The sequence below is a fragment of the Aedes albopictus genome, chromosome 2, assembly GCF_035046485.1.
Source record: "Aedes albopictus strain Foshan chromosome 2, AalbF5, whole genome shotgun sequence".
Classification (NCBI taxonomy): domain Eukaryota; kingdom Metazoa; phylum Arthropoda; class Insecta; order Diptera; family Culicidae; genus Aedes; species Aedes albopictus.
In genome coordinates this window covers 299,148,078-299,209,025 of record NC_085137.1, presented here as the reverse complement: position 1 = coordinate 299,209,025, position 60,948 = coordinate 299,148,078, and the positions used below count along the sequence as shown (strand labels likewise).

At 39.1% G+C, this 60,948-nt stretch overlaps 1 non-coding gene across 1 annotated transcript; it reads right to left on the bottom strand.

Annotated features, from left to right (window-relative positions):
- Positions 1 to 335: 335 nt before the first annotated feature.
- LOC109423809 (uncharacterized) lies at positions 336 to 38,081 on the bottom strand. Its single transcript, XR_009997797.1, has 5 exons — positions 37,843 to 38,081; positions 2,573 to 2,640; positions 2,304 to 2,504; positions 2,112 to 2,240; positions 336 to 1,686 (listed from the first exon to the last, which is right to left on the bottom strand). It is a non-coding gene; the product is annotated as an uncharacterized LOC109423809 (transcript).
- Positions 38,082 to 60,948: the final 22,867 nt, after the last annotated feature.

The following is a 60,948-nucleotide window of genomic DNA, read 5'->3' as shown; positions in this document are numbered from 1 at the left end:
ATCTTGTATCATTTGGGCAGGTGTACCTATTTTGGGCACTTGCCGTTATAACTAAGTCAATTTCAAACCGATTGATTTAAATTGTTGTATAGAGTTAGCCACGTACAGTATCTAACTCTGTACAAAACTTCAAATCAATCAGATTGAAATTGACTTAGTTATATCGGCAAGTGCCCAAAATAGGTACACCTGCCCAAATGGCACAACCCTATGGTATGAAATCGAACACACAAACACATTTTGCAATCCATAGGGTACGGTGGAGAGAATTGCGAGCACAAATGCTAAAAAAGACGAAATGTACTTCTCAATAAATAAAACGATAAAAGGATATATTTATTTTTAAAATATTTATATTTACAACCTATTCCTCTATCATTGCTTCTGTTGATCCAGACTCTAGTAGACGAGAAGAGCACTTTTAAAAGATACCTATTGTAGCTTACCCTAAAGTTCCTTATGAAGAGCGTTTAATGTATAGTACTGTTTTGCAGATCAGTGTTGTCAGTCATACTTCTAGATCACTTTAGAACTAAAAATAAATCCGACTCAATGGATGCCATCGATGGCGCATTGCAGCGATTATTGTCCCAGAACACCATAACCAGCGGAAAGTTGAGAGTAGAAGAGAGAATTCTTCTGCGTAAGAGATAGAGAGATATAACACGTCCCGGATCACGCCAGAAAGCGTTCACAGAACCGCCTTCAAATGTTTTACCCGAATAAGCTCCAACTTGAATTTCCATTTTACGCTCTAGCATTTACATAAGCTAAGATAAAATAAATAAATAAATAAAGTTGCAGTCCATTCAACATTCGTACGCGATTTCTTTTCTTTTATGAGCGCAGCTATCATCGAGTTTACAGCTCAGGAGTCGGTCGCTTCCGAACGTACTTGGCGAAGTAATCTGGTCTCCAGCATTTGCACGAACCAGGTATCAGGAACCAATCGTAGTACAAGCGAACCTGGAAGCACCCGATTTCATCGTGTCCATCACAATGCTGGTCGCTCTTACGAGTTGCGTGATTGCTGGTGTTTTCATAGGAACCGCTGTCGGCGCCAGTGGGAAGTCCCGCTCGTTTCTGCAGATACTGCTGGTAAGCCTGGAAGTCCTGAACCGATGGTGCCGTGGTCGTCGATGTCGAAGTGGTGAATTCTTCAGCATTTGGGTAGAAAATTTCAGCAACAAGCAAGCTAACCCATCGAGGAGAGGACAAGCAACCACCGTCCAGATAATGGCAACGGGCCTGAAGGCAGCGGGTCACCTCCACGGTTTGAGTGAAGTATCCCTCGTACGGGATTTGGACGACGTACCTCCACGAACCCTGGTAGTTCTTAGCGAACACCGGTGTAGCATATTCAACCTTGGCTGGACAAGGCGTAGGGGGTCCGTCATATCGCGGTGGTGGCGGCGCGTAAGCACTTGGGATTTCTTCACGTCGTTCGGCGACCAATTTGCTGCTGATTGGTTCTCCCTGTATAGCGCGGTAAAGAGCGCAGAATACTCCACCACCGTCGCAGAACTTTCTTGGCGTTCGGGGTTCTTCCTCATCTCTGCGATCTTCGGTCATCCGCATAACTTTCCCCATTCGACGACCAATGCTGGAATGTAATATGCACGTGAAAGGTATTCCGATTGAATTACTAAGGACTTTTTAATATATAAATTAAACAAGTTTGCAATGCTATGAAAAGAAGGCGCGTAATTCAATTATAACAAACCTTGTTCCGTCATTCAGTATTTTAATTTAATTTAAGGACAAACGTCTTGAAATCCCGCTTCAACAGTGCATCAGAGCTTCAAACGCACAAATCTCAAGAAGCAAGCTTCAAACAACAGTGCATTAGATTATTCTCTTCTTGCTCACTTGTAATAAGCTCAAAATAAAAAGATCAGGTGCGCTGGTTTTGTTTACGAAGAGATTTGTGCGCTCGAAATCGTGAGTAGGTGCCAAAGTCGGCCATTGAGGCGACCATTTTGGGATTCTTACAAGTCTGTCCTTAAATAGTGGACTTCACAGAAATGAGGCTTAACAAACAAAATAAAAAAGATAATGCGCAAAAAGTTGTCCGTTTTATGATATGATTAGTCCTTATATGCAAATATTACCCATTGTCGTCAAATTGATCCACAGTCTCGTCCGGCATGATCTGGGTAACCTTGGGAAGCGTATCATCAGCTTTCAACACAGGTAAAGTTTTTGACAAAAACTTCAATGTTTGATTTCTGATCAACTCACTACAAGAAAAAAAATATAAGCATTTCCTTACAACTTGCCCATGAATCACTGCCACAACTTACAAAGGATAAGGCTCACCCATCACGCTCTGCCGCATTGGGTTGCGCGGAATTTTGCCCTTGTTCAGATCTCCGCAGAGGTTGTTCGCGGACACGTATGGCTTGGGATTGGTGGCATCCTTGCAGTCGATGTTGATGTGAGTATAGGGCGGAGACCGAACCTTCGGCGGAACGGCCGATGGTGACTCTATGAAGGCATAGTAACTGGAATGAAACGGTTTGTCATTAATCTGCAAAACGTGATGAAACCAAACGGTTGTGCGAAGCATTACCCCTCAGGAGGCTCCTCGGAATCGAGTAAATCATCAGCTCTGGCAAGCAGCTGGCATCCAAATAATAACTGTAAGTAGAAAAAATAGGTATCTTCAGTTAACACTTTTCTCTAGATTATAAAAAAAAAATCTGCATCGTATCAAATGGAATACAAGTTCTTAAGCTTTAGCCCGTAGTTGCTTCATACTCCCGTTTCTCAAGATAAGCTACCTTTACACAATAATATAATGAGAAGACTGCTTGGGACTAACAGGCATTTTCAGTGAGTGAGTGTTGGCAATCTTTTATTTTCAAGGCGAGAACTGTCCCTGCTACGTAAGATTACAGGTCAATGATGAGCAAAGGAAGGAAGTGATGATGCAAATTATTTGTCCACGGAAGACCGTCCATAATATTACATATGTAGATACAAAATAAGGAGAAACGGGACGGACCAGGGATTGAACAAGGATTTTCTGCATACGGATCAAAAGCGGTGTATGGCTACCAAAAAAAAAAAATTTTTTTGCTATCATGTCACAATGGAGCCGCATGGTTGTAGAGGAAGTGATATTGTTTGAAGTTTCTATTTAATCTTAACACAATTCAAATTGATTTCGGAAGACTTACAATTTAGTGTGATCCTCATTCTAGTAAAAGATCTTCACTAAGTAACGTTGTCATTAGGGAAGGGGGATGAGGGTGGGTTTGATGACTAGATGGCCACAGCTCTAACATTTTTTTTTTAATTTAGTTCATTTATTTTTTTAAATTACATTTTTTTTAACAGAAAAAAGACAATAACGTGGGCACTCCAGTTAAACAGAGTAAGTTGGAGAGAAGAGGAGTGATGACTAAAAATGATTAAGCCTTTATTTACTTAGACGCTACCTAAATCCCGCATTATTAAAGACCACCAAATACAACTAACTCTTTGATCCTTAAAAATAAAATAAAGGCGAAGAAAATGTAACAATAACCACAAACCATTGCTCATTGGTTTTCTTAAACTAACCGTTTTTTCGATTCATCCTAATCGTTAGAATTGCTCAAAAAGCTTGGAAGCAATCTCTTCACGAACTTCTATCGTAGTTTCAATATATAGTGACACAAATTCGTCGACACCTATGCGCTTCTTTTCTACATGCACATCGCTACAGTTTAAAGCATTAGGTAGTCATCTATACAATATAACAGAAATTCACTAAAGGGTGCAATCACCAAGGCAATCTTTGATTATTTTTCTCGATTTTTGTTCTTGTTTTTTTTCAAACTTGAAGTTTTATTGTATTTTATTCATGCGTCCTCATAGAACACATTTCTATTAAACGACACATAGTGATATAGATTTTGAAAATATTTGCTGGAGCTTTACTTTTCATCAATATGACTACCAATCTCTAATGATCGTTTATCAACAACTTTTTTCAATATTGCGAATATATATTACCAATTCTTTATATATCCCTTTCGTGACGAACCAGCACAATTGTGCTGTTGAGCAATAACAGTTTTGTGTAATTTTTTCAACTTTATTTCTTTGGTTTACCTGATGTTAATTGTTTTGATAATTGAGCCATTACTTATACTTGCATGTGTGCAAACAAACTTTTGTTTATGTTGTGTGTGAAATTGCCTACAACAAGTTAAACAAAAAGTGAGCAAAAATTGAAAAACATGAAAAAGTTTTATCTGTCGCAAATTTTTAATTTACGATTTATCTAGGTGGACAAAGCTAGAAATCGAAAGACAAGGAGTAGTTCTAGTGAATGCCAAAGAAAAAATGTGGGTATGTTAAAAAGCCAGAGAGTTCTAGAGAGCCAAATTTGAGCAATTTGTATGGAAATTTCCCTTTTTTGAGCTCCGTCACGAAAGGGATATAGGGTTATTTTGATCGCTTCGACAAGTGATAACAAAGATCAATGTACATTACAACATGTACAACCTTAACTAGGACGAGCATTTAAGAAGTCGTTGAAACAAAATTTTCAAAGGCGGTTCAAATTTACGCAGTTCACTATCTGAACCCATTTTAAAATCGTTAATTCACCTCCGTGTATCCACCGTAAATCGTCACATGGTCTATAGAGAATAGATCACGTCTTGTCAGTCAACATTGTGTGTATCTGAATTGATCCATTGAAAGAAAATATAGGTAATCGAACTTTTCTAATGATTTATGTAGTTTTAAAAATTTTGGACCACCCTAGCATCAAAAATACACAATTACAGGTGAATTTAATGCCAATACATGATATAAGAACCCTCAAATCAAAAGGTTGATCAATAGATACGTTCAAAAACGCATCGTGTTAGCTTATTATCGATAATATTTGACATGCCTGCCATAATCAGCAGATTTCAAAATTTTGAACTACCCTAATATAGTAAAATCAAAATATATGAAAAGTTCCATGTCAGAAATAGGTTTAGGGCACTAAAATCATCATAACCTGTGAATTTTAGCCATTTCGGTTAACATTTGAGGTTTTGTCCGACCTTTGTATGGAGGCCCGCCACTGTGTAGCGCAACGGACAGTGCAAAGAATGAGATCTGACAGCCTTGATAAGGCCTATGGATGAACATGCATTGGCTATTCAACGGATATGCAAATGCGCAGAAAAGGAGAGATAATTTCTATTGAACTGTTATGGTACGGAAAGGCTACAATCCATTACCAACGACGATGGGCTGCGGCTTTTGACATTCGCTACTACTACTGGAAATGAAAACCTTCTTCGCGCAACAACACCGAGCGAGAGCCGAGAGGTGACACTTATTCCCAAATACACACGAAGTGACGCCAACAAGGCTGCTAAACTGGCACTTGTATTACCCCAGAGGCGATGCCAACAGGATAGTTAAGTGCCAAGACTAAAAGGTTCGTCGACTTCCTCGAAGCGCTCCATCAAGATGCTGCAGAGAGGATCGTGTAAACACTATTCCTCCGCCACGAAACGCGGCCATGGGTTCTCGTACTCTACGGCCAAACCGGCCTAAGCCAAGTTGTTCCAGTGATAAACGAGGAACGCTCAAGGTGAACAAGGCACCGAGTTCAAACGGTAATCCGACCGTGGCAATGAAGGCGGTCATCGAGGCTCGCCCTGACATGTTCAGAATGGCTAGACAAATGTACTAGGACAAAGCCGAATTTCCAAAGAAGTGGAAAAAATAAAGATTGGTTCTACAGCCTAAACACTTATCTAATCTGTCTGCTGGACACCGCCTAGTAGCAGTTAAAGCGGATTGTTCTTTCGAGTCTGACACCACCAAGGTGCGACGACGTCAGGTTCTTGATTCCCGCATCTTGTACCAATGTTTAGGGAACCCATATGCATTGTTAAGGCCGGACGGGACGGTGGTTGAATCGTCCGCCATTGCTCTGTTGTTAGTAAGATGCAAATCTCAACTTCTACATCATATTATTGGCTAAAAATTTGATCGTTCGTTTGCTCACTTGCGGTGCACAATCGACTAAAGTTTCAGCTACGTCAGTGCAGTGGAATTTGATATTTGCATCTTCAAAATCATGAGGCAAATTGTTAGAAAGAGAGGGAAGATAGGAAAAATTACACGTCGTCCCGTGCGGCCGTAATGTGGTAAAACGATTGTTTTAAACTATCCCATTAGGAGAACTTAGGGGTGCCATCTAGGTAGTCTAAACCGAGAGGTCAGATAAGTTTTGTAGCCAGAAAGAACGATCGACGGTGGAGGCTTTCAGGCCCGTGACCAAAATGTCCAAAAGAGGGAATTCGCTACAGGGTGGCTAGAAAGCTACTACTGGAACAGTATGCTCCTTTACGATACCCAGGAAGCAGTTACAATACCACCCCGAAGTACCTCTGGGGTCAATCCTGGGCCCGGTACTATGACTATTACGACGTACCTATTGAAGCTCATACTACCACCGGCCATAAAGCTGGTTGGCTTTGCCGACGACATTATACTTGTGGTATACGGTGAGTCGATAGAGGAAGTCAACCTGATCGCGACCCATTCTATCGGTATAGTGGAAGATTGTATGGGATCGAAACAGCCCTTTACAAACGACAACTGAAGCAGCTGAGTGTCTTGATTGATGACAAGCTGAACTCCGGTAACCACGTGGAATACCTACGCCTGTAAAAGTGAAGCTGTCGGAAATAATGTCGGCAATAGGCTAGAGCAAGAGTAGCCTGAGCATGCTAGCGGTCAACCGAAACGTGGCGAAACTTGATAGCATCCACAGGCTTCTAAGAGTACCTAAACACCAGGCGAACCTCGTGTCTACGACCAACTCACTCCTAATGACGCTATGTTTGTGACAAGTGATAAAAACAGAGCAAAACAAAAGAATATATGTTCCCGCCCAACATGAGTGTGCTTGTCAAACCCCATATAATGGAATAATAGTAATTCAGCATCCATCAAAGCATACAGCATTTTGAGCATAAATCCCACAAAGCATACAGTATCTCAAACTTGGCCATTTTGTATGAAACTCGGCGTTTGTCCGATCAATTGTGCATCACAGTGTTACAGTGTACAAAAACGTTGTAGCCTTTAAAGTATCAAGAAATGTACTGAAAGTTTATAAAACCACCTGAATAAATCGACAATGATTTTTCATAAGGGCCTAACTGACTTCATCGATTTCTCTTCGTCGACTCTCTCTTTCGCTTATAACTTGAGCAAAACAAACAAAACCATTATTTTTTTTTGTTTCTATAGCAACATGTAGTTGTCTTCTTCGCATTTCAACCAAAAAATCTTTGGAAAACTCAATACACATTCTGTGATAACACAAAGAGAGGATCGATGAAGACAACTCGAAAATATCAGTTAGGCCCAAATGAAAAATCAGTGTCGGAATCACAGAAACGTTTGAAAATGAGATAGATTAAAGTGCCTTTAACTTAGAGTGGCGTCAATGTCAAAATTGGAATAAAGATCATGTGTCAAATTGCTGTCATATCCATACAAACGCGCGTTCCAAACGAGCAGGAGACCTGTCAAAATCGGAACATGACGCCACTCTCCCTTCCAGTCACTCTAAGATAGATAGGGTCTGGGACCATTTGGGCAGGAGCACCTATTTTGGGCACTTGATGCTCTAACTCAGTCAATTTCAAACCGATTGACTTGAATTTTTGTACATGGCTAGATACTGCGCGTTTCTGATTGCTTTTCAAAAATCAAGTCAATCGGTTTAAAATTGACTGAGTTATAGCAGCAAGTGCCCAAAATAGGTGCTCCTGCCCAAATGGTCCCAGACCCTATGTGTTCGCGATTTTCTTTTATCAACAGAATTCGATATTGAAAAGTGATCAAATATCTTTTATGTTGAGGATTTTTCGAGGCTTTCATATGTACATATAAGAAACTATCGCCGCCTACAACAAATTGTTCAACGCACCGAATCTATTTTCTCAGGTCATCGACATGGACATAACATCCACCACCCCATCCAGCGACAAGCTGGCGAACCCAAACAATGCGCTACGCTCGCGGTTGATTTGCGTGCAATGAAAGTGAGGTTCGTCTGGGTCTTTTGTGTGAAGCCTCCGCGTGTGAGACTTGATTGATCTCCAAGTACACGCATCATTCGATAGAGCATTGCTGCAACAGGTCGCACTCACTTCCAGCTCTCTTCAATATACATCCGGATCGCCTCTTTTTTTTGGCGCTGGACGAACGTGTATTCATGAAAGAAACACGAATTAAATGAAAATGAGAGTGAGCTTTTCGCTGAGCCGGCACCATTTGTAGCACGCATAGTAATTAAGCCCCGAAAATCCGGACGAGGTCTGCAATGGATTATCGTGCGATCAGGTTCACTATCAGGTTCAACATCGTGTTTTTTTATTCAATCGGAACCATGGAGAGATTGATTGTTAATGAGATTATTTTCTTATCTTGTTCCGAGCTGTATTGGGTCGTACACAAGATCGGGTGATTTTTGTTGAGAAAAATTTGGTTTTTGGTTTAACTCGAATATGATAGTGAAATGAGTGTGCATAGGTGCAGATGTTTGGTGGAAAGTTTATATTTTTCACACACCACCTCTCTCCTCTCACTCGGTACAGTTAAAGCGAAAATTCGCATGATTTTAAGGCCCCTGCAGCTACAAGCTAGCCTACAGCCTAGCCCTACAGCTGCAAAGGCGAGGGTATTCAGCATGACCGTGCTGAGGGTGACGCATTCGATTCCCGATCGGTCCAGGAACTTTTCGTAATGGAAATTTCCTTGGCTACCTTGGGCATAGAGAATCTGCGTACCTCTGCCACACGATATACACATGCAAAATGGTCGTTGGCAGAGGAAGCTCTCAGTTAATAACTATGGAGATTGGAAGTGCTCATAGAACACTAAGCTGAGGAGCTGGCCTAGTGCAGTGAGGAAGTCACGCCAAGATGAAGAAATAAAAGCTTCTCATGACATCTTTTTTTGAAAAAAAAAATCACAATTGGATCTCGTTAAGTCATTTCTGGTCTATTCTGGACGTAATAAGGCATTAAATTTGTCATAGCAAGGCTGCCAAATGGTGTCTATTCAAAAATTATTGTTTTTTTTTTTATTCCGTGTCGGGTATTTCCATCACTGCGACCAGTTTTTTGATCTATTGTGACATATGCCCCTGATAAGTTTTATTATAGCTATGTATATCAAGATGACGTACCACTATTGTGAGTGATCGCCATCGTTTGATTAATAGCATTAACCCAGCACGGTTCGACATTTCGAATGAACTGCACTACCGTACTGGGTGTTGTTCTTCAAATGTCAGAGGGTTCTAACAGCCCTTTGACGAAGAACTTACGTCTTGTTGTAAAGAGTGCCGAACAGTGACACAGTAGATGTTGCGAGTCTTCTTTATCTGTACCGCAAAAGCGACACATATCATCTTGAAGTTTTCCCATAAGCTTCAAGTGATATCGGCTCGGACAATGACCTGTTATAAGCCCAGTATATACGCTTAGATCTTTTTTGGAAAGATCCAGTATTTTACAAGTCTTAGAAACATTTGGAATAATAAATCGCCTTGCTTGTCTTGCTATACAAGTGTTTTTCCAATTGTTCGTCACTTTCGAATGTTCTCTTATTTTGAACTCCATTCGCAAAGCACAGGCAGATAGCCCACAAAAAGGTTCGGGCCCTATGAACTGAAGAGATGATCCAAGCCTTGCTAATTCATCGGCTCTTTCATTTCCATCAATTCCACAATGGCCAGGAACCCAATATAAGTTGACCTGATTACGACAGGACAGATCTTGAAGTGATTTAATGCACTCCCAAACATGTTTTGATGTACATACCGCTGACTTCGAAGCATTTAGTGCTGCTTGACTGTCAGACAATATGCATATATTTGAATGCCTATAGTTTCTTTGCAAACATATATTAGAGCATTCTAAAATTGCTTGAATTTCTGCCTGGAATACAGTTGGATACTTTCCCATGGGTATCGACAGGTTTATCCCTGGGCCAGTTACTCCTGCTCCCACTTTCTGTTCAATTTTGAACCGTCTGTATAAAAAATAATCGATCCTGGTCGAAATTCTGGACCACCGACTCGCCACGAACTTCGATCAGGGTCATGAAAATTATTGGTTTACTGTTGCAGTATTCAATTTTACAGAGTTGATGTTTTTATCAAAATACTGTGTTTCAGAAATACCAATAAACTTGTAGAACATATCAGGTTAAAATTTGACGATGTAATCATGGAAATGTTCAAAAAAAACTGATATCAGGGTTATTCTATAAACTTAAGACAGTTTGCATTTTCAAACCACTGAAAAATAAACAGGTCGCTAAATTTCATATCTGATAACTGAATCAGATCAAATTGAAATATTTGATGATGATGAACCTGGGCTTGTTAGGGGAATATCCTGTAAGTAAAAAGAAAATCGTGTTAAGTACTGTTCCTTTGAATTCCACTAAGAATTGGCATCCTTTGACAGATACGTATTTCGGCTTCAAGTGCAAGGTTGTCTTCAGTGTCTTGTATTTGACTCAAGTTGAGGTTGAAATACGTATCTGTCAAAGGATGCAAATTCTTAGTGGAATTCAAAGGAACAGTACTTAACACGATTTTCTTTTTACTTTTTGAAATATTTAATTTTCTGTATATGTATATTGAGTGTGTGTAGTGACGGCTCGGCAGCTGTAGGCCGATTTTGCGCGCGCGTTGCCTTGGGTGCCTCAATTTAGTTTTTTTTTTTTCATTTCGCATTTTTAGTTCGATTGATGGCAGGCGATTATCCGGTGAGTTTGTTCCTTGTTATTTTTTTTTATGGATTCTATATCAATTATTATAATAATTCAATTTTATACCATAGGTGATAGTTTGTATTCATATATTTACAATGTCCTCTTTTCAAATAATGTTTCATTGATTTTGTATAGTTCGTCACCATGAGTGTCGACTTGGATTTTTGTTCCATTTTGTCACTGTTCGGGATGGCATCTTACAAATTACCTCTTCTTTTTATTGAATTTCATTTTTTGTGCGATCTCCTAACGATATATTGTTTTTCTATGTATCTGTCCATGTATATTTGTTGTATGTATTTTTATGAATAAATATTGAGCGATCACCTGTCGTGGGTGATCGATTGCTTGCTTTCCGCGTGAAGCGAGCAATAGCGCATCAGATTGCATGTTTGGTCACGTCTTTTGTTGTAAATCTTGAGTGTCCACCTGACGCGTGTGGCTGATTGTTTGCTTTCCGCGCGGAGTGAGCAATAGCGCTTAAGTTTTTATATGTTGTCGCGTCTTTAATAGTAAATATTAAACGATCACCTGACGTGGGTGGCCGATTGTTTGTTTTCCGCGTAATGCGAACAATAGCACTTCCGTCTGCATATTTTGTTGCTTCATTTGTAGTAAATATTGGTTGTTTGCTTTCCGTGTGAAGCGAACAACATCACTGCAGTCTGCACGGCATGCGTCAACATCAAAAGGTCATATTACTTATCAAAGTGAATCCTGACCCAACGATACCTTCCTTACTAACAATCACTCCTTCCTGCAGCCTGGTGGAGACGTGCGGTAAACGCTAACTTTCACATAACAAAGGTTGCTATTAACATTCCTTCACTCTTCCAACCTGACTGCAAGGACGTGGCCAGCGCCGTTATTGAACTGTTAAAGAGAGCCTCTGAAGCGTGCACAGTGAGAATGTTGACCACTCGGAGTCAATTATTCAGTTGATTCATTGTGCAACTGTCATTGGTTCGAGTCAATCACGGAGTAGCAACCATAGATATGTGCAGTCAGTCTAAGCTAAGCTAAGCTATTTAATTTTCTGTAAATATCATCACAAATGTGTTCTGACTTTATCTAGTATATGATACTAAATGGCTCTGGATTAGTATGGCTTGGTTTTTCATAACATTGAAGTTAAAATATTTACTATATTAGCCATTTTGTCTTATGACCATTGGACGCGCAGTTTTTTGATACTCACTTTTCAGGCTTACATGATCGCAAGTTAAAAATTAAATATAATCATTTTTATTTTGTAGTGCTAGAATATAGACATTGACTGATCGACTTTCTTCGCTCTGATAGTATAAGAGTTAAATTTTCTTGTGTTTTCTTCTCCAGTTTTTTTTTCTCTGTTTTGTCCTCTTTGTGTTACCAAGCTGCTCCTGGCCATCCGGAAGCCCAAGCCCAAAAAGATCCTCGGCTGCGTAAAGCGTTATACACGATTGAGCCACAAATAAATGAACTAGATAAAAAAGACACTATCATTTGCATTTTTTCCTGCCGCATCCTGTTTTCGGTTCAGCAAAATTACTTGAAATTATAAGTTCTACAACATAGTTTAACTTAGCCAGTTTAACTGTGATATTCACCCACGAACGTAAACAAGAAAAATCTTACATTTTCCACAGAGTTGCCCTAGAAACAAGGCTATAGAATTCCTATAGGATGTTTCGATCACCTGGCGATCATTTTACTCATTTGTCTATAACTCAGTTCGGAAGCCCAATATAAAAATGTGATGTTCGACGAACTTGTAGATTAATGTTTTTCCTACAATTATCATCAAGGACGCCATATTTCAACTCTTACATTTATGGCGTAAAAGTGTTAGTACCAGTACCACCTACTCATACTAAGCGATCGGATTTTTCGATCGTTTATTTTGAGTAGGTGGTACTAGCGCTCTCACGCCGTATATATGAATTGAGTTATAGATAAATGAGTTAAACAATTGTCAGGTGATCGAAAACATCCTTAATTATCCGTATTAACGAGATTTTTAGCCCTAGGTTAGCTCATCTCCTATGAGCACGTCATGGGACGCAATGGTCTCGGAGAAATGAGCGATAACGGAGAGCTGTTTACAGAGTTTTGTGGCAACAATGACATGGTGATTGGGGGATCGCTCTTCTCACATCAACCAGTGCACAAAGTGACACAGGATTTCCGTGATGGCGTCACGGAAAATCAAATCGACCACATCTGCTTCATCCAAAAATGGAGACGGAGCCTTCTTAATGTGCGGAACAAACTTAGCTCCGACACTGCGTCCGACTATCATCTCCTAATCGACGACATCCGGCTGCGCATTGCCAAGATCCATCGACAATAGGAGAAAATCGAGCGTCGCGTCGGTTTAACACACGCTGACTGGAAGACGCTGCGGTGAAAAGGTCCTTCGTCGAGGACCTAGAGAACCGTGCTGCGGATATTCCAGAAGGTGGACGCGTAGAAGATCAATTATTGAGTGTCATCAAGAACGCCTTCATCGCCACCGGCGAGAATAATTTGGCTGAGCTACGCATCCGGGGAAAGCAGCATCGAAGGAACGCCAAAGCCACGATAGAGCGAGCAAAAATACAAGGAGCCAAAGCCGTAGCCCGTCAACGCTATTCGACTCCCGAGAAGGAAGTGAAACGCTCATGTAGACTGGACAAAAGAGCGTGAGCGGGCCCCTAGGCGACGAAGGCGAGAAAGCCACAAACACTGGCGACATCCGTCTTCTCTACGATGTCTCACGTCGCCTTAGTAGGACGAAGATGAATGCTACGATGCCCGGGAATGACACGTCTGGACAGTTTGACTGACCCGTTGAAACGCTGCTTCGAGCACTTTGGAAACCTTTTTCAAGTATCGGCTACGCATGATCCGCTAAGGGTTCGACGCATTACCCGAGGCAACACTGAAGCTTCATCAGTGCAGGAGATATAAACAGCCATCCGTAGCATGAAATCGAACAGAGCCCCAAGGGGTCGATCGCATATCAGCTGTGATGCTCAAAGCTCACCACGTAGTATCCGCACAATTGCTAGGGTAAGTGTACCACTTGTACCAGTTATCGCCATAGTGGTTCCCTATTTGGCCATAGTGAAAATTTAGGAAGTTGTCAAGCTTTGACCTATTATGAACGTTTTAGTAGCAAGAATTTAAATGTATTTTGTCATTAAAATTCTGGAAATGATGTTAACTTTTAAATTATTACAAATAACCACTATGGCAAAATAAGGCGATAACTGGTACACTCTGCCTACATCAATTATTTGCAACATATGGAAAACCGTGACATTTCCGGCTGACTGGATGCAAGGCGTCTTAGTAAAAGTACCCAATAAGGGTGACCTGACTGTATGCGATAATTGGCGGAGCATTATGTTACTGTGTATTGTTTTCAAAGTCCTCTGCAAAGTGATCCTTAACCGGATACAGGAGAGGATTGACGCAACTCTTCGACGGCAGCAAGCAGGAATCTGTGCCGGACGATCCAGTGTGGACCATATGGACCATATTGTCACGCTCCGTATCATCCTGGAGCAAATCAGTGAATTCCAAGAGATTCTCTACCTGATGTTCATTGATTACGAAAAAGCTTTCGACTTTCTCAATCACGAAAACATGTGGGTACCTAGCCCTCAGGCGCAAGGGTGTCCCTGAGAAAATCATCGGCCTCATTGAAGCACAGTGCAGAGCATTTTCGTGCAGAGTACTGCACAACGGAAATAGGCTAAGATGTATCCTTAAGTTTGATATGTCAGAATAAAGAAAGTCCAAGCGTAAAGTACACTTTAACCAATAATTTACCCATCTGTACATATGTACGTTGAGTTATTTGGAATATCATAATTGATCACACGGATTGGTATTACCGAAAATTTGCACTTTGAGTGAGTCGTTTTCGAGCATCTACCTCTACGTAGTTACCCGTCGTATCAAACAGAATGCGAACGACGCGTTTGATCGCCTTCCAGGTAGCATTGTTCTTCCTCTACAAGTGGTTGAGGAAGCGTTGCCTGTACGATAGGCAAACAGTTTCAAACAATAAACAAATCGCTTTCACTCTTCGTACATATGTACAACAGAGATGGTTATATTTGCGGTTTAGGGGAAGATGATATAGATCGATGAGATTAGAATTGAACCTTATGACAACTACAACTAGGTTGCCGGGTCATTAATTGGCTCGGTAGCTTAGTTGGTAAAGCACTTGTCTAGCGAATAAGGGTCGTGAGTTCAAATCTCACCTGAGCTGTGGATTTTTTCCCAATTTAACCAATAATTTACCCATCTGTACATATGTACGTTGAGTTATTTGAAATTTCATAATTGATCACACGGATTGGTATTACCGAAAATTTGCACTTTGAGTGAGTACACTTATGTATTTCTTTGTAGCTGCCTACACAACCAGATTAGTCGACGCACCGAAATCCGAATTTTGATGTGTATCTGTTGAGAACACTCAACTTCTGCAGGTCTTTGTCAATAGATGTCTGCAGTATATAATTCGTACAAGATGGCCTGACTATTTGATCTCCAACGTGGAGATCCATCGTCAATGTCATCAAAAGCCGATAGTGACAGAAATTCAGGAGCGATAGTGGAGGTGGGTCGGCCACACTCTATGTAGGGGCGGAAACGAAATCTGCAAGCAATCGTTAGATTGGAACCCAGCAGAACATCGCAGCAGAGGCATATCCAGAGGCTCATGACGGCGCAGCCTCAACAACGAAATCAAGCAAGTCGACAGAAACTTGACCTGGCCACCTGAGCCGTAGCGTGGACTCATGACACCCTTAGCAAACATCCAGATTGGCGCCCCCTGGCAATTGGACATTGTTGTTAAATTTTTATTTTTTTATAGTGTTTTTCTTTTGGAATTTTAATGGGAGTCGCCCAAAAATTTTCCAAAATTTATTTGTTTTATACGAGCCCAAGTACGATCACATATAGTAAGGTACCCCGGGGCAAGTGAGAATCCGGGGCAAGTGAGACCTACGGCTATAATTTTATCTATTTTTTATTTTTAAGGCAAACATTCTTCATGGAAAACATAGGTATCACACCAACGGATACTTTGAATTCAAAAATTGTTATTGTTCCCACCATAAAGAGACCATATATGTTATTGTTGTTCATATGTAATTTTTAATTCACTAAGTGAGATTAACGTACTCTACTATATTCGTCGTTTAAAAATAGGATAACAAATGAAGTAAAACTTTTTCGATTGCAGGATAATATTTGGAGTGCTTCCAAGTTATTTTAATCGAAAAAGCTGTAATTTATTATCATCTATTACCTTTAGTTAACTGCTCTCACTTGCCCCAGTGCATTTCAGCATCTGGGGCAAGTGAGACCTATGAGAGTAAACAAACACAATTTCATAGTTTGATCTCACTTTCTTCAGCCTAAGTCGAAATTCGCACAAAAGTGATGTAAACATCGGTGCCTTAAGTAATCAATCGTTGAATTATACTTAATTACTTCTGTTCTGATGATGAGACTATTGTTTAAAATGGTTAAGTCTTGGGAACAACATATTTTTTTTCGAAACCATCTATTTTTCATATTTTCGTCGAAGCAAATTCCATTATCTTATCGTTTTTCGTTGCATTTTTGTGAATGTTAAGGAATTTGCCATATGTACAGTACAAAAAAATTGGAAAACGACTTATTCTAAGTTCACGATTAAAAAAGTCTTTATTTAATGATCGTATAATTATGTAAGCGAAAACGTAACATCTGTAAATCTTGAAAAATCTTTTGGCGAGTTTCATCAACTACGTTATATGAAAAACAAGTTTGAAAATCTTTCGGCATTTAACTTTATGGTGCTTTTTGTATAAATGAAATCAATTTGTTTTGCGCGAGCTGCTAGAGTTCAATCATTTTTTTCTCAGTGATTCGTTATTATATGTGTTACGTAATTTATGCACGATACCACAAAACACTTCCCACATAAATCGCTAAACGTAGTTATTCGCATAAGATATTTATAATTTATGCTACCTTACATATATGCAACAACTATACTAAGCCATTTGTACAAAAATTTCGAATAGGTCCCACTTGCCCCGTGATACGGAGTAAATGAGGATCTGCTCCACTTTTCATTATATGCATAATAAACAGAATGTAAAAAAATGAAACAGTTTTAATGCCCGTTAATAAGAAGAAATATACCAACAATGGTTTTTAGAATCTTTGGAATTATACAATTATTTATGTTTAGAATTTTTTGGCTTGACAAAACCAAACTAGCATTTTTAAGGTCCCACTTGCCCCGGGGTACCTTATTTCAAGAAGCTCACTAAGACCAGCACAACCATTAGAAATGGAATTTCAAAATCCTTGCATAAATGATGCATAAATTTCTCCAAAACAACTTTCTTACAGTATTTTTTTATTTTTATTTTCTGCATGTTTTGTTCAATAGAATTTTGTTTTAAAAATACTTAATTGAGTTTCAGAGGTCTTCATAATACCTCATTCGATCTATTTTACCAATTTTCGTCGATTAGTTTAATTGGCTTTACCAGAATTTTTCAATAACTTTACCAAAGGATTGCTCTGAAGTTTAAGAAAAATATTACCCAGAAGATCGGTAAGAAATTTTGCAGTTATCAAAAACCATGGACATGGATAATAGGAGAAATTTCTGAAGAAATTTCTATATGAGTTTTTGTTAAAATCTCTAGAATTCTCTTCCTGCTTGAATTAATAAAAAAAATATGTTGGAATTTCTAAAGGAATTCTTCTGGAATATTTGGTCCATGTGAAAATCCAGGAGACATTTCAACAAGAATTTGCAGGTATTTCTTGAGTAGCTCGTAAAGAAATTCCTAAATAGATGACTGTAAGAATTTGTGGAGAACTACTGGAACTATTTTCGAAAGAATACTCGGACGAATTTTCAGAAAATTGCTTTATGAATCTCTTGGAGATGGAGATATTCCTAAAAAAATCTCTAGAGGGGTTTATAAAGAAATCCTTGAGAAATTTCTAGAGGGGTCAATGGAAGGGTTTCAAATGAATTTTTTGGAGAAGTTTTGTATGGTAGATTTTCCAACGGAATACCACACGCTATGTCCAAGGGGAATTATTATGAAAAGTGAATGTACCTCAAAGTTTATTCGCTAGAACCGTATTTTTGGACCTCTAGATTCAGAATATGTGCGATTTAAAATATTCCATCTTGGATTTTTTCCCATACATTTCAATATGGGAAAAAAATAACCTTAAAATGATTTTTTTCGCGATTTTTATGGGAAAATAGGTAAAAATTCAAAAAACATCGAATTGCCCAAGATGAAATATTTAAAACCGCACAGATTCTGAAACTAGAGGTCCAAACCTACGATCCTTTGGAATAACGATTTTCATAATACTTCCCTTTGGACATAGCGTGTACCGAGAGAAATTTCTGAAGGAATTCCAAATTTATGGTTTTATGAAAGAATTTATGAGAAAATTTATGGAAGATTTCCTAGGGGAATTCTAGCAGAAATGCATGGAACAATCTCTAGTGAACATGAAACAATTTCGGAAGGTAGGTTTTCTAAACGATTTTAGAACCTTCTTTAATCAAATTACTAAACAAGTATAAAGACGATATTCTAAACAAAAATCTAGTGAATTGCTGAAGGAATCCCTGGAAGAATTTTCTCAAAGAATCTCTGCAAAATTTTCTATAGGAATCCATAGAGGAATTACTGAAGTTATCTACTGAAGGGCTTCAAAAAATGTGATATAGTAAAAGAAGCATGAAGATTTTTGAAGGAATTTGCACAAGAATTTCCGAAGGTATCCTTGAAGACAATTTACAAATTTATCACTGAAAGATTTTTAGAAATAATTCCTGCCGAAATTCCTCGACAAAACTATGGAAGGCCATCTAGGGAATCGCGCCACTTGGGCGGTGGCTTCTATATTCGTCTGTTTTCCACTATAACTCAGTCAAATTTGAACCAATTGACACAACTTTTGGAATGTGGTGAGATAGGTATAGTATCTACCCGTGTACAACATTTCAAGTTAATTGGTTCAAAATTGACTGAGTTATAGTGGAAAACAGACGAATATAGAAGACGCCGCCCAAGTGGCGCGATACCCTAATAAAATTCATAGAGAAACATCTGGACAATCATTTGACTAACTTCTGGATAAATTCCTAGACATTCCCCAGTGAGAAACTTTCACTAGAATTTTGAAAGCATATTTCTCATGGCAGCACTTTTCTCATGAAAAAACTAAAATAGAAACTAGAATAGTTTCTTTAAAAAAAATAGAAAAGAAATTCTCGGGTTACCATGATGTTACCTGCTCAAAATAAACTAGTAAAACCTATTTTTTTTTGAGAATATTAAATATTAAATATTAGAAAACATATCATCAGTTGGCTTCTTTAGTGGTGTTGAAATAATTCCATATTCTGAATCTGCATGCCAAACTGAGCCGAAATCCAAATTTTCGTCAACTTTGGTGCCCGGGAACCTATTTAAAAATCAATTTTAAATTTGTATGGGAGCGATTTGTCAAACGCCCAGGATGTAAATCTTTCAATTCGGCCCTCTGCTCACCACCGTGGGTGGAAAGAACTCGCATTTTTTGAGTTTTTTTTTGGAGTGAGATTCATTGTAAGCTTTGATACATTTGTATATCAACACAACAGTATATTTGAACTATGTAAACAGTATATACCATTGTATGAATTTCTTGTAAACTATCTAAAGATAATTAAATGAACTACTACTACTACATACTACTTTTAAAGGTTTTAGAAGAGGAATGTTATGGCTTCTTGAAACGTTGGAACAATATTTGTTGGCTAACCACAATCATTGGCGTAGCTAGGGGGGGTTCCAGGGGTGCCTGGCACCCCCTAGAACAAATTTGGCACCCCCTAGATTTTTTTCTTGACAGACACCTAAAATTTTAAACTTCACACAATAATTCTAATATTTATCAAAGGCATATTTAAACAAAACTTAAGCACACCCAGAATTACTTGTATACTTGTTGTACGTTTTGACGTTTTGGATACTGGTAAGAACAATCAACAGACTTCTCTATGGATAAGTGTAGAATTAGCATAAGTTAAAATACACATAAATAAAAATTAAAAAAAAAAATTCTCTATGGATTTCTCCAGAAATACCTCTATCTATTCATACAGTGATTTCTCTAGGCTTCCGTATGGATTAAAACCGATTTTTCTTTCAATAAACTTCCCTTAGGATTCTCCAGGCAGTCCTGATGGGGTTGTACATACTAGAAATTTCTGGAGATTGGTCCAGCAGGTTCTCCTTGGATTTCTTTGGAAATTCTTATTTTGAAACTTCTCGGAATTCTTCTAGAGATTCCTCTAAAAATTTCTATTGGGGTTCCTTCAGGTATTCCTGGCGTGATTATTCAAGACAATCTTCCCCGGGTACTTTCAGAAGTTTCTCCGGTGATTCTTTCAGGAATTTCTTCAGAGGTTTTATTCAGAGATTCTTCCTGAAATTTCTCATGGAATTCCTCCAGGAGCTTATATTGGCCTTCCTCCAGGAATTGTGGCTAGGATTCCTCAAGCAACTCCTGCTGCTATTCTTGCTGCAATTTCTCTTAGAACTCCTCCAAAACTTCTCACTGCGGTACCTTCAGTTTTTCTACTAGGGAAGTTTCCGAAATTCTTCCGGAAAATCTCCCTAGGATTATTCTAAAAAAAACCATCGGTGATTCTTCCAGAGACTTCTTCAAGGATTTATCGAAGATTTCCTCCGGAGTTTCATCCAGAGATTTCAGCCGATTTCTCCAAGAACTTCTCTTGACCTTCCTCCATGAATTCCGGCTGAAATTCTTCAAGCAATCCCCATTAAGACTCCTTCAGAAATACTTCTAGGGAATTCTCCTGGCATACTTACTTGCTGCAATACTTTCGGGAAATCCTCCTGAGATTCATCCAGAAATTCCTCCTGCGATTCCATAAGGGATTCCTCCAATATACTTCTATCGATTCTTTCAAGGAGAACTGTAGGTATTCCTCCAGCCATTTGTTAGAGGAACTACTATTGAAATACCCCGGCTATCCTGATTCTTGGATTTCTCTAGAAATTCCTTCTATGAAACCTCCCGGAATTCTAAGAATTCCTCCAGATAACTGTGAAACTTTAGAAATTATACTACGGATTCTTCTAGAGCATTCTCCTGGTTGTTTTTTCGCTGGGATCTTTCCAGGAAAACTTCCTGCAATTCTTGCAGAAATTTCTTTGATTGTTCTACCACGGATTTCTCCAAGGACTCATCCAGGAATTCCTTCAGAGATTTTACCCAAAGATTCCTCCAGAAATTCCTGCTGAAACTCCTTTTGGCCTTCCTCCAAGGATACCTCAAACAACTTTTCCTGCAGTTCTTCCAGCAATTTCTCCAGAAATTCTTACTAGAATACGTCTATAAATTCTTCTAGTGATTACTATACGAATTCATCCTAGCATTGTGGCTGGAATTCTTCCCGGAAATCTTCATTAGATTCCTTCAGAAATTCCTCCTGCGATTCATTCAGGGCCTTCGTTATAAATTCTTCCAAAATACCTTTACCGGTTCTTCCAGGGACTTCTCTAGGTATTCCAAGGATTTTTTTTGGATTATCATAGGCATTTCCTGTATAATTTCCTCCAGCAATTCCTCCTAGGATTTATGCTGAGATTTTTACAATGATACATCCCAGAATCCTTCTAATAATACCTTCTGAGATTTTTCCTATGATTTTTTTCTGAAGCACTCCGGTAATTCCTCCAGGAATTTTTATCCAAGATATTTTACCCAAGGATTCTCTCATAAGCTTCTCATGCTCTTCCTCCAGGAATTTTAGCTGGATTTCTCAAACTGTTCCTGCTTTGGTTCTTCCAGCAATTCCTCCGAGAACTCCTCCATAAATTCTTACTGAAATTCCTTCCGGTGCCCTTCTTGGGAGTCTTCTAAGAATTTCTCCAGGGATTCCTCCAAAAACTTGCTAGGGTTATTCAAGGCAATCTTCAAAGGAGCCTTGCCTTCAATGTTTCATCCTGGAAATCCTATTGGAAGTTTTTCCTGAGATTTCTCCAAATATTTATCATTGGATTTCTCCAGGAATTCCTCTTGTCTTTCATCCAGGAACTCCTCCTGTGATTCCATTAGCGATTCTTGCTGCCTCTAATGTTTCAGCAATGCCTCCTAGGTCTCCTCCAGAAATTCTTATTGTGATACCTGCAGGAATCCCTCTAGGGATTTCTTCTGGCATTATTGCTGGGATCCTTCTAGGCAATTTTCCTTGGATACTTTCAGAAATGCCTTTGATTCTTCCAGGGATTTTTCTTAAGACTCATCCAGGAGATCCTCTAGAGTTTTAATTCATGGATTACTCCAGAAATTTATCATGATATTACTCCTGGAACTCCCCTTGGCATTCTTCAAGAAATTCCAGCTGAAGAAATCCCAATATAAATCTCTAGAGGAACCCTCAAACGAATTACTTTCTGGAATAGTTGGAATTTCCAGAGAAATCGTAGGAGGTATTGCTAGAAAAATCTCTAGTGATTAATTAATGTAATTAATTAGAAGGCACAGAATATTGCTAATTGACAAATTGAGGGATGGGTGGGATTCGAACCCACGACTCCGTGTTCGCTCGACTACGGCCATTTCTTTGCGATTTCCTTCATCTTGTTTTTTTATTTCTGCGGTAGTTTGATTGGATTTAATATATTTAATTTCTTTGGATTTTTTTTATAATTTCAATTGCTATTCTTCTAAAATTATTTTAGCATTTTTTCAGTTTTTTTTTTAATTCCTCAGGCAGTTTTATCATGATTATTTTTGCAATTCCTTATGATTTAATTCTATTTATATCTATTGCTTCCGAAAATTCAGAAATTCTAAACTGGGCTTGCTTGAAGAAAATCCTATGAAATTCACGGAAAACTTCCCGACAAATTCCCAAAGAAATTACTAGAAAAATTTCCATCAAAATTACCTCTGAACTTTCAAAGTAGTTGCAAAGGAATTCATATAAGAATTACCAGTGGAATTCCTGAAAATATTAAGGCTTTTTTTTAAATGGCTGAATCTAATGTCAAAATAAATTGCCAAGAATTCCTGAATAAAATTTTGAAAGAATTCTAAAAGTAATTGTCGTAGTATCACCGTGACAGAATTTTTAAAGAAACGTCAAAGATTTTTTTTCAAATGAATTTTCGAAGGAAATCGTTAAGAAATTTGCCGAATCAATTTCTAAAGGAATTACTGAAGAAGTATCCAAAGTAATAAATGAAGTTTCCTAAATTTACAAGGAAATTGCTGATAAAATTCCCAAATAAATTTTCAATGCAAGGAATATCGGAATTGCCGAAGGTATTCCAAAAGTTTTTGCTGCAGGAATTCCTTAAATAATTACTGAAGAAATCTAGAAGAAATTTTCTGGAGAATTTTTATTAAAATTATAGAAGCGATTTATAAAGGAATTTCCGAAGAAGTTTTCGGAGGAATTGGCAAAGGAATACCGTATAGCATAGATAATAAAAGTCCAAAAAATCGACGAAAAAAAAAAGAAGAATGATCTGCCGATGACATTTCCAAAAAAAAAATGTGAGGAAGTTCCTAGAGTGATTGTCGAATGAATAACTGACATTAACAAAACACTGCTTGAAGGACTACGAAAAAATTGGCAAATAAACTACCGAAAAAAAATTCAGAGGATTTGCCAATGAAATTAAAGCTAAATAAACTCGTAATGGAAGTGACGAAGATATTTTCAAAGTTATTGCCGATAAAACTTTCAAAAGTTGCGTGGCAGGTGTTTAGTATCAATTTCTAAACATATTACCAAATAAATTCTTAAAGAAATTGCCGAAGGGGATCCAAAGATATTACCGAAGAAATTTGCCAAATCTAAAGGAAATAGTGAGAGATTTGCAAAAGAAGTCTTAATTGAAATAAATTGCAAAACATTTTCCATGTATTATACGCAATCAAGTTATCAAGTTCCCAAACCTCACATCAGTACATCGGTTTGTATTTTCCAAAAAAAAACTGTTCTTTAAAATACAGCGCGTTTAATTTTTCGTTCTATTATTTTCCGCGACGCAGTATATCATTATACTAAGAAATTGAGGGTGGATCGGTATTTCTTTTTATAAAAATAGTAAAATAACCGAGAAGCCACTGAAACTGGCACCCTCTAGGCACCCCCTAAGAAAAAATATTAGATACGCCAATGACCACAATAGGCAAAACTAGTTTATAAATTTGGCGGAATGGAAATATTTTTATTACTTCATATTTTCACTAATTTAAATATAGGAAAGGCCAATCAATAACTTTCACATTTATTCAAACGAGCTCATCCACTTTCACATTATAATTTTACTCGACGAAAGGCTCTGTCGCACCAACAAGGGCTTATAATAATCTAATTAAAAGTGAATCAGATTTTACCGAGATGATTACTAGAGAGCCGTACTACCGAGCGGCAATGATCTGCTTCAACCTGTCTTGTTCGTTCTACATAATTGCAACAATCACCTGGATACATCACCCAGGTGGAACCAGTTATACCGCGCGAGATGATCTAGTTTCTACGGCAAAAGTAAAATCATGTTACCACGGGGCCACTGAATGTAGTGCATCATGCATCTCTCCAGCCAGCAAGTGGGATTGTATCCCACTCATCTGCTCGCCGATGCAGGCATCCGATTGCAATTGGCGGAAGTACGCATTCAGACCGCAAGCGTGCAAATTGCAATGATTTACGATTATCATCAATGAACATGGGTGAGCCACCACGGGCAGCCACAGACGAAAACTGGCAAACACGCCTCGGTGGTAGGACGTGAGCATTCAACACTGCTGACCTATTTCACTGAAATTCATATGCATTTTCTTTCTCTTCCACATTATCGATTTATAATTTATATAGGTATTCAGCGTAAAGTTTATATAAAAATTGATACATAATGGAGGCAACCTGCCGATCACCAATAAGCTCGTATCGTTCGTTAGGAGGTATTGGCGATTCTCCTCAAAACCTTAATTTTTACGCCTAATTTGTTTTGCCAGATGGCTACACGAAGACGCAGAGAGTATCGTGTATAAGCCGAAGTCTCGATCTTGAGGTGAAAACTGTCGAGAGCCCCGACGTCCGGGCGATTTGACGATCTGGCGGGAAAAGTTCAAACGAGTTCAAGCAATCAAATGGTCAGTTGCTTCTTTTTTCGTGAGATGAAGCATCTCCGCGGAAGAGAGTTTAAATCCGTTTTTAATTTCTTTTTACTCACGCTTCGGACTTGTGGATGCAACTCACTTTTATGGCACGATTTACCTTGTAGCGGTATTTCGGATTTGTTTGGTAGATTGAAATTAGCATCAACGAATTACACGCCAATTGGCTACAAGCACCGCGTATCGACAGATGCACAAACTTACAAAAGGAAGTTGTGCAAGTGATGCTGCAATGATTCGAAGTGTGAAGCCTAGAGTTTATGCAAGTGACGAAATTCCCCAACTATGTGATGTCCGGGTATAACCAAATAAAGTCAGTTAATCAATTTTGGTTTGCATACAACTTTTTCTACTTGTTGTTTGTTGACGAATGCAAAACTAGCTCTGACTTTCTTTGGTTCTTCTCCTTAGGCAACATATATGGTCCGCAACATCTATGATCCGCAAGAAAAGCATCAAGTAGTACTGTGAAATTTCGACCGATCTTTTTTTCGAATGTCGTTCACAAAGTGCTATCTCAGAGTATCTTTATTTGTCTATCACTCTAAAGCAACTGCGTTGGGAAGTTATTGATTCGGCTACTTCGAAAGCCGGTCAACAATAGACCTGATCTTTACCCTACGGGAAATCCTTGCTCAAATGGACCCGTACAATGCGTCAATAAAACTCTAAGATTGCCCCGGAAAATTCCCGATAAAGTTCCTCGTGACACTTTTTTAAGCGTTTTTCCGACAGATTCAATTAAAAATTACAGCTGCAAAAGCCTCCAGGTGTCTGTTACATAGGAAATTCCCCTCGAATTTTGATTATTTTGATATTTCTTCAGAAGATCCTCAACCGAAACAAGAATACCTTGAACAGTAACTCCGATTTGAAATCTATACCTCTTCCCAAAAGTTAAGTTCATAAGGTTGAAAAATGCATTTTTAAATTTTGAAAAAAATTTTGATTTTTGAAGTTTATACGAAAAAAACACCTTCTTGTGAGCAACTGATTTTTTCAGATTTTTATACCTTTATTTTGATACTTAAAAACAATTTCAAGGAGTTTTTTTTAATTATCTTTTTACATCTGAGCAACAGCTTGACAGGTGTGCTCAGTACGAAATCCGTCAAAGTTCAGCGGTTCGCTACTCCGATACAAACTTCAAATTGATTTTTAAATACGTCGGGCAGCAAAACCCATGAAAATTAAAATTTCGACCCGGCCGGATGAGCGTGTAAATTTAGAATATGAAATTAGTTCAATAGGGTAGAAGCTTCAGTTTTGGCCAGCCCGGAGTTTTGGCCATAGTGCGGTATTCAGCCTGCTACGATCTAAATCGATCTAAAAAATTTATTGTTTATTAGTAGATTCCAATGTAATATGATGATTAAAGCTATGAAAACCATATATTTTGATAAAAACTAGAAGAAAAAAATAATTTTCCTTAAAAAATCAGCTCTTATATGTCTATTTTGGCCAGGGTGCTTCTAATTTGGCCACTCCAATAAGAAATACACGTGATTGGCCAAAATAGAAACCAAAGTTGAGAATATGGCCAAAACAGCGGCAATGCTTCTATTTTGGCCAGTGCCACTTTTAATACAAAAATCAAGTATTAACTTGATTTCTCCATTAACTTCTTATAAAGTATAAATTGTTGTTTCCATGGGATTATTGGTTATTTTTATAAAAATGATTTCTCTTAGACTAGCCAAAACCGGTACTCGCACCCTACAGCTATAGAGAAGCCAATTAAGACTACACAAGCCCTTCACCTTATATGAGAAAAGATTGTTGTTCATTCACCTGGACATTTTTTTCCAAGTGTCATAGAGAATTGCTTTACCACTGGTACTCCTGGGACAGTCTATCAGCTACAAATTTGTCGAAAGACTGTATTCAAATGGCATGCCTCATTAGGCGCTGTCTATAAAGTACGTAGACTCAATTTCGCAAATCTCAGACAACCCCCCCCCCCCTACCCCCCTCTTAGACTTTCCTATACTAATTTTTCGAAATTTGTATGGACCGCAGACTTTGGCCTGAAACCCCCATTCCCCCCCCCCCCCCCCCACGAGTCTACGTAGATTATAGACAGGTCCTTATTTAGTTACCGATTTTTATCTAGAATGAACATCTTTACTCATAGATTAAATAAAGTAGCCATGATTTGGTTATCTATATGCAGCAATGTTGCCTGCAAGACAGTGTAAGGAACATTGTTAAAAACTTTGAAAAGCTCGTCCAGTTTAAAATTTTAAGCAAATGAGCTCAAATTCTAAGAGGAGGTATAAGGACTGTATTGTTAATTATGAGAACACCTTTGAGGCTCTGTATTAAAAAGACTAAGTCTTATTTTGACAACTGCTGTGTGTTTGTGTTGCTACACAGTTAGAAAAATTCTCCGATCTCGGTAATATTTCACCAAAATCTCAACCGTTAAGTTTGCTTTACAGGAAAAATTCGGTAAAGGTAGCAACTTTTACCGAAACTCGTTAGAGTTTGACAGATAAACGATAACATTTTACCGAAATATGGTAATTTTTCACAGAATTTCGTTAATAGTAGTTTACGCAACAAGGTGCAGAATGACGATTTTTACAGCACGAGTCGAACAGTGCTGTAAAAATCGAGTTCTGCACCGAACTGCATACAACGTTTTTTGCAATTTTATAAATTGCCACTTGACAATAGTTTTTACAACATGTTTTCATCAAACTGCACACTGATGTTCATAGCCATGTTTAAGAAAGTCTGATCATCGCAGATTACACTATGCAGTTGTCACAATTTTTCAAACCTACGTCCAGAAAGCACCAAGAAGTTGAAAACTGCTGAAAACAGTGCGGTAATGGATCATTACGCAACGCAAATCAGTGCTGTAATGAACCATTACAGCACTGCTGATTGGATGTGCGAAAGTAGGCCTTTTCCTGTCAGATTTGCGTGAGGTAAAACAGCCTATTACGATGAGAAATTGCAAAAAAATCCATTACCGAACGCTCAGCGGTTGAGATTTCGGTAAAAAAAATACCGAACGCGATTAGCTGTGAGCGTTGTAAACAAAAGAAAACCTTCATTAAAAGTTAAAGTTTTTCCTCAAGTGGAACAATGCGAGTGTTTACGGAAGAGAAGCGAAAATCGATTGTGATTCAGGTGGAGCGGACCTGGTGTAATGGTTAGAACACATGACTATCACGCCGAGGACCTGGGATCGAATCCCACTCCCGACAAACTTGCAAAATGTGAGTTCTTCCTTCGGAAGGTAAGTAAGGCGTGGGTAACGAGATGAACTAGCCTGAGGCTAAAAATCTCGTTAATACAGATATAAAAAAAAGATTGTGATTCAGGTGCGTCCAAGTCAAATTTGGGCAGCAAAATTTGCAAAATCTTCAAAGGAAAAAAAGAGGGTACACAGTTAGAAAAAATCACCGACTTCAGTAATGTTTCACCGAAATCTCAACCGTTAAGTTTGCTTTACAGGAAAAACTCGGTAAAGGTAGCAACTTTTACTGAAACTCGTTAGACAGATAAACGATAACATTTTACCGAAATTTGGTAATTTTTCACAGAATTTCGTTATAAATCCATTACCGAACGCGATTAGCTGTGCAGTCAAATTCTGGCGGTTTATGTGAAAACCCGGGCTCGGAAACAGTACGACGATGTTTTGAGCAAAAAGTACATGTGCGCAGTCATGGATGATGAAACGTATGTCAAATTGGACAACAAGGCACTTCCAGGGGTACAGTTTTTCACTGTGTAGCGAGGCACTGATGTTCCGAATTCGGAGAAATCGATTTTTTGCGAAAAAGTTGGGAAAATGTGTTAGTTTGTCAAGCAATTTGTCAAAGTGGTATGAAATCATCACCTTTCTTTACCGTCCCAAATATGAACGTCGAAATATACCGGAAGAAATGTCTCCAGAAACCAATTCTGCCACTCATCTGAAAGCACAAAGGTCCTACATTAGTTTGGTCAGATTTGGCATCCTGCCACTATGCGCGTGACACCTTTAACTAGTATGAAGAAAAAAATGTCCAATTTTTGGAAAAAGCAATGAATCCTTCAAATTGCCGAATAAGTGGTGAGGAGTAAAAACAATTTCTTAAATCAACCCAGTGTATATTTATCTAGTTTAAAATTTTATAAAAAGAAAAACATTCAAATTTTAGCCAAAAATATTCAAATTCTGAGATGGAATATACTATTTCAATAATTACTACAACAAAGACTCATCACATAGCATAATACATCACATCTACTTATTCAATGATAGCACCACTAGACTGCTCATGATCTTTTGAAGAACTTTGCCGATGAAAACGCTTTAATATCCGCATCATATCGCGAGATATAGTAGTTCAAGCCTTTACTTTTTCACTAGCACCACATGGTGGCGAAGTTTCTAACTAATTGGTACATTGCCAGATTGCTTTTGACTTCCTGAAGAACTTTGCTGAAGACGGGACTTTTTTATCTGCTGTGGGTGCCAGGGGTGCCAGGCCCATATAGCCGAGGCGGTAAACGCACGGGTATTCAGCATGACCATGCTGAGGGTGACGGGTTCGATTCCCGGTCGGTCCAGGATCTTTTCGTAAAGGAAATTTCCTTGACTTCCTTGGGCATAGAGTATCTTCGTGCCTGCCACACGATATACACATGCAAAATGGTCATTGGCAGAGGAAGCTCTCAGTTAATAACTGTGGAAGTGCTCATAGAACACTAAGCTGAGAAGCAGGCTTTGTCCCAGTGAGGACGTTACGCCAAGAAGAAGAAGAATATCTTCAGATATCGCGTGCTGCTACTGGCGAGTCTACATAGCAACTATTTCTGCATAGTACCTCTATCGGCCAAACCGCTAAATAATTGGAAGTTAGCTGGTATGCATGGTAGATCTATTCTAGCACTATATTTTTTCCGAAGAAAGTGTGGCGCTATCTTGGGATACGCCTGAGATATACGCCCACACCCCCTATTGGGCGAAATCCATAAGCTTTGGGATTCCTACAACACGAACTACCGTGAAATAGGTATCCGCGTAATAAGAGATTGTGTAGAAGGAATCCGTCTAGTATGCGTTTTGCATGTATACTAGCGTGGGTAATCGGAACCGTTTTCACAGATCAAAGGTTTTTTGGTTCCATTTTGGGTCCTGAGTATCTGTGCAAAATTTGAGCACAACCGGTTGCGTCTACACTTTTCTTCAATCGCTTAACCTAATTTATAGCTCTATTGTCCACTAGGGCACTGCGTGAGCGATTCCAATTGGCCGGGGTTCTGCTAAACCGAACTAAGAGCCAAAAAGTTTATTCCGAGATAATTAAGCTTCAAGTTCAACCACTCAGAAATAAACAACAGCTAAGATTATTTGAAACTTTTTCGCACACATGTAACTTACAAGCCTTTATTAACCATCAGAGATGAAGAAAACGTGTAAATTATTTAAAATCATTGATATAATACCATTTAATTTCTCAGTACTTTGCACTCAGTTCACTCTGGCTGAACAAAAACATTGGAATATGGTTTATAGTTCAGTGTGGCTGACTGTATTTCTTTGTTTCAGAGAAAACCAGTCGGAATGTGATAAAAAAAATCTCGATTTTTCAGTGTCTATGAAGTTGAAATCGATATTACTCACAATCCTTTACATGAATCAGAGAGGACGCGTAGTATGGTAGCACAAAGGTCTCAAAATAGTGTGAAATGTAAACGGCGGAAGCCCTCCCAGCTCAGCCCTTCCCATCTATGTTTTATTATAGGCGGTGCATGAGCAAGCACAGAACAAGAGTGATTATGTCAAATGATGTCCTTGCATGTCCTGAGGTCCTGAGATGTGAAAATGGAGCAATTTGTGTACTTCAAATTTATATTGGTCGAAGAAAACCATGAAAATGATCTGCCAAAGTGTACTAAGACAAAAAAAAAATCGAAAATAATAAAGAGATTCGAACTTGGGTCCTTTAAGTGATAACCAAGCACGTTACCTCTAGGTCATTTTACTTAGCTGAAGGTCAGTTGTTAAGTCTGAATCAAGTTCTAAACATTCTTCTCTAGCATGGTTTTCGTGAAAACGCCATTTTTCGATCAGCCAAAGCGAACCAAGTGTTTGATTTTTTTTCAAGCTTTATTATTCTTATTAGCCTTGTTGTTCAATGACGGCTCCTGGGTTAAATAATCAGTATGAGGTGTATCAGCATAACGCATGTATTCAAAGCCAGTTCATCTTTGTATTGTTGAGAATAAATTGATTTTTAAATGCAGTGGATTTGGTTCGGTCTGGCTGACTGTGATTTGGAAAAATGGCGATCAACGCCATCGAAATCCAAATCGATCCTCCAACACCCGTATTTTTGATTACGTGTTAAATTCTCTCACAGATTGTTACTATGAGTCGGTTAGAAGTTAGAAATCTGACAGCGATGAGGAAAACTTGAAATGTTCATCATTTGGACCAAAACTAAAATATTTCGCTGATTCTATGGAATGGTTTACAGTTCACTCTGGCTGGATGCAATTTTAATTTTTGTATGTTCTTCCAAACAGAAATTTTGAATTTACTCCACGAAGAGCTGTCCGAATTACTGGATTTTTACACGAAAAGAAGATCATCATATTCTTCATGTAATGGTTGAGAAAACTCAATTTTTCAAAAAATGGTCTTTGGTTCGGTTTAGCAGAACCCCGACCAATTGGAAGCTGTACTACATACACTTTGTACAGCGCCTAAATGTATTCTGTTCTAATTCTGCCATTGCACTGCTTTCACTTTCTACCCTATCATGGTAGAATGATGAACACGAGGATGTTAGTTGTTCCTGCTTCCAGTCCGATTGGGGGTCCATTATGGGTTACCGTTCGCCGATGTCCAAGTATCCGGCTTACGTCGCTAAGCCGGGTAGGTGAGGAAATCGGCCCTAAGAGTATTTCTTTGTGCCACAGTTCATATAAAAAGTTGTCTTATGCCCCCTGTTTCGGTTGGATTGTTGATGCTGATTGTTTTCCATCCGAATTTGTTGGTTGTATGAAACTTCCTTAAGCAAGGCAGAGCCGACCCGAAGAGAGTATATCCAGGGGGCGAGCCGAGCTCTCTTTACATTCTTTGTAATCGGGAAGACGATGCGGCGTGTTAGAAGGTGAAAACTGGTTAAAGAACTAATCTGTACGTTGAGGATACGGTGAAAGTTCTTCAACTACAGCATGATCCGTTTTTGAGTACGAAGAAGTCTTTGAATATCAAAAAGCTAACTATGTCAATATAAAGCGTAGACTAGACAATATAAACTGGCAATCAACACTACGGAATGAAGGAAATGTCGAAAATGCTGTAAATCTTTTTTACAACATTATTTTCAAAATTATTCATGACGAAGTCCCTAAAAAGAAAAAAAGACGTAATGCCAATTTTAAATATCCCGTCTGGTATAATAAACAAATAAAAAATTTGAAAAATCGCAAACAGAAAGCGCATAAAATTTACAAAAAAAATAATTGCGATGAAAATTTGGAAAAATATTTAGACATTGCTAATCAACTAAATTTTGCCATTGACACCGCATTTGAAGAGTACAATGCCAAAACTGAAAATGAAATAAAGTCTTGCCCTAAGAATTTCTTCAATTACGTAAAAACTAATCTTAAATCTGACAATTTTCCATCTTCTATGAATCTTGATGAACACGTAGGCAACAATCCAGACGAAATATGCAACCTATTTGCATCATTTTTCCAAGAAATTTACACCACCTTTTCAGATCATGACCGTGACCGAGACTTTTTTGAATATATCCCTGAATTTCCTGTGGAAATAACTCACAATGAAGTGACGGTACACGAAATCTTGAACGCACTTAAAAATTAGATGCTTCTAAAGGTGCTGGATCCGACGGTCTTCCTCCAGTATTTTTGAAGAATCTAGCTATGGAGCTCACCACGCCACTATTTTGGCTATTTAAAAAATCTCTCGAAACAGGTATCTTCCCCAAATCATGGAAAAGCTCTTTTTTGGTACCTATTTTCAAATCTGGCAAAAAATCTGACATACGTAATTACCGTGGAATTGCCATTATCTCGTGCATTCCTAAATTATTCGAAGCAATAATCAATAAAAATATATTTGCTCAAATTAAGAATAGAATAACGCACATGCAACATGGATTCTATAAAGGGCGCTCAACCGCTACAAATTTATTGGAATTCATTAACTTTTCATTGACTGCAATGGATAATGGCAATCACGTAGAAGCTCTTTACACTGACTTTAGCAAGGCATTCGACCGCATTGATATTCCAATGCTACTCTTCAAATTGCAAAAAATGGGTATAGAACCCCGACTTCTTAAATGGCTTGAATCGTACCTTACAAACCGCCAACAAATAATAAAAGTCAAAGGAAAAACATCACATCCCATTCAAGTCACTTCAGGAGTGCCTCAAGGTTCCCATCTGGGCCCTCTTTTATTTATTCTTTACATTAACGACATTTCCTTCATCCTGAAGAAAACAAAAGTGCTTATTTATGCCGACGATATGAAACTATATATGGAAATAAGGAATCAAGAAGACATCAACATATTTCAGAATGAAATTCGCATATTCCACACATGGTGTTCGAAAAACCTACTACAATTAAACATCAAAAAGTGTAATTTAATATCATTCAGCAGAAAACGAAACACACCAAACATATCAATTTCCTTAGGAGATCAGTATGTGGAAAAATGTAGTAGAGTTAGGGATTTAGGAGTAATCTTAGATTCTAAACTTAATTTCAATGACCACTACAATACCATTATACATAGGGCAAATAACATGCTTGGCTTCATAAAACGCTTTAGCTTTAATTTTGACGACCCCTACACAATAAAAACATTATATGTTGCCTATGTTAGGTCAATTCTGGAATATTGTAACATTGTCTGGTCCCCATTTCAAAGTAAGCATATCGATCGAATAGAATCAGTACAAAAGCAATTTCTATTATATGCTCTTCGAAAATTAGGTTGGACTACATTTCCTCTTCCATCTTATGAAGCGCGCTGTAGGCTTATCAATATTCAAACACTGAAACAGTGTCGTGAAACTGCAATGGTTTTATTTGTTAACGACATCGTTTCGCAGCGAATTGATTCAACTGAAATCTTATCAAAATTAAACTTTTACATACCCTCACGGCAATTGCGAAATCGACACTTGTTTAAAACTACCCATAGTCGCACAAACTATGCCAAAAATGAACCTTTGAATCAAATCATGAACATTTATAATCAACACTGTGAAACTATTGACTTAACTATGTCGCGGCATAATTTAAAGAAATATTTTAACACTATAAGAAATAACATCAGTAGTAGTACTTAAAATATTTAAAAAGCACAAATTATACACACATCCATCAGCATACACTATTTATATATTTTCTTATATGTATTTTATTAACAATATGTACTATAGCTTTAAGAAATGAAACAAAAACTGTATGTATATGTACTAGTCTACGTTGTTTGACGAAACTGAATAAATAAAATAAATAAATAAATGATCAATATCTATACACATATCGACAAACGATAAACCGTATGAACTGAGCAAAACTTTTATCGAATAAATCTACAATGAGTTGCCGAAGTATTGGAAACTCAAACACTCCGGTTGATGGAGAGAGCTTTTTTCCATACAATCATTGGATCATTCACTCCGCTTCTAATGATAACGGCCTGAGACTGCAGAGAAATGGCAATCAGCCGCACCTACTTGGCACGTACCCAAATGACGAAGCTTGCAACTGTTAAGACCATATTCTGGAGAACGGAGAATACTTCTCGGGTATTTTTGGTGTGAAGACCATCAGAGGATGAAACTTTGACTCTGATCATTATCTCGTTGATTTTAGCGTTTCAACATTTAGCGTTTTCCAGCAGGGCAGATGAGTACCGCCAGATGCTTGACCATGCTAAGACCATATTCTGGAGAACGGAGAATACTTCTCGGATATCTTTGGTGTGAAGACCTTCAGAGGATGAAACTTTGACTCTGATCATTATCTCGTTGATATTGGCGTTTCAACATTTAGCGTTTTCCAGCAGGGCAGATGAGTACCGCCAGATGCTTGATAAGCGTAAAAGAGGAACAAAGACGACAACCTCAACAAACTATGGGGATCAATCCATGAAAAAGTGAGCACATCAGCGCGGGAAGCGGTATAAGTGCTGCTCAGAAACGATCGCTCAAATTAGGTTAGGTGATTAAACAATAAAAAAACGAAGTCATGGTGAAGACTACAAGTGGTACTCGAGGTACGCGCATCTGTCTGATGATAAGCATTAGATGGCGGAATTAAAAGGTACAAAATTGATTAGACTGAATTAGACTCAATGGAAAGTGGTTCGAATTGTTGGTACAAGATCTGAAAAATTTCTGAAATATTCATTAGAGGATTGTTTTTTTTTTGTTTTTTTAACGTTTATTTTAACATTTAGCTAGTTCTACACTTATTGAAACATTGTCTTTTTGTTTTGCTTTTATTGAAATATAAAATTATTGAGAAAACATCCTATTCAACAATTTTTAGTTGAAATTTTGATTTTCGAACTGTAAAATAATGTTGGTAAAGGCTCGCTCATCAAATTCAAATCTAGTTTTGCTTCTGAAATGCATTCATCACAGCAAAATAGAGCCCCATATGATTTTAGCCTGATCTATCAGTTCGGCTCCATTCCCACCAGTATCAACGGCTTTCACGATGATTGAACGAGAAAATCTTCCTGTTCGAGTTTGTTATAATGCAATAGAAATTATTGTGCAATATCATCTCCGTCTTCATAACCCATGCCTCGATAAAGCTGATAATTTAACTATAACTTGTTAACATCTTACATTTCAAATGTACGTTAAGAATAATTTTTGAGTTATGTTTTTGTCATCGAAAAAAATACATTTCTTCATAATTGAAAACTTTGATAAAATGTAAAATGATAGTTCCACAAACTCGATACACAGATAAAAATAATGAGGTTTACACTTCATTTTAGTCATGTAAACTTAGTGTTATGATGGTTTACATGATATATCATGTAAATTTGTGTTATATGTCATGTAAACTCTCAGAGTCATGCTGAATTACATGACATATAATGGAAGTTTACATGATATTTCATGAACATTACATGATATGTCATGTAAACTTCTGCGATATCCCACGCTCCAATTATGTGCATCATATAGCACAGAATTTTACACTCTTTTTTCGATCTGTGTAGACTTTCATCAATCTGACGCAAAATCGTATTCCAATGATTGAAAGATATTATATTCAGTCAAAAATTTAAAATTGATTCACTACAACGCAAAATATTTGAATGTTAGTAATCTCCAAGCTTTGAAACATTGTAAATCTCGATTTGTAAGACCCCTAGAGCCAGAGCCACAGCTGTAAAGGCGTGAGTCTTCAGCATGACCTTGCTGACGATGACGGGTTCGATCCCCGATCGGTCCAGGAACTTCCCGTAATGAAGATTTTCTTGAATACCTTGGACATAGAGTATCTTCGTGCCTGATACACGATATACAAATGCAAAATGGTCATTGGCAGAAGGGGCTCTCGGAAGAAGAAGTGAATTTGATTTTCATATATGGTGAAAGCACTAGACCTCGCCACTGCTCTAGTCTTCGCCCCTTCCATACAAATTTAATTTCTTATGTATGAAGTTTCGAAGATTAGAACAGAATTTCGGGGACGAAGCACGTTTCCCAAATCAACACTTGATTATGTATGAAAGTTTTTGGCCGTTCATATATTTCGTTCAATTTTGTCTCTGATTTGTTTTGTCTCTTTAGACACTGACTCGAATGAAGTGAAACAGAAGTTATAGGTAACACACAGTTGCAAATCACCATTTTTAAGAGAAATAATTCATGGAGCTGAATGTAACTGTTCTGCAAATGGTATCCAAGTACAGCTGGATATTTAACACAGCTTGAGCGTTAAAAAGTACTGCAGATAGAATGCTCTCACGTGATAACTGTGATACCATGTTCAGCAGTTCTAAAAAAACGAGACACCGTTCCATCCACTGTACCAAACTAGAGCACCATTTTTCTTCATCTTTCTAATTTCTAGGTTAATTGATTCGGTCTACAGCGAGCTCAGTTATTATCGTATTATCATTCATCGTACACATTTCTCCCAACAATGGATCATTGAGCAAGCCTGAGAACCACTTTCGTTTGGCAACCGCCTCCACCTTGCAAACCAGCAAACAAGTAACTTCAACCACCGAAGCGACGAACCCGCGCGACGGAAACTGGTTTCCAATGTCGACATTAAAACGACAGGAATTGAATTAAGTTTCACTTTCCCGAATTTCCAGCATTCCTCTGCGGACGTCGTCAAAATTCACATCGAACCTTCAAACGGAGCTCATTAGCTTATTTCCAATGACTTTCGGTTTGTCTTCTCACCGCCAATGCTATACAATGTCCGATACCAATTAAAATAACAGTTTCTCACTCAGGTTGACCTAAAAACACATTTCACTAGACGAGTTTGTCATTCGTCACCATTTCCGTGCATTCCACGTTGTCTCCCGATTGCTTGCTGCTGGTGAGCTCATTTTGCGAAACAAGTCAGAGAGGAGTCTCCGGTTGTCCATTTTCACTCAAGTGTCCGTTGAAAGTAGCACACGATTTGCATATTTTTTTTCTAAGGGTATTTTGGACGGTTTTGTGTTTCTTATCATCCGGGGTAGTCAGTCGTGGTCCCGTTTACAAAAGAATTTGAAACTTATCCTAGCACAACGGAACACAAATGCTTACCAAGAACACTAGATAATTCATCTTGGCCATTTAATCCTTGCTGGATCGGATGCTCTAATTAGCTTAGCGGGACGATTTTGTCGCTCACTCACACACTTGCGGAAGTCGTACTTCCTGAAACAACACACGACCAACGCGCAGCCCGTTGTGAACGGCTCGGAATCTGAAAGAGTACTGTTTTTCTAGCGCGTGTGGTGGCCACCTGAAACAGATGGTGAAAGAAGAAATTTCCCGTGTAGGCTGTTCACCTTTCTTCGTCGTTCTCTTTCTCCTGTGCGAACGAATCGAGTGGTGTACACTTGTTGGGTTGGGGATAGTCTGTATAAGCAGCGTTTTGCCAGGTTTGGGCACTGCCGTGCCGGAATAGTGGTGGACTGGTGGGACATACCCATAATGGATTTCGGAAGAGGGCATACCTGCGGCAGCAGCTTCTTCCAGGTGCAAGGTGAAGGTTTTTGTTTTGATTCTTCACGCTAATGATTCGCACGTGAAAAAGCAACCTGATGTATGTATGCCTACAAGCAATAAAATTAAATACCTCTGCTTGCGAAGATGGGGCTTTGAAATGCTTGTGGAGTGGAGCTTGCTGCAAAGAAAGCAATTGTATTCTCATCAGACATTGGACATCTCCAAGAGATTCTGATTTCTACAAGGCCCAGGTTGTTAATAAGTAATTGAATATCTAGGTTGATAAAACGAAAAATAAACGGTGTGTTTTATTTTTTAATGCATTTTATATAGTTTCTATGCATACATATACACACATATTTATTTGTTCAACATCACATTTAAGACAAGACATAATCAAAACATAGTACGCCACATCACTCGGTTTGTGGCTGCCGCTCTCCATCCTCGGTCGCGTGTAATGCTCGACAGGTCACGCTCCACGCCTTCTAGTGCCAACCGGATCAGTAGCAAACACCAGCTTGTACATGAATTACAGGTTGTTGTCCAACATTCTTGCAAAATGTCCTGCCCACCGTATTCTTCCAGCTTTGGCCATCTTATGGATGCTGGGTTCGCCGTAAAGTGCAGCGAGCTCGTAGTTCATCCTTCTCCAGCACACACCGTTCTCCTGCACACTGCCGAGGATCGTCCTTAGCACGCGTCGCTCGAAAACTCCGAGTGCTTGCAGATCCTCCTCGAGCATGGTCCATGTCTCGTGTCCGTAGAGGACCACCGGTCTTATTGGCGTTTGGTACATGGTGCATTTGGTGCGTGGGTGATTATTTTTAGATCGCAGTGTCTTGTGGAGTCCGTAGTAGGCCCGACTTCCGTTGATGCGCCTTCGAATTTCATGACTCACGTTGTTGTCAGCTGTCAGGAAGAATCCGAGGTAGACAAATGCCTCCATCACCTCGAAGGTATTCCCGTCTACCCAGACCCATTACTACCCAGGCGGATCCGATCGTGTTCGGTTACTCGTACCAGCATGTAGGGTATGTGTACCATCAGTAATCTCATGATCTCATATTCATCTTATTAAAAGACAAGCGATTACGGCACCGATTGATTCCGTTCTTGTTGTTTTCATGGGTGTTCACTTTTAACAAAAAATACAAAAATAAGAAACAAAACAAACAGCGCTTCAATCCCTGGTTTTTCCTAGGATAAAAATGGGAGCCACATGCTTAATAAGGGAACCAATACCCTACTTTGTTTTTGATTCATTCACCACCAGTCCGATCGTTGCTGCTTTACCATTCAGGAGAGTGTACAGCTCTACCACCACCGTTTCAATTGTTCTGGCGATAATATCCATGTCGTCCGCAAAGCACCCAAATTGACCGGTTTTTGTGAAAATCGTTCCCCGGCTATTGACCCCAACTCGTCGCATCACACCTTCCAGAGTGATCTTGAAGAGTAGGCATGAGAGCCCGTCACCTTGTCGCAGTCCCCGGCGAGATTCGAATGAACTGAATAGTTCACGAGAAAACCCTTACGTAGTTTGGCGCCGTCCACAAATTACGTAACGCTCTAGGGGGAGGGGGGAGTATCCCGAGCAAAGTCTAACAACAAAATGATAGCAAATCAAATACACGATTTGTAATCAGCAGCAAATTGATATCACATTTTGATATCAGATTGTCTTGATTCATTTGATTTCAAATTTTGATTTCGTTTTGCTGTCACTTAAACTTATTATAAATATTAAAGTTTTTAAGTAATTTCAAAACTTCTAGGCGACCTTGTATAATACAACTAATGTTATACCATCAGTGCAATTAACATATTGCGTTTATGTTTTCATATCATTCGAAAAACTATACATTTAACGATTTTTCCATTTTGTCGCACTGATAGCAAAAACAGTTATCAATTTGATATCACTGATGGCAGGAATTGTTTTCAACTTGCTGTTACGGGAATATTTTTCTGCTTTCATTTTTGATGTTTTAACCGTTAAAACGACCAAAATGACAACAACCTGAGTTATCATAATTTGCAATATCACAACATCTAAATTAGTTTTCAATTTGCTGTCAAGCTTTGCTCGGGATGTCCGAGCGTTACGGTCCATACAAAATTTTTAGGCTTTTCATACAAAAAAGCGTTACAGAGGGGGGAGGGGGGGTTCAAAATTGACGATTATAGCGTTACGTAATAAATGGATGCTGCCTTTTGCACACCGTCCATCGTTGCTTTAATCGATCTAGTCAGTTTACCAGGAAAGCCGTTTTCGTCCATGATGCTCTGTGCGGTGGATACTTTCGTATGCCGCTTTGAAATCGATGAACAGGTGATGCGTTGGGACCTGGTATTCACGGCATTTCTGGAGAATTTGCCGTACGGTGAAGATCTGGTCCGTTGTCGACCGGCCGTCGATGAAGCCAGCTTGATAACTTCCCACGAACTCATTCGTTTTAGGTGACAGACGACAGAAGATGATCTGGGATAGCACTTTGTAGGCAGCATTCAAAATAGTGATCGCCCTGAAGTTCTCACATTCCAAATGGTCGCCTTTCTTGTGAATGGGACAGATTACCCCTTCCTTCCACTCCTCCGGTAGCTGTTCGGTTTGCCAGATCCTTACTATCCGCCGGCGCAGACAGGTGGCCAACTTTTCTGGGCTCATCTTGATGAGTTCAGCTGCGATACCATGCTTACCAGCTGCTTTGTTGGTTTCGAACTAATGAATGGCGCCATCCTTAACTTCCCTCAGCGTGAGAGTTGGTTCATTTCCGTCCTCCACTGCACTGGCGTCGTTGTTTCCTCCGTTGCCGTGCTCTCCCGTGCCTACGGTCTCCACGCCATTCAGGTGCTGATCGGAGTGCTGCTTCCACCTTTCGATCCCCTCAAGCCCGTCCGTCAAGAGGTCTCCGTCCTTATCCCTGCAAATTTCGGCTCACGGCACGAAGCCGTTGCGGGATGCGTTGAGCTTCTGGTAGAGCTTCCATGTTTCTTGGGTACTTCAAATATCGAAATATTGACAGTTTGAAAAATTATTAAGTATGTTAACCAGTTCTCTGCCCGTGTAGTTGCCGGCTTAGAATGGCACTACGGACCCCCTGTTCCGGGGGTAAAAGTCCACCAAGCAGGAAACCCCAATCCAAGGTGTCAGGCGACCCGTGCTGAGGGATGAATGGTTGAGGGGGTTTAAAACATGCTCGATCTTTAATGGAGCCCGTAACGTGGGTAGATCTCCCTTTTGGGTTGCGTTACCGAGTAAAGTGCCCCACACAATGCATACGTTTGCGTGTGCGTGACACTAGTTTGACACATTTCCTATGGGGAAACTGTCAAAAAACGCAAACCTCGACGGAACGGACGCTATGTGCTCCAGGCTTAAGATCTACCAAACTGAACCCTGATGACATCCAACTTGTTAAGCTAGGGTAATGCGTTTTGGTAATAAGGATTCATGGTACAATGCCCTTGTTACTAGTGACAGTTTCTAAAATTGCATTTATTTTGCCTTATGGATAGTTAGACTCGGTTTGTCCTCGCCGAGACTACACTTAAGGTTGAAGGATTCATCATTGACATAATCGTCATCATTGAAAATTCGAAAGCAGTTTTTTTCGTTCAAAACTGAAATTACAGCAATAAAAAGGTATTCACTGCATTGCGGGTGGCGAATGAAGTACTGTGAACACATTTTCACTGCAGAAATTTCAGTTTTGAACGAGAAAACTGCTTTCGTATTTTCAATGATGACGATTATGTCAATGACGAATCCTTGAACCTTAATGTAAGGAAAACAAACATGCTTTGCGTAACTAATTGCGTAATAACCTACTAAGGACTGATAAGTACTGGTGATACAAGGACTCACGTGAATTCTTATTTCCGAACTCTCTAATTTGACAGCGTTTTGCAACTAGCCTAAAGCCCCGGGATTTCAATGTTGTCCTGGGACTAAACTAGAAGCAAGACATGGATGAAGCCAGAGTTCCGATGCATGGACAAATATCAGCTCTACCGTTTTGTTTTTCTCAGAAATAGAATCGATTATGTGTGATTAAGGACGCACTTTCGATGGGATTTATTTCCCTGTGAAAACGATACTTTTTCATCACATTCGATTTCTCGAACCTCTGAGGTAACAAAACAAGATCTGTACAAAAATCGATGCTCCATTGCCTCTCAATGACAATAGAGTAGTACGACATGCACTAAATACTAAGGATACGGGTATTGCCACAAAAGATCTAAATACTGGTCGCAGTGGCTCATCCGAAAAGAAAAAAAAACAGTTCTCCTAATTAGGGTGTATTGTACATATTGATTTATTTTAGAGCGAAGTCGATATGTGAAATCAATTATCCCCAACAAAAGTTCGCCGAAGTACAAACATCGGCATTCTAATTGAAGCGTCGCCGACACAGGCAATTCTTATGCGTCGGCGAACCCCAAATTAGAATGCCGACACCGAACTTCGCCGATGTTTTGACTTCCGAAGTTTCCAACTTTCTCTCGCATGATCAATATCATTGAAACAAAAAACTGGACCTGGTTTCATTTATTTTGCTCTCTTACGGAAGAGTTTTCATAATCGCGTTTTTTTTGTCAATGTTTATCCTTTTTCAGCATTCAAAAAGTTTTCAGATTCTGCAGCATTCCGCGATTTGGTCAAAATTACAATAACATGTAAGGCATATCACTTTGTGAATCGCAAGAGAACGAGTGCCAGAAAGTACATACCGTCAAGGCGCCATTCATAATTCATAATATGGAAATAATGAAAAAATATTCGAAGGCACACGGTGAATGGAGCCCCCACGGTGAATGGCGCCTCGACGGTACCAGACGAAAAAAAATGATCATTGCGAAATTTCCGCATTTTGACTAGTTTATTTTTAATTTAAGTAAATTTAATTGACGAACATACAAGAATACTTGATTAATTAAATTAAAATTTGAGCTCAGTTAACAGATGGCATTACGGAGCCGAGGGAGCTTAACCCTAAAAGGGATACCTGGGGTCCATTGGACCCCAGGCGCCTTTCAGAGCTCGTCTTTGATGGAACACACTCAGCGAGGTGACGAAACTGAGGCCATGAAGGTATCTCTTTTAGGATTAATAATACCGTAAAACGGGGTAACTTTAATAGTGAGACAGGCGTTGTATGGTTTAGCTTATAACTATGATTCTTTCAATCAGCTAAGAAAAAGGCAAACATACAGTATCGGACAATAAAAATGCACCAAAGCCGTTTTCCCATACAAACTAGTCAACTTTGGATTGCCATATCTCAGTTATGTCTCAACCGATTGTTTCCATTTTTCTGTGACGAACTACAAAACATTTCAATTTTCAAAAACTATTGAAAAAGTTCAGTGATAACTATTGATACAAAAGTTACAGATAGGTTGAATTTTGACAATAAAAATGCACCAAGACAAAAAATTGAGTAGCCAAAAATGCTGAAGTCAAATCACTATGGTGTCTTCGGCAAATATGTTTCTTGTGTGATGACCAATAAATTTGCTAAAGACACCATAGCTATCTGACTTCAGCATTTTAGGCTACACAATTTTTTGTCTTGGTGCATTTTTATTGTCAAAATTCAACCTATCTGTAACTTTTGTATCAATAGTTATCACTGAACTTTTTCAATAGTTTTTTAAAATTGAAATGTTTTGTAGTTCGTCACAGAAAAATCGAAACAATCGGTTGAGACATCACTGAGATATGGCAATCCAAAGTTGACTAGTTTGTATGGGAAAACGGCTTTGGTGCATTTTTATTGTCCGATACTGTAGATCAAAGCTATACATATGTTAAACTGAGTAATAGACTACAAATGAATCAAATGATTACACTAGTTTACAGCATTTTTCAACTCGGTAAGCTGATGATCATTTTTGGTGTAGAATCATGTCCTGAGTTCGAAAATGCGAAGGAAAAAAATTGCAGTAGAGCGGAATTTTTTTTTTCGACTTTCCTTACAAGGTTGATGATTTGAAATCGATTTTTGTTCTATTTTTAAGCAACGTCGCTCACTTCACACATTTCATTCTCCGTAATCAATGCTCCGATAGAGCTGAATTTTTTACTGCAACTCGCATACATATAATATGTCAAATAAACGTTGACAAAGATTTTTTAGATTGTTTTTTTTTTCTTAATGAAAAAAATACATTTTTTCATATATTTTTGGAAATTTGGCTAGAATTTAAGGAGATCGTCCCTAAAACTCGCCAATATCTTGAATTTCATCAATATGACGCAAAACCTGCATTCAGATGATCGAATGGTATTGTATTCAGCTTTTAATTTATGGAAAAATATTTGAAATTGGTTGAACAAAACGCAAGATATTTTAATTTTAGTAAATTCCATATTTTTAAAAGTTGTGAAACTCGATGTTGAGCTAAAACTCAAAAACTGCTCTACTTAACATTTTTTGAAGCACGGTTTCGAAATCAGTGCTAAATTGTGCTTCAAAAATTTTGGTCGTGGACAGAAGTTCACTTCTGTTTTATTTTGTAAACTAGTGTTACCAGGTGAGTGAAAGCGTCCTGATCAAGCTTTATACTGGATCCTAAAAAACAATTGCAGCAGAGGCTGGCCCAGAGGCTCATGGGGGCTCAATCACAAAAAAAAAAAAACAAAAGAAATCGAAGAAGTTTTGATCCAGCAAGATATTTAGCCGGCCTGGCTATCTATCATAACGCAACGGCTTTCGGCATTACAACTGTGCAGGATTGCAAAGATAAATAGAAATCGAGCCCAAATGTCTTAAGCGCATGCATCCCGCTTTAAGCGAATTGCTTCAGCGCTTATCGTATCGAACTTTACCATAAAACAGGAGAGTGTCCTCGTAGTGTTCCACATTTTGCTACATCCTCTCGTCTATGCATCGGTTGACGGTCCCGTATGAATCAACTTTAGTCCTGTACACCCATTTGCATTTGAATCATTTTTTTTCTCTGGATTTTATGAACCAAAAGTACAGATAATGATTCATTGTACCGCTACTCTTTTAACTCAATTGTGATAATATCCATCAATTTAAAACATAGCGGGAAAGCGCGCCTCTTTGAAATCGACAATTTTGGGGTAATAGCGGCAACGCTTGTGCTGAATACTTGAGCTATAAAATTTGATTAATCTTAATATATAGAAAGCCGGTAACCAGGCAGCCGAAAATGGGCTACGTTTCGAAATAGTTGAACGACCCTATTACGACAAGTATATGTCTCGCACTTGCGCCGGCTGGCAGCTGCACAATGTGATTCTCTCTTCTAATGATCCCATTGTGAGCCATGATGACCATCCAGACGAACCACACGCCAATAATGGTACATGTAAGACCATCTGCTGGAAAGCAATCGTTTGCAATTGTTTTGTATTCATTAATCAGTCACAGACAAGTATCCTTCAGCCGAAGCAGTGAAACGAACAAAAATAAAGCATGGCACGATAGTGAAACAGCATATTCCACCAGTCATTTAGAAAACGCCGTGAAATGAGAACGATAAGATGATCTCTTAAGACGGCCATCCAATTATCATCATCAACCTCGAATGCGAGAGATGATCAGCCAAACCGGTTCCCCCACAAGAGGAGAAATTTCTTCGAAAGAATTTTCTGACGTTCGTCCTTCACCCCGAATGCTGAACTGAACACACATCAGACGGGGAGAAACTTTCTATTCTGCCTCAGTTCAATAGCCACGATGGCAACAGGTTTCAATCTCAGTGCCGTGGCCGATGTTTATGCAGATAGGTAGGTACGATACCTGAGACCGAGACGCAGTTCGCGGAGCTCTCACTATCTGTTGGTTTGATGATTTGCAGTCTGCACACCTCTTTCGGCGGGCATTGATATGCAAAGCTGGACATATTCTCGGTGTGAATATTTGAATAACTGTCTCCATTTGGCACCTCAGTTTGTGCATTAAGAACGACTGACCCATATTTGAGTCCGGTAAGGCCCATTGAAATATAGAAATTAACATACCCGTGTCTGAACACCGTCGAAATAAGTTGCTTCTATAGATTGAGAGTTCTAATCAAGTTTACCTACTTTTTCATAATAATTAAGAAGAATGTGCTTTGTTAAGCTTATCAATTATCAGATAGGTATCCAGAAGATAGGACAGCGTAAATCAAACCCACTGCAACGATTGTTATCCACGAACAACTGGAATGAAGTCGAAAATATGATAAATATGTACTGCTCGTGGTTCTGGTTTGAATACCTAGGTGGTTGCTTTATTCGCGAACACAGTAGGGGATTCACTAAACAGCGTAAACCGCTACGTGAGCATTGATTACCGCGTATTTAAGGACAAACTTCTTTGGATCCCGATTCAACAATACACATCAGAACCTAAAATGCACAGATCCTAATGCCGTTTTTCTTTTTTAACCTGGGTTGGAACTGGATTGGCGGAAAATGTGTAAACAACCAACGTCAAACAAACTTTAGTACAAGCGAAACCGAAGTCGGGTTGGGGTTGAAACTGTGATCTGATCCAGTTCCAACCCAGGTTGGAACTGGATAATAAAGAAAAACGGCATAAGATGTGAACAACTAACGATAGTATATTTTTTATTCTGTTCTTGCTCACTTGCTCTCATGAGATTTGTGCGCTGAAAATCGTGAGTACTGTATTCCGGGGTAACATTGATCAGAATTTTCGATCTTTCTTGGATAATTTTCTTGTTTAAGCAAAAGTTAAATGTTTTATATTTTTTAAACAAGTACTGGCCCTCTGAGTATATGTTAAGCTACTCGAAAAAGTATTGTAAACTGTAAAACATGTTTAAGTAGGTTTTTTAATCTAACTTTTGATTTTGTTGATTTGGGGTAACATTGATCATGTCAGTTATCAATGTTCGTTTGTGTTGAAAATACCCTTTCTTACTAAATTCGGGGTCGCTGATTTCGAATATGTTGTCCAAATTCTTACAAGTTATGTACGTTTTGAGATATTTTAGGATAAAAATCCTTCAAATCACGAATAACGCCTAAGGGTAGGCAATTGCTTAAGAAATTCATAGCTTGCTTTTAATAAATCGTAAATTTTATTTAAAAGTAGCATTTTCATAGAAATTTCGGTTATTTAATCCATTTCTAGGATATCATATTGAAGTAACACAGTGATTTCGAACCTCATATTGTATCTAGTATTCACGCCAAGCACGAATGTTCGACGACGGATCTCATTGCGATACGAAACACAGTTATGGAAAAATCGATTTATTTCAATGTTTATGAAATTCAATTTTCATGAATTTCATGTCATTTAATAGCTAAAATGATAGCAGATTATGATATACCATTCGATAGGAGAAACTGATTCAATGTAAAATGCTTGCTTGAACATTTCATGAGGTCGGTCAAGTCGATCAATGTTACCCCGCTGATCAATGATACCCCGTTTTACGATAGGTTCAAAAGTCGGCCGGCCATCTTGGGATTCTAACGGGTTTGTCCTTAAGTGTTTCATGTAATTCCAAATGAAATAATCAAAGATTACTTTGGCGATCGCAATGTTTACGCTGTTTAGTGAATCCCCTTATCTGATAACAGGTATCAGTAGGCCGGTTCCAGAGGCACGATCTCCGCCATTTGGGAAATTGTCATGAGCACGAACCTACACGAACCACGAACACGAACACGAACCATCTACCCGAGGGAAAGGGAACGGAATGTGGAATGTGGAACAGGACAGGTAAGGAAATGAAATAGTCACTAAGGTATAAGCGGACAGGTAAACGGACGTATCACTTGTAATCTCGACCATGTTCATCTGAGACGCGCAACATTCAAGTCGACATGGTCGAAATTACAATGCCCAAATCGTAGAACCAAGAATAATTTCAGTCAACGGTATTGCACGCATGGTAATATTGACAAGGTTTCAGTACAATTAAAAGAACTTTGCATTCGGTTGAAAATTGTTGGTACACTTCTTCAAGAGCTACTCTAGTAAATATATGGGAAAATGCGACGTTTCCGGTTGACTGGATGCAAGACGCCTGCTCTAGCGCAACATATCTAAATACCAAGGTAAGATATTCCCGCAAATGTCAATAACGCGACCCACTAACACATCTGCGTTAGTTATGAAAAGTTTGTGATTTTACTCTAGAATGTCATTATTTCTGCAAAATTTGTAAAGTTTTATTAGTTTGAACGTTTCTAAATGCTGTAAAACTATGTTTAGAACCAATTGCAAAAATCTTGTCATTGATTTTCAAATGGCGATATTTTCTGATTTATTGCATGGAAGTCATTTTTTATCTAGTGGGATGCCTTTTAATAATTGCCTCTATGATGTAAGAGCCTAATTTCTCATAAAAGTTTGCTAAATGGTGATGCGCCCATACAAATCTGCACAAATTTCATAACTATTTTTTGCTTTTTTCCATTTTTCGCTAATACATGAATAATAAGTTGGAGTATATTACCTTGGTATTTAGATACGTTGGCTCTATTGTGGAGATTCCACCTGTTTAGACTCCTGCGCAAAAATTAGTTGCGTGGATTTTTCTTGCGTGGGCCCACAGATATAAAACCAGACCGCATCCTGATGAATATTTTACGCTGTGTTGTTAGGTACACATTTGGTGATAGTTTTGCATTGTAAACAAACATTTATAACGGACCTACACTGAAAACGAGCCTAATCATTTATTTGCGTCGGAATCTATAAATCTTCACAACGGGCAATAGCGTGCGCAGCTTTTTCTTTTTTCTCACTCACTCTCGTAAACAAACACGTGAAAGGAACAGATAATAAAGCGGGCACTTTGCCCCCTCTTTTATCTCGCTCTTTCTTGCGTGCAACAAAATGAACGAGCAAGAAAAAATAAAAGGCTGCGCACGCAGGTACCAAAAAGGCTGGCCTGTCTGTATATGATAATTGGCGGGGCTTTATGTTACTGTGCATCGTTCTCAAAGTTCTCTAAGTGATTCTTAACCGGATACAAGGGAAAATTGGCGCATGGCTGCAAACAGGATTCCGTGATGGACGATCCTGTGTGGACCATGCTCCGTATTCAGGCTTATTCTGCGCGGCGTGTGAGGTGAGACGAGTCGAATGAGGTGACAAAAGTCGACTCGCCCCATTTGATTTACATTAGTCGTATCACGTCACGTGAAACGAAACCATTTGTCTCACCTCACACGCCGCGCAGAATAAGCCTGATTATCTTGGAGCAAATCAGTGAATTCCAAGAGTCTCTCTACCTGATGTTCATTGATTACGAAAAAGCTTTCAACCATCTCAATCGCGAAAATAGGGTATTGATTCCCTTATTAAGCATGTGGCTCCCATTTTCATCCTACGAATAACAAAGGATTGAAGCGCTGTTTGTTTTGTTTCTTATTTTTGTATTTTTTGTTAGAAGTGAGCATCCATGAAAACAAAAAGAACGGAATCAATCGATGCCGTAAATCGCTTGTTTTCGAATAGGATGAATATGGGAGCGTGACATTACTGATGGCACACATACCCTATGTGGGGAGCCCTCAGGCACAATGGGTGTCCCTGAAAAAATCTTCTTCCTCATTGCAGCACAGTAGGGGTTATTTTGTGCAAAATACTGCACCAATAGTGTCTTAACCCGTAACGTGGGTAAATCACCTTGGAATGATGCGTTACGGCGTAAGATCTACCACATTAAATTTTGATTTTGCTATTTTCCTAACCAAATTTGTTAATAGAACAGATCGGTGAAGTATTAGATTTGTAGTAATGAGCTGAATTTTAGTATGGTGAGAAGATCAATAGGAAGCAATCAGTGAAGTACTAGATTGAAAGTAGTGAGTTGAATTTTTGTATGGTGAGATGTTCAGTTCTCCATTTCTGCAATGAAATTGTTCAAACAACGTGGGTTATATGGTTTCTTGCCTAATTTGATGCTGTTTGAGCAAAAGTTTGGGTAACTGTGTTGTTGGAGTTGCAAGAAATAAATAATACAACAACACAGTAACCCAAACTTTTGCTCAAACAGCATCAAATTAGGCAAGAAACCATATAACCCACGTTGTTTGAACCATTTCATTGCAGAAATGGAGAACTGAACATCTCATCATACAAAAATTCAGCTCACTACTTTCAATCTAGTACTTCACTGATTGCGTCCTATTATCCGTTTCTGCAAAAAAAAAATGGTGCAAAAAGCGTGGGTATTATGATTCCTTGCCTAATTTGATTGTGTTTGAGCAAAGCTTTAGGCAACAGTGTTGTTGTTTACTCCATTTCTTGCAATATAAACAACATAGTTATCTGAAGTTTTGCTCAAACAGTATCAAATTAAGCAAGGAATCATAATACCCACGCTTTTGGCACCATTTCTTTGCAGAAACGGAGAATTGACCTTCTCACCATACAAAAATTCAGTTCATTACTACAATTGTAGTACTACACCGAACGTGCCCCATTACATAGGGTATGTGTTCCATCATTAATCTCACGCTCCCATATTCATCCTATTCGAAAACAAGCGATTACGGCACCGATTGATTCCGTTCTTTTTGTTTTCATGGGTGCTCACTTCTAACAAAAAATACAAAAATAAGAAACAAAACAAACAGCGCTTCAATCCTTTGTTTTTCGTAAGATGAAAATGGGAGCCACATGCTTGAGAAGGGAACCAATACCCTACAATGTAGCCAGACTTGTAAAAACATTTCAGGAACCCGATTTAATGTAGTTTTTTTTTTGGTGTGTTGGTGTGTTTCGTGTTCTCGATCTACGTCCAAACCGTAATGCCACGCTCGCAAAGAAACATTAGGAATAATAGAATGTAACCACCGTCCCAGTTGGCCATCTCGCCAATCATGTTGCCAACATAAAAGGTAGCTCTGACCTAGGATGCTCTGACGAACTACAGGGGATAGACAAAATGATCGGGACAGGCAAAAAATTCGCTTTTCAAAAAATGGTCAACTAGCTGTAACTTTTCGGAAAATGCATCAAATATTCTCGAATTTTTACTGAAAGTAGGTCAACCAGTTGTCTATCAATTATCCAAATTTGGAAAAGATTGGACTATTCTCCACAAAGTTATGAAGATTCTTGAAAAAGGTATTATAATCCGATATCCAGCTTTGAGCTGTTATATCTCCAGATTCAATGATTGCAACGAAATTTTGACCATTTATGACTTATATAATAAGCTATGAAAAACCTTTGACATAAACTAAAATTCTTAACACGGAAGAAAATTATAACAATAACATTATTTTTCTAATAATACACCAAGTTATCCAAAACTTCAACATAGTTTCAAAATTTAAGTTACAAATTATAGTTCATTTATTTTTCGTCTTATTGACTTATATACAAATATATTTTGAAGGGAAGTAACAACATAGCCACTAATAAATTGAAAAAGTAATGTGATGCATATTAAAAATAGACCAATTTACCTAAAAATCGTGGAATAAATAAAATCGCTATAACTTTTTCTTTTGTTAAAAATTTTAAGTTAAGTCAAATGTTTTTCAGAGTTCATCATATAAGTCGTGAATGGTAAAAAATTCGTTGCAATCGGTTCATTGAATCCGGAGATATAACAGCTCAAAGCTGGATATCGGGTTATTATACCTTTTTCAAGAATCTTCATAGCTTTGTGAAGAATAGCCTAATCTTTCCCAAATTTGGACCATTGATAGACAACTGGTTGACCAACTTTCAGTGAAAATTTGAGAATATTTGATGCATTTTCCGAAAAGTTACAGCTAGTTGACCATTTTTTGAAAAGCGAAATTTTTGCCTGTCCCGATCATTTTGTCTATCCCCTGTAAATGGAAAAAAATATCGTGTAAAATTATTCTATCATAGATCTCGCTTTCCTGTGCCTGTGCGCCCCTCAATCATTTCCATAGATTGAGCAATGTAAGGGTTGAGCAATGTATGATCGCTCCACCAGTGCACGCATACAGCTCTCTTATTTTTGTAAGAAAGTAAGATGCGTGCCTTCAGGTTTTATCGACCAGAGTGCCTATCCGAGGGCTGCAAAGCGGTGAGTCGATAAGGAGAACATCCAACATAGCTCTAGTCCTCACAAGTTCCTACCCCATGCTTCCACGGGTCAAGCGATGACAACTGCCACCAGCTAAGCGTTGTGTGCTTAGCTAGTAGTGCAGCCTGGGCACTGTTGTCCTTCTGACTTCAGCTAGATTAAGGAGGTACGACCCGAGCGTTTGCTCACCAAGGAGGTGCGACTCAAACAGCGTCTGTTTTGGCATCCAGCGGCTGAGTAAGAAACGCTGCACCACGCCCAGCTAGATCCAAGGTGGTAGCCCCATCAGCGTGGTCGTCCCAGTGTTGGTTGGGACGTTAAACAGAACTAGCACGATGGCCCTCCGGCGAGACAGGAGTGTTGGCGTAGTCCCAATAAGCCACCCGTAAAAATCCCCATTGCGAATAACATAGGAGAAAATACGACTCGATACAATCGGCAAAGACCCATGCGACGAAATAAGGACTACGATTGGAAACTTGGAACATGGAATTGCAAGTCACTAGGTTTCGCAGGATGTGACAGGATAATTTACGACGAACTACATCCCCGCAACATCTACATCGTGGCATTGCAGGAACTTTGTTGGACTGGACAGAAAGTGTGGAAAAGCGGGCATCGAGCGGCTACCTTCTACCAAAGCTGTGGCACCACCAATGAACTGGGAACAGGATTTATAGTGTTGGGCAAGATGCGACAATGTGTGATCGGGTGGCAGCCGATCTACGCAAGGATGTGCATATTAAGAGTTAAGGACCGTTAAGGCCCATATAGCCGAGGCGGTAAACGCACGGGTATTCAGCATGACTATGCTGAGGGTGACGGGTTCGATTCCCGGTCGGTCCAGGATCTTTTCGTAAAGAAAATTTCCTTGACTTCCTTGGGCATAGAGTATCTTCGTGCCTGCCACACGATATACACATGCAAAATGGTCATTGGCAGAGGAAGCTCTCAGTTAATAACTGTGGAAGTGCTCGTAGAACACTAAGCTGAGAAGCAGGCTTTGTCCCAGTGAGGACGTTACGCCAAGAAGAGAGAGAGAGAGACCGTTTCTTCAACTACAGCATCATCAGAGTCCACTGCCCACACGAAGGGAGACCTGATGACGAGAAAGAAGCGTTCTACGCGCAGCTAGAGCAAACATACGATGGTGAACGTGAAAATCGTTGTCGGCGACATGAACGCGCAGGTAGGAAGGGAGGAAATGTACCGACCGGTAATCGGGCGAAACAGCCTGCAGCTCAACATCGAGCAGCTGCGTAACGTAGAAGTGGCTCAAGACTACGCGCAGCAGTTAGCAGTAGTATAGACACTATAGATTCCATAGACTCGCGGAGGCGAAGACAACTGTAGCCAAACGAACTGTCAGTTCGTGTAGCCAAACGAGCATGACGTCACGATTTCAATAGCGACAATGGATTGCGTGACGTCATTTTCGCTCGATACACTCTAAATTCACGACAAAACACACTAAAATCGTATTGCTCAACCATGTCTCCGCGAGTCTATGGAATCTATAGTGTCTATAAGCAGTAGCCCTACCAACGGAAGAGCAGCTTGGTGCAGCTACACTTGAAGATGGCTGGAGGGACATGCGATCCGCCATAGGTAGTACCCAGTGATGTCAGATTTTTTCACAAGTGCTTCCGTAGATGAAAATTGATGAGCGGGGGGGGGGGGGAGAATTTCAGAATTTTTATTCCGTAGATTCAGGTTGAAAATCCGTAGATTTTCCGTAGCTTTCCGTAGGTTTCCGTATAAAAACCGGGTTTTCTGTAGATTTATTCTACGGATCCGTAGTTCCGTAAAATAAGCGCAATTCCGTAGATCTACGGAAATTTCCGTAGATCTGGTAACGCTGGTAGTACCTCGGCTACAGCACTAGGTTTCGCGACTCCGAATCATAGAAACGACTGGTACGACGGCGAATGTGAACAGTTAAAAAACGAGAAGAATGCAGCATGAGCCGCAGCACCGTACGAGAGCGAATGAGGCACGTTATAGACAGGCGCGAAACAGGCAGAACTCAGTCTTCGATGAAAAAGCGCCAGCAGGAAGAATGAGATCGCGAAGCGATGGAAGAGCTTTACCGCGCTAAGGGCACACGAAAGTTCTACAAGAAGATGAACCGCTCGCGCAGATACTTTGCGCCGCAAGCCGACATGTGCCGAGATAATCACGGGAATATTCTCACGAGCGAGCGTGAGGTGGTCGAGAGGTGGCGGCAGTATTACGATGAGCACCTCAATGGTGACGTTGCAAGCACCGAAGGTGGCGTGGTAACAGATCTAGGAGTATGTGCACAGGACGAAAGACTTCCAGCCCCTGACCTCCAAGAGATTGAGGAGGTTGAAAAACAACAAAGCCGCTGGAGCAGATCAATAGGACAGATAGATGAAGTACTAGATTTGTAGTAATGAGCTGAATTTTAGTATGGTGAGAAGGTCAATTCTCCGATTCTGCAATGAAATGGTGCAAAAAGCGTGGGTATTATGATTCCTTGCTTAATTTGATGATGTTTGAGCAAAACTTTGGGCAACAGTGTTGTTGTTTACTCCATTTCTTGCAACATAAACAACAAAGTTATCCAAAGTTTTGCTCAAACAGCATCAAATTAGGCAAGGAATCATAATACCCACGCTTTTTGTACGACCCACCTAGCTCGCTGCACACCACATCTTCTTGTACCGGTCGGGTGACTCTCGAGAACCATTTTAGTCGGGTTGCTATCCGACATCCTGATGACGTGACCCGTCCACCGTAGCCTCACGTTTTCGCGGTACCTATGGACGATGGTTGGTGCTGTTTGATGGACGATGTGGATGCTGTTTGAGCAAAACCTTGGGTAACTGTGCTGATAAAGTTGCAAGAAATGGAGAAAATAACAACGCGATTACCCAAACTTTTGCTCAAACACCATCAAGTTAGGCAAGAAATCATGACACCCACGCTGTTTGCACCATGATATTGCAGAAATGGAGATTTGATCATCTCACCATACAAAAATCCAGCTCACTACTTTCAATCTAGTACTTCACTGATTGCGTCATATTAATGCCGAGAATCAAATGCTGCAAAATTATGAATCGACAACCTGAAAGGACCCAAGTAACCACAAGCATTATATCATTGCACGAATTGGACTGAATATCAACCTTTGCAATGCGAAATGCAGTAATTGTACACTTATCATGCAATAATCCTTTAGATTGGCATTATCAATGTTTTGATGCATTACATTTTTTCTTTACATTAGGGTGCATTAAAAGATGATATACGATAATTCAATTATTCAACACTGCAGAAACTGTATAAATGCAATGTACAAACTAGCAAAGGTTGCTCTAACAATACAATTATAAAAGCTTGACTCTAATGGTAAACAAATGAAATCAAGAAGAGCTAACAACTTCACGGTCAACTATAGCGGTCTTCAACACTTCTGGTTCGACTCCCAACCACCTTAATCTTCGTTTGAACCACCGATCGACGACTTTCTTCAGCAACACCATTTTAAAGATGACCTTTTCTCTTTTCTGATGATCACATGCCAATAATGATGGAAACCGCAATTAGCATAATGTTATGAGCAGTGTACGAAGGGTGTTTTAATTTTCTTATATTGGTTAAATATCTTCTAGAATGCATTATGTATTTGTCAGTGATCTATCAGAATGTGATTATAGGGATTCTATTACATATGCCATTAGTCGTTTTGCCCTCTACTGAAATGGTTGAGGCAGAAGAACGGTTTCTTTTTAGTTAATGAAATATCTCTTGTTACCACTGTAGCAGAAACGGTCTACGGCACCAGCGCGTATGGAACTCATCTAGCGGTCTTCAACACTTCTGGTTCGACTCCCGACACGGCAACAAAAAAAAATGGTTAAAACATTCATGTGGGGGGCATTAGTACCGTCGATAACGAAACGGTGCTAAAAATAGATTTTTGTTTTGGTTTTTCGTGTTGCACGTATTAAACTGTGCTAATGCAAATGTACAGCACATGCATTTATGTCACTTTAGCAATGGCTGTCAACGTGCTGTAATATGTGGCACTAATTTAATTTTAGTGGGGCCCTTTTCGACTTTAACCCTAAAAGGGATACCTTCATGGCCTCAGTTTCGCCACCTCGCTGAGTGTGTTCCATCAAAGACGAGCTCTGAAAGCGCCTGGGGTCCAAATGGACCCCAGGTATCCCTTTTAGGGTTAATATTGCTTCAATGAGGTGTTTAAAGTAGTGCAGCATTATTTACACAATTTTAACAATGTTGCATTGGATCTTCCTCGCGAGCATTCATTTTTGCATCTTCGCGATCCATTATTCACAAGCATTCGTTTTTTCATTTATGCTTCGCGAAGAACACTCTAGCAAGTCAATGGGAGCAGTGAACGAGGAAGTAAGTTGATCATTTGTGCAGACCACATGCGACTTCCATTCGTTCATGGTGCTTACTCCTTCAATCCTATTCGTTGCGAGTGCAATTTGACAGTTGCGTTGCGGCTAATGTGGTTGGGAAAGACCTGGTTTATTGTGGCATCAGGCATTAAAATTCTACGCCGAAATCCGGATTTTCCGCAACCCTCGGTGACCGCTCCGGCTTCCCCTCTCAGTAGAAGGTGATTTTTTTGAATCGAATTAGCCCAAGATTGCTAGAATCGGCGAAAAAATGGCAAAAATATGACCATTTTTATTTAGCAGGTACCACGGTACCATGTTAGCTAGAATGTCGTCCAGCGGGTGCCGTTCACGAAGCTGCTCGTGCGAATGGTTTTCTGATCTTCGCGAAGAGCACGCATGATGCATCGAAGCAATCATGTCTTCGGGCGATGAAGTTTTTTTTTCCAGTCGTAACGAGCGACGACGACGCTTCGTTGATGACGAACAAAGCTCAAGCTTTGGCAAACCTGTTCACTCGCAGTTCACATATACATGGCGAAGCAATATTCATCGCCCTTCGCATGTTTCATCAGTGTTCAGCAACATTGTTTTAAATATAAATATATGGCCAAATTGATGCACTTATATACAGCTTCGTGGTTACTTGGGGAGTGCCCAATATAGCTCTTACCTTCATGATAGCTCATACTTGAGTTCGTCGATAGCAAAGACAACCTGCTAAGAGTTGAGTCCTAAAAGCCTTAAGGGTCGATCCAGGAACTTTTCGTTAAGGGAATTTCCTAGACTTCCTTGGGCATAGAAAGTCATGCTACCTGCCACACGATACACATGAAAAACGATCATTGCCAAAATACCAGTTTCTTGTACAAAAAGAATCACCTAAGAAATTTCTTGAACGATTTTTTGAAGAAACGTTCAACAGCGACTTCCGTTTGAATAGGAAGCAATCAGTGAAGTACTAGATTGAAAAAGTGAGCTTGATTATTGTATGGTGAGATGATCAATGGAGCACGTTCGGTGTAGTACTTGATTTGTAGTAATGAGCTGAATTTTAGTATGGTGAGAAGGTCAATTCTCCGTTTCTGCAATGAAATTGTGGGAAAAGCGTGGGTATTATGATTCCCTGCCTAATTTGATGCTGTTTGAGCAAAACTTTGGATAACTATGTTGTTTATGTTGCAAGAAATGGAGAAAACAACAACACTGTTGCCTAAAGTTTTGCTCAAACAGCATCAAATTAGGCAAGGAATCATAATACCCACGCTTTTTCCACCATTTCATTGCAGAAACGGAGAATTGACCTTCTCACCATACTAAAATTCAGCTCATTACTACAAATCTAGTACTTCACCGATCTGTCCTATTCTCCGTTTCTGCAATGAAATGGTGCAAATAGCGTAGGTATTATGGTTACTTGCCTAATTTGTTGCTGTTTGAGCAAAAGTTTGGATAACTATGTTGTTAATGTTGCAAGAAATGGAGAAAACAACAACACTGTTGCGCAAAGTTTTGCTCAAACAGCATCACATTAGGCAAGGAATCTGGATAACTGTGTTGTTGTGTTATATTATTTCTTGCAACTTCAACAACACGGTTACCCAAACTTTTGCTCAAATGGGGCACGTTCAGTGTAGTACTAGATTTGTAGTAATGAGCTGAATTTTAGTATGGTGAGAAGGTCAATTCTCCGTTTCTGCAATGAAATGGTGCAAAAAGCGTGGGTATTATGATTCCTTGCCTAATTTTATGATGTTTGAACTTTGGATAACTATGTTGTTTATGTTGCTAGAAAATGAGAAAACAACAACACTATTGCCTAGTTTTGCTCAAACAGCATCAAATTAGGCAAGGAATCATAATGGGGCACGTTCGGTGTAGTACTAGATTTGTAGTAATGAGCTGAATTTTAGTATGGTGAGAAGGTCAATTCTCCTTTTTTGCAATGAAATGACGCAAAAAGCGTGGGTATTATGATTCCTTGCCTAACTTGATGCTGTTTGAGCAAATCTTTGGATAACTATGTTGTTTATGTTGCAAGAAATGGAGAAAACAACAACACTGTTGCCCAAAGTTTTGCTCAAAAATCATCAAATTAGGCAAGGAATCATAATACCCACACTTTTTCCACCATTTCATTGCAGAAACGGAGAATTGACCTTCTCACCATACTAAAATTCAGCTCATTACTACAAATCTAGTACTTCACCGATCTGTCCTATACCCACGCTTTTTGCTCCATTCAGTGTGTGGATTTTTATCGCGAACCACTGAATGGTCCATGCTCAGCAAGTGATACATTCGCGAATGTAACATTTCGTGAACCAACATGCTCGGGAACGCTCCTCGAAATGCTGTTCATTCTCTTGTCCGGTTCGATACGAGAGCGCAATCAAGAGAGAAGATGCTCGATGACGCTAATGAAAGCGATGCATTCGGTAAGAATATTTTATTGCCATAATTATTTTTTTATTGTGACTACACAACCTGCAACGTCATGAATACAGTTAAATTAAACAGTAGTTCACGTTTTTAAAGCGAAAACGCAGTAAATACTGATGAAAATAACGATTATTCACAGTTCTCCCAAGCCAACGATGAGAGATCATCGGTAAGTGTTACACTTAGCGATGCCCGCTCATCGCCGCATCTTGTTTATATCGGAGTATCTTCTTTGTGTTCCTTCGTGAACCATGCGACTCGACGAGAGAACATACACCGCTTGGTAACTGAAACAGAACCAACAGAAGGGAAGAAAAACTGCCGAGTGGTTCACTGATCACTTTTTCGTCCAAACACTGGCACCATTTCATTGCAGAAACGGAGAATTGACCTTCTCACCATACTAAAATTCAGCTCATTACTACAAATCTAGTACTACACCGAACGTGCTCCATTTTAGGATGATAATGGGGCACGTTCGGTGTAGTACTAGATTTGTAGTAATGAGCTGAATTTTTGTATGGTGAGAAGGTCAATTCTCCGTTTCTGCAATGAAATAATGCAAAAAGCGTGGGTATTACGATTCCTTGCCTAATTTGATGCTGTTTGAGCAAAACTTTGGATAACTGTGTTGTTTATGTTGCAAGAAATGGAGAAAACAATAACATTGTTGCCCAAAGTTTTGCTCAAACAGCATCAAATTAGGCAAGGAATCATAATACCCACGCTTTTTGCATCATTTCACTGCAAAAACGGAGAATTGCCCTTCTCACCATACTAAAATTTAGCTCATTACTACAAATCTAGTACTTCACCGATCTGTCCTATAGCGATATTGGCACTAGCCTACCGAAAATTCCAAACATTGTTTTGTATAAAAACATAAGCCCGGAAATCCGGATTTCCCGGCACCCATTGCAGAAACGGAGAATTGACCGTCTCATCATACTAAAATTCAGCTCATTACTACAAATCTAGTACTACACCGAACGTGCTCCATTTTAGGATGATTAATAGCGATATTGGCACTAACCTACCGAAAATTCCAAGCATTGTTTTGTATAAAAACATAAGCCCGGAAATCCGGATTTCCCGGCACCCACGGTGATCGGACCGGTCTAACCAAATACTATATCGATAGATAATGAGTTGGTGAGTTGAATGAGCCAAAAAAAATTAAAATCGGTGGAAAATTGACGGAGATATGATCATTCCAGTTTCGTGGGTACCCGGGTACCCTGCCGGCATTCTACGAGTGTTTTTTTTGGTGGCCATACTACGGTTAACAACACAGTTATCCAAACTTTTGCTCAAACAGCATCGAATTGGACAAGAAATCTTAATACTCACGCTGTTTCCACCATTTCATTGTAGAAATGGAGAATGGGGCACGCTCGGTGTAGTACTAGATTTGTAGTAATGAGCTGAATTTTAGTATGGTGAGAAGGTCAATGGGGCACGTACGGTGTAGTACTAGATTTGTAGTAATGAGCTGAATTTTAGTATGGTGAGAAGGTCAATTCTCCGTTTCTGCAATGAAATGGTGCAAAAAGCGTGGGTATTATGATTCCTTACCAAATTTGATGCTGTTTGAGCAAAACTTTGGATAACTATGTTGTTTATGTAGCAAGAAATGGAGAAAATAACAACACTGTTGCCCAAAGTTTTGCTCAAACAGCATGAAATTAGGCCAGGAATCATAATACCCACGCTTTTTGCACTATTTTATTGCAAAAACGGAGAATTGACCTTCTCACCATACTAAAATTCAGCTCATTACTACAAATCTAGTACTTCTCCTATCTGTCCTATTCTCCGTATCTGCAAT